Raw genomic sequence first — 72,089 nt, 5'->3', positions numbered from 1 at the left:
GGGTCACATAATTTCGGACCCATTTGACATTGGACGGGGCATCCGTCAGGGGTGCCCTTTATTACCAATGTGGGGAAATCTGATCTCTGACTCGATCCTTTGCACGTTCGAGAATTTGCCAGACGATTACGAGATACCCCTCGGTTCCTTTCTACAATATGCATCTCTTACGCGCCAACTACACTTGACATGGAACAAAACACACAACGAACTTGAGACATCCAGAACACTCCAAACCCTACTCACCCACGGCTCAGGTAGACGGGCTATAACAATGCTATACACTTCTTTGTGACTAGACAACACAACACCTCTTTCGAGACTGAGAGACTGCTGAGATTCTGTGCTGTCTACAACTTTAACTGATAAACAATGTGAGCAATGACTTGAGGCCCAGCAGCTCGTTTTCACAAATGCCAGACTCAAGTACACTCAGTTTAATTCTCTCCATCACACATATCTCATCCCCAAAAGGTTGGCACACATGTATCTCGGATCTCCTGACCCCTGCCCTAGATACCAACACACGACCGCCACATTCTGTCGAATGGTGTGGGAATGCTCACAATTACAACCATACTGGCAATCAGTAGCACGCACATTCAAGGAGGTCACAGGCATGAGAATCACCCAGCTGGACTTCCACTTTTTCCTGGCCATTAACCAACGCACTACTGAACGGAAAGCCCTCAACAAATTTATAGGATTAGTGCTAATGATAGCATAGCGGAGATTGGCTATGGCCTTGAAATTCCACTTGCCCCCGCCCAATACAGCTGAAGCTTACCGACCTCCGCAAAGCTCTGGTGGCCGAAACCGAAAAATCTAGCGGCTCTGTACCAGGCCAACCTGCATCCCCTAACCCCCAGACTGGAAGACCCACCTCACAGTGGTGTGGTGTGGCTCACTGGTTAGAGGCGGCAGACCTGGAAGCAGAGAACGGCCCGGGACCAGGGTTCAATTCCTGACGCGGCAGGGTCGTGGACCCGGGTCAGCGGACTTGATAATTCTCGCCTCGGTGCCTACTCTAACCAGGGATCACACTCGGCAACTCTGGGCATTAGCTTGGCTCATCTCTACAACGGTCCCCCACATTCTCCGGGGATGCCTGGTTTCACCTTGGAGATACCCAGTAGGGACCATCTCACAGGGATTGCCAGGTTGTGTTCCCCAGCGGTCTACAGCGCCACAACGCCTCAGGGCAGCAGTGCGCCTTACAAGACACATACATTTACATTTACAGTGATAGAATTAAAGCTGTCACATTACCCACAATAAAAAGGCTATAAGTATAGGCTGTTGCATCTCCCACATGTCAAACATCTTTCTTACTATCATACCCCCTTCACCCCAGATAGGTAGCACCCAAACACAGGTGTTGCATAACTTGCCACTCCCCTCTTACATGCAGGTTAAAAGGTTATAAATATGTTTTGTACGTACCTGAGCGACTGTTGTTCAAGAACTAAAGCTCTAGATATAATGGTGAAATGATCAACACAGCTTTGTACAAATGACATTACTTATGTCTCTTTCATCACATGTTATTGTCAATATAGCACAGTTGTGTATGGTAATGCACCACTGACACGTCGGAGAAATATGTACCCTTTTTCTTTTCTCTCTTTGAAAATCAATAACAACATATTTAAAAAGAAAAGAAACTGCTAACTGATGCGCAAAAGATGTGCCTCCTTATCTGCTCTAGTTGATTGTAAGTTCCTGAAGTAGGTAGGCAGAGGAGGAGCTCAATGTCGTTTTTGGGAAGTACTACAGAAGTAATTGCTTAATAAACGTTGGTCCTCGTCTATAAAATGTTTTTTAAAAAAATGCAAAGGCTTTTGAAAACACTATATATATCTATAAGAAGTCTGTGTACGTTTCAAAGATGATCTGAGATGTGAGCATGTCTTGGAAGTCCCAATAGAAGAGAAGCTTCACAATGTAGCATCATTTGGAGGCTTGCAATGTGTAAGATGTAGAACAAGGTACTAAGCATTGGCATAATCAGAATGAGATCCTACCAAAGCTTGAATAATGGAACAATGTGCCTCCTTGGGGAACATAATGGGAAATTGTCCTTAAAGGTTTCAAGTATTGGAAGCCGGTAGACACTAACTTGTTTATTCGAGGGCTGAAAGAAAGATCGCCATCAAAAATCACTCCAAGGATTTTGACAACTCTGGCTGGTGGTTGACTCTGGCCAAGAATATCTGGCCACCAGTTGTAAGTTCAACAAGAAAGAGAACCTTTTTTGAGCAACACCTCCATTTTCTCAGAGTCCAAGTTCAGGCAGGTACCTGCCATACAATCAGCCTCTGCCTTCAAAGGTATTCCACGTCATATCACCTGCTGCTTCAAGTCTAAGATTTAATTGTGTGCCATCCAGTGAATTAGCTTGCTTAAAAGGGCCATGTAAAGATTAGAAAGTGTTGGACTTGACGAGAACACCTTGGGAACTCCATTAATGATCTGAACGGAGGCAAGATGATGGATTAACCCTGGTATGTAAAGAATGTATGACCCCAGTGCCCAAAGACCATGATAGGATGGCAGGCAGTGTCAAGGGCAGCAGACATCCCACGCAAAATAATGGCTGCAACCTCTTCCTGAATGAAGCTCATTTTGTTTGGCAGTGAGTGCAACTTCTGTCCCATGGTGGGCTCTAAAACCATGTTGGGCAGGGTTCAATAAGGAGATTCCATTAATGAATTCAGAGATTAGTGTTTTAACTTTCAGTAATCTTAGTACAGAATGGTAAAAGCAAGACGGGGTGAAGTTGCCTGGAATGTTGGGATCTGGTGAAGGTTTCTTCATCAGTGGTTAAAAAGAGGCTTGTTTAATTCCCAGTTATAAAGGTGGAATTAATAATCTCACAGATTGGCGAGCCTATGGCCGATGCTATTTTGTAGTTGGGCAAAGGTCATCAGGTGAGGCTGATTTAACTATTTTTAATAACAGTAGCAAGTAGCACAACTTATGAAGTGGTAGAATGTAATTCAGTTAACTTTTCACTGGTGTTATTACCAACCTGAGCACTATGCCACCATTAGGTGTTGATGTAGCATAAAAATGTTAAATAATTCCTTGACAACACTAAAAAGTTCACATGAAGCATTGTGACTTGAGAGAATCTGTGTCAGGGCCCAAGGCATTTCAAAGGCTGCCAATGCAGCTTGTACACCACAGCTGTTTCCAAATGCCAGTGCCACGATTACCTACTAACCATCACACTCCACCCATTGTGTCAATTTAGATAACTCTGTATACACAAATCTGTAAAAATACCCCGTATGGTGTATTATTGAAACTTTAATAAATATTGAATTTTTGAACATGTTTTAGATGTACTCTGCACAAAAATAGACAGAAAGTGCTAACATATGTTAACTGACCAAAATAAGGGGGTCATTATGATTGCGGTTTTTCCGCATCCTCGGGGCCGGCGGAAGCCACCGCCGGCCCCGAGGATGCGGAAAAACCGCAGCGGACTGACCAAAGACCCACCGCCAGATTAGGATGGCTGGTGGGTCCTGGTTTCCGTCCGCAGCTTTTCCGCCGCGGTCGGATTACAACTGCGGCGGAAAAGCTCTAATATGGTGACGGTGTCTTCCAGACACCGTCCACCATATTAGGATGGCCAGTAAATTATGCTTTTCCGCGGCGGGTTTTCCGCCGCGGAAAAGCATACGGAACTTCACTGCGGGGGCCCGTTGCGGGCCCCCTAGGTGAAGGGGGGGTGGGGGGTGCACATGGGGGGTACCTATGGTACCCCCCTGCATTTGCATGCAGAAAGCGGCAGGCACCGCGCGGTGCCTGCCTCTTTTTGCATGCAAATGCAATGCGTGCATTTTTAACATTGCCGCGGGTGCAGCTTGAAGCTGCACCCGCCGCAATGTTAAAAATAGAGGATGTGACCGCCAGGGTGGCGGTCACATCCTAATTGCACAGGAGGGAACTCCGCATGCCATGCGGAGGTTCCCTCCTGCTCTGGGGTCGCGGACGGACGCAAGTCCGTCCGCGATCCTAATCGACCCCTTAGTGCCGGTTCTCATAAATAAGTGCTGGTGCAATACAGCGGCACACCTTGCATAAATTAAGCAATTGTCTGGTCAGAGTCGAACTTTGAACATGTATGATTAAGGCTTGATCTATAGAACTTAACCTCTCTTTATGGTTAGATTTATCTTCTGCAGAGGAATTGGTACACCACATTTGTTCTAGTTGCTCACATAGGCATTTGACTTTTGCAAGCTCTGACCTATACAATGGGCCAGAAGGCTGTCTGCAAAAATATTGGCTTGGGAAAAGAGGAGCTACTTTAACTAATGTAGAGATGACCCAGCCACTAAAATTATTGTTGTACTTCTAAACATTATCTTACGCTATTGATGGACAGATCTCTTAAGTGAGAGGATGCCAGGGGTTTCGAAGTGGCCCACCTCACATTCAAATGAAAATACAATTGCAAGATGATCAGGCCAGGTAAGTAGCAGGTCTTTGACATTAGAGATAAAAATCGCTGGAAGACAATATGAGATATAATAGATATGCTAAAGTGTATTGGTGTAGTTATACATTGTTTTAATCCTATTGAATCCAGGATTCAAGAAAGGAGGGCAGGGTTGTTACATCATGGCATATCCACTCAAATAATAAAGTCCCCAGTGCCACAAACGTAGAGACATTCAGGACAAAAGAGGAGATATAATAAGAAAAGGCATGACCAAAATTAGGCAATCTTCCCGGAAAGTGCTAAAAACTAATGGCCCCAAGAAGGTGGTAGGTGCTGAAAAGGAGCCAGAAAAACTAGAAATTTCACAGCTGAAAAAACCTCAAGTCAAGCATATTACATTTCAGAAGTTCTCTAAACATTACTGTCAGGCTCCCTCCTTGTTTCGCCCACGCTGTTAACATGAAGGGACCGCCAAAAAGACGTCAGGTGCAGCAGATGCTTCCTTAAGTCATGTTACCTTGAGGAAACAGCGGTCCAGTTGTCCTCTGTAAAGTTAAAATCAGCTGTGTACGGTTAACAGTGCTGTACCCAAAAACTCACTCCCTACTATTTTTTCTTTCAACTCTCCCTTAAAGTTAACCTTCTCATTGTTCTCCCAAGACTACTTCACGAATGCATCAAATCCCCTAATTCAAACGCAGGGATGTTTAAAGAGACTATCCCTGGCTGACAAAAATGCAAGCATCTACAACGCTAACCAAGCTTTGCCATAGCTTCTAAGACTTTCACAATGTGGAAGTCACCATAAAGCTTTGTTTATATTTAGTTTTACTAATCTAAGAATTTAACTCAAGAAAGTGCAACTGTGTTACACTAATGGAAGGCAGGGATATGCAAAAGTTGGAAAAGTATCATCTAGACATCGTGCACTCCTCGGTGAGGGCCAAATCAGGCCAATTTTTTTTTCTTTAAATTAATTGTTCATGCTTTCTCTCACCTCATCTTGCATACCACGGAAAAATATAAAGAATTCTATACCGCAGAAAGATATCGAGTTCCATTACTTAATGGACCTTAAAGTTTGTGCACATTATAAAGATGCTACCACCTTACATTTTGGTGGCTCCTCGTGGCAACTAATGTGACAAGGCAAATAAACCAGTTAGTAATTCTCAAGTATTACAATGTTGCCATGATGCAGAATGTGGTTGTAATCTCGGGGTACTGCATACCAGAATTATATACCGTTTGCACCACGTGCAAATACATTCTACCCTATTATTAAATGCAGTCTCCACTGAATTACATGAACTTCTTGAAGAGTCCTCTTCCAGGAGAAGAAAAACATCCATGGAGTTGTTCTGTTTATGAGGCCTAGAATGCTGTGCTAGGGGCCTCTAAAAAGCAAGGAGAGGGACTGTGGCCCTCACATGAAGAGTATGTTTGAGCTGAGAACTGATGGACCTAAGGGTATACAGGGGAATTAGTAGTGTAATTTTAGCACCACCTAGAGTATGGGCAGATTACTGCTTCACCAGGAGGCAAGAGGATGGAGCCCTAAAATAATTTTAGCACATGCTTGGTTAAATCAGTCTTTTTTTGATGCAGCAGAAGAAAACGTTAGACCTATGTTGAACCTCGGTTCACAAAGTTCACAATTTATACAATGTAATTCGCCCGGGATTTAAATTGAACCACAATATTAGCTTTAGTTAATTCTGTACAATTAAATAACTTGAAATGTACTACCTCACCAGTGGCTTTCAATATAACAAAAATGTTAATTAGTGCAAATAGGAGTGCAAGATATAGAGCCCACATTTTAACAACTGTGGCACCTTAGCTTCTATTCACATGCAGCAAAACAAATAACAGTATCCGCGTTTACCAGCAATCGAATCACCCCCTAGAGTTCAGCAGGGTTTATGATTCTGTGGTTATGAGGTTTGCGGAGGTTTCAGACCTAAAAAGGTGAATTATAGCATGCTGTTAATGCAAGGTGTGAAAATCAACACGAGCAACCTTCAGACGAATGCTGTGTTCTTTTATCTTTTTAATATACTACCCACTCAGAAAAAGGCCTGTTTTCCACCGCTTATTAACTACTGTACAAAGCACTTTCAGATCATTAACTAGTTTCTCAAAAGCTTTGATCCCACTCTCAAAAGAAGTCTTTGTCCCAAACGTTCGATGAAATATATTTCCAATGGTGTGTTGGTACATGAGGCCTATGCATCTGAGTGTTAAAGTCCTGCAAAATCACACAGTGAAATGAAAGTTTAACAACAGTTTGCTGACTATGGCAGGAAGTATGTGGCACCACTGGATTTTGCAAAGCCTGCTTATTATTTTTTATTTTATCTTTTATTGTACTTTTCTTATATAAGGAATTTCACTTTTAAGACTTAATAGTCAATAATAGGTGGCAATATAGTTTAAGGCATTCCATTTATATTTTGAATTGATTTAACCTTTTCCAGTTTTAATGCTTTGGCATAGACCTCCCCTGGCTTACAAAGAAGGGGTCTACAAAGTTTTTAAAAAACTACTACTTTGTTTTTTTGTCCGTCGCCACTGGGTTGGTATAGTTAGGTGAGCTTTTTCCATAGACAAGGTGTTTTTTGGTCTGCTAATAACTTTGACGCTTTTTGGATAATCTTCATGAAACTTTCTAAAAAAGCAAATTCACCCCCAGCTCCTTCCTGGAAAGTTTTGGGGCGATCCATAAAATTGGATTTGTCAATAAAGTGGGGGGAGGGTCTCAAAAGCAAATTTCCTCATGTATTTTCCAAGGACTTCTTTAGGCAGCGCTACTGCAAATAATGCAGAAGTACACTAAATTTGGCTGAAAGCTAGATTTAGGTCTGTAGATTGTGCTTTGTGTAATTTGGTGTAACTTCATCTAGTAGTATGTGAGTAATTAATGTTTAATAATATTTGGTTATCTGGATGGTTGGCTCCAAAGGATTCCTGAAAGAGTTTTGCAGGAGCCCCAATTAAAAAATTGAGCTTTCTGATTGACCGAGGTAGCTTTTTTCCCTTGGCCCAATTTGCTCCTGCATGAGTCATACTCCCTCGGGAGCATGTGCTTTCACTAGCTGCCGGCAACTTGAGAAAAATGTTGCTAGAAGCCATTACAGGATTCAGGGATTTAGTTCCCTATCCCGAAGTTTAAAAAAATAATATAATGTAAGGGGGGAGGGTTGGGATACCCTGCTCCCCTAGGACCTGTGTGTATAAATAACATTTTGTGGGTCAAAATAAAAAATATAAACAGCAATTTCTACTGTGATCCTGTGGGACTCCCACAGGATGGTGGCAAAAAAATAGAAAATATCTGCCTGCCTGACTGTTTACTATTTTGGGGAGGTGATGTGAGAGGGGGCCCCTTCCCCAAGCCAATATGGGCTCCGGGGTCCACATCTCTGAGGCCAAGGCTTTAAAAAAAAAGGTGTGGGGGTGCGCAGGCCTCCACCCTGAGCCTTAGTGGGTCCGGGCATCCTATCCCTCAGGGCTGATTGGTGTTAAAAAGGGGATGGTCTGAAAATCAGGACATGCTGTGCAACCGAGCCTACCACCACGTACATAAAAGGCTGTCCGCCGCGGGGGTTCACTTTACATTTTTTTTAAACTAGAAATTCACTGAAAAAAAACAAAGTGACGTTATAGCTAGGTGAATATGTCAGTGCCAACATAAATTTTTAACTCAATAAAACACAGAAATTCACACGTTGAAGTTAGCTGAGCTAACTAGAACTTGCGACCCCCATGCTCTGCTTATGGCCTCACATATTACTTCACTCATGACATGTTCTATGACATCACTAATGACATCTCAAATTACATCACTGGCTACCTTTGTACACATTACTCTATAAACGAGAACCGCATTCGAAGTCTGAAGTACAAAATAGCTCAGAATAATATGAAACATTATTGAAGCCATCACACATACAACCCCCTTAGGTGAAGCAAGTTGGTGTTATTTGCAACATTAAACCTATACTATACACTTCAGTGGTAGGTGAGTTGCTATTAACAATCAACCACATGTAGATGGATAACCCCTACTGCACACAGTGTTCAATCTTCTCAATCTGAATACAATTGTTCAGAGAAAACCAAGTTGCTCCAGATACTCAACTTCTGTTACATAACTAATGCCCTACTACGGACAGCCTTTAATTGAATCAAACTCACCACAGTCACCAAACCTACATTGAGAAATGAAGTGGATAAGATTAGAAAACTTGGTATTGCAAACAATGTTTAGTCTATGGAGAAAGTTTAATCTGTACCACACTGTTTGCAGACAGTGAAACTCTCATGAGAAATACACCACAGAGTATGAAAAAGTATCTATTAGGAGCAGTGTGGTACAGAGTAAATTCTCCAAGGTCTGAAGGTACTAAAGATTACACTTATCTTCTGAAGCGAAAGAAGCACATTTACATAGGTTAGTACCTTGTGCACACAGTCTTCTATGTTCTGTAGAAATTGTCATGCTGTGACAATTCTATATAATAACTCAAGGCTGCTTACAATACTTAGGGTGGCAATTGGACGAGTGTTCGGCCACCATCGTTTCGGGCTCAAGACAGTCCTACAAGGAGTCAGCGGTCCGGACAGCCCAATTACAATATGAACACTGTGTAGGTGGTCATAAACATCCCTTTTTCCATTGCAGCACAAGCCACAATAGAAAACGGGATGTTTTTGAACATCCATGCACCATGTGCCAGGCATCTGACCACCACTATAAAAGCGCTGTGCGCCCTGTGGCCCCATTCCTGAGAAATTGACTGAGAGTAAGGTCCTTGAGGCGGAAAGCCGGGGACGCTTAGCATTTTAAAAATTGTATTTTCGTGTGTGACGCTTATTTTTTAAAAAAATTGTAAATATTGTGGATTTTAGCACAATCAGCTCCCTGGGCACTCCCTACGTGATAGCCCAAGCTCGCGCTCACCTCGAAATCCCTCAAGCAGCCGATTAGGCGCGGCTCCCACTAACTTCGTCCGCCATCTTGGGTGAGTCAGAGGGCGAGCAGACCAATTGCTCGGCCCTCCCACCCTGACCACCACTATAAAAGCGCTGTGCGCCCTATGGCCCCATTCCTGAGAAATTGACCGAGAGTAAGGTCCTTGAGGCGGAAAGCCGGGGACGCTTAGTATTTTAAAGATTGTATTTTCGTGTGTGACGCTTATGTTTTAAAAAATTGTAAATATTGTGGATTTTAGCACAATCAGCTCCCTGGGCACTCCCTACCTGATAGCCCACGCTCGCGCTCACCTCAAAATCCCTCAAGCAGCCGATTAGGCGCTGCTCCCACTAACTTCGTCTGCCATCTTGGGTGAGTCAGAGGGCGAGCAGACCAATTGCTCGGCCCTCCCACCCTGACCACCACTATAAAATGTCCCCCCTCCCCAGAGGCGCAGCGGACGAGCGCAGCGGGCGCGCCGGATGCGCTCCGAAGGTGCGCCTAAGGTAAGCCCGTCTGCGCCCGTCCGCGCCAGGCCGGGCCCTAGGGCCAGCCATGTTGGCCATACCATCTCATTCTCGTCACAATCCCTTAGAGAGTTGCAGCATCCTTACGCCCCGCCGTCTCCTAACACCATCAGGCGCATACACACACCCGGTCTAATGCGCCCTGCCCCTCATTCTTTCTGGGGACGCAAACCTCCAGCTAAACCGACCAGGAGCGACACTTCCATCAGGGTGACATATCTGAACACCCGCTCTCTAGTAAAACACTACGACGACATCTACATCCTGCCGTCCAATAACAATCCCGACATACTTCTGCTCACGAAAACATGGCTAACTACAGAGTCTCTACCAGATATTCTGGCGGCCCTCCCCCCTGATTACTACATTCTCCACGCCGACCGCCCTGGTGACCGGCCCGGGGGTGGGGTGGCAGCCATCATATCTAAGCACCTGAACTCTATCACTTCGTACTCCCTCCCCCTCCCTGAGGTGGACAACTTGCTCATTAGCCTAGAAACTGACGCTGGTGCCCTCACGCTCCTCCTCTTATACCGGCCCCCACACCCTATGCCATCCTTCTCCACCATCATGAGTCGAAAGTTGTCCAATCTATTAACACAGCACTCTAGTCTCGCCCTCTTCGGCGACTTGAACTACTGGTTCAATGACACCAACACCGGCCCCCATGCTATCGAGCTCTTTGAAATTCTCAATAGCTTGAATTTGACCCAACAGGTCACCTCAACCACTCACATCAAGGGCCATATCCTCGACCAGATCTGGACCCATAATCTGGCTCTGTCCCAGCCAGCTATATCCCCTTGCATCTGGTCAGACCATTACGTAGTCGACACCACCATCACTGTCGTCGGCAGGACTCATGCCCCTGTGATGGCTGGTGGCTCCTCACGAAAATGGAGCACATATGACTCCCAGGGCTTTCTCACGACCCTGGCCGACACCCGCCCAGTCATCAACCCCACAGACAACATCGACGCAATAGAAAGTGACATCGGCTCCTGGCTGAAGACGGCCAGTGACCAGTTCGCCCCCTAACTAAATTCCCCCGTACTAGGCATCACAACTCCCACAGATGGTTCTCTGACGACCTTAAGCAACACAAACTGAATGTGCACCAGCTGGAACGGATCTGGAGACGTGATTACTCCAACTCAGCCAGACTGTCTTACACGGCTGCGCACAGAGAATACAAAACTGCCATCACCCTAGCCAAATCGGAACACTTCTCCAATAGGCTCTCGTCAGCGGTCAACAAATCAAAGGAGGTGTTCAAAATCATGAATGAACTCACCACAGACGACAGAACCCTCCCAGCCCAGACCCCCACCCAAGAGACATGCAATGCTCTCAACCTCTTTTTTGTGGAAAAGATCATAAAAATCAAGAACTCTATCCCCCCAGTCACATCCCTCGGACACCTCCCCCAATAACCCCCTGACCCTTACTACACTCGCTGCCCTCAACCTCACTTCGTTAGCGAAACTCGCTACCCGGGTCAAATCAGGTTCCCCAAATGACTGCTGTCCGCCATCGGTCTTGCGGAATATCTGCCTCAATCTACCCGACTGCATCTTACCCCTGCTGAATGGCTCACTCAGCAGCGGTACTGTTCCTAGATCTCTCAAAGAGGCCATCTTAGTGCCCCTCCTCAAGAAACCTGGCGCTGACCCCGCGTAACCATCCAATTATCGCCCCATCTCCCTACTCCCTTATTTTTCCAAATTAATGGAGGCCCACGTCACTCGATGCCTTTCAAATTTTATCAAAACCTCCTGCCACCTTGAGCCCAACCAAGCCGGCTTCAGACCTGCCCACTCTACTGAGGCCGTCATTCTGGTAGTCCTGGACACACTGAGGAGTAACGCGGATGCGGGGATCCCCCAAGCCCTCGTATTCCTGGATCTGTCGGCCGCGTTCGACACGGTGAACCATAACATCCTCCTCCACCGTGTCGGGGAGGCAGGCATCCAGGGCACCGCTCTTAAGTGGATCGAGTCCTTCCTGACTGGAAGAACACAGGCCGTTCATCTGGGCCCTTTTACAGCTGCAAAAACTCCCACGACCTGTGGAGTCCCCCAAGGCTCCTCCCTCTCGCCACTGCTGTTCAACCTGTACCTCCGGCCGTTGATTCACTCACTTCAGAACTGGGACATTACTGTATACAACTACGCCGATGACTTGCAGATTGTCTTCCCACTCAATTCCCCTAATGCCATTAACACTTTCACACCGTCATGATCCACATCCAACACTGGATGAACCTGAATCAACTGAAGCTAAATCCTGGGAAAACCGCGCTCCTTCTCCCTGGATCCAGCCCTGCTCACTGCGGCCCGCAGTTCTGGCCCTCTGAGCTAGGTCCCCCCCCCCCCCCCCCCCCCAGTCCCGGTCAAATCAGTAAAAAGTCTAGGTGTGACTATCGACACTGAACTATCCCTCAAAGCTCAAGTGGGTGCTGTCATCTCCTCCTGTATGCACCAGCTCCGGAAGATCCGCAAAGTCAGCCACCTACTGCCACCCGCCGCACTAACCCAGGTTGTCATCTCTCTGGTACTATCCCTTTTGGACTTCTCCAACTCCCTTTACTACGGTCTCCCACAATCACTGCTGCACCGCCTTCAGGTTGTTCAGAACCAGGCGGCCCGCCTCACCCATAAAACTCCCAAATGGCTATCGGCAAAACCCCTGCTTTACAGACTGCACTGGCTACCAATAGGTCAAAGGGCAGCCTTCAAGGTGGGCTGCCTCACATTCAAAGCCCTCCACTGCACCGGTCCTGCGTTTCCCAAATCTCTAATCATCCCACATCCACCAACGCGCAACCTCCGATCAGCTTATCTTCATCTGCTAGTCACCCCCAAAGCTAAAACCAAGAAATTCGGTGGCGGTCGCTTCTCCCACCTAGCTCCCGGTCTCTGGAATCCCCTCCCTCTTTCCATCAAATCCAGCCCTTCCCTTCTTAAAATCAGAAAATCGCTCAAAACTCACCTCTTCCCCCCCTTGGTTAAACTCCACCACCCATGCCTTACCCTCACTCACTCTGTCTCCAAGCGCCAGGAAAACTTTGGTGTCAGTGCGCTATACAAGCTTCATTTAACATAACATAACATAACATAACATCATGTGGTGCCTGGTGCATGGATGTTTGGGGGGACACAACATGTGCCCCCCAGGCCACATCGCTGAACAAGGATGGGGCCCTGCTAAGGACCCCCATAGTCCCTTTCCAACAACCTTTCCATGGCTGTGGAACCACCATGAAAAGGCTGTCAGAAAGCAACCTCGTAATCCCTATGGCAGTGGCTGCGCAGGCACTGCCCCTATTGTAGGGATTACGGTATGACCGACGCCCCGCCAGGCTCCTAAATCCAGAGATGTTGGTCTGTCTCTCTGACCGCTGCGGTACGATTGACTGCATTGTATTGTGGTGGCCGGGCTGCTATCCCGGCTGTCGGGCAGACTGCCACTAATGGCCTGCAGGTGGCGGTCAGCCCCACATCCTAATCAGGCCCTTAGTATGTAGTACGTAAACCTGTGTGGTATATGATGAACACAAGTCATCAACTGTCACCTTCACTCAGAGTTACTCTTCAATGCAAATATTTATAATTTGTTCAAAACCTCTACACACCTATGATGCATTAGAGCACATGAGTTTAGTAAACACTTACACATATTAACTGTACACAGGCTGTATGAAATTAGGTAGAAAAGTAATATGGTAGCTACTCTATGTAAACTATAACGCAAAATCACACTCATTGGATGATGTCATCAGTGATGTTATCAATCATGTCATAGAACATGTCATAAGTGATGTAATATGTGAGGTCATGAGCAGTGCATGGCGGGGGTGCAAATCATAGTCAGGGCTACTGGAATTATGAGATTGTGTGACTACGGTGATTTTTTGCATGATTGTAGATGTGTCGAAATTGCTACATAATCCATCATCTGCCACATAATCTGCAGCTTTTAACAAAGAAAAATGTTGTTTGCAGCTCAAATGGTTCAAAAGTTACTAAACATGCTGCAACAAATGTTGCTGCGCAATGAATGGCCCTGGAATGGTCACACTTCTGTTACTTATTGCTATATTTGAGTATTAATATGGTAGAAATGAGGTGCAACCAATGGCCAGACAGTGTTAGCAAGTTGAAAAATTACGAAATAATGAAGTAATACTGTATGAAAATGTGCTGCATTATGTCACATAATTTACTCAACCCTGCTGCATAATTTGACTTTCTCCTGCCCCATAATTCCAGTGGCCCTGGTTGTAGTTAACTCTGTTATATATGGGTTTCACTTAATATACTTACCATGCACGGTAAAGGCATCTGTGTGGTAAAGGCATATGCGGTAAGGGCTGCATTGTAAAGGTTTGCGTGTTAAAGGCATGCATACAATTATCGTACAATCCCAGGCACCCCCACTAGTTCTGGAAGGCTAGCGTGTCCCTACCCTGCCCACTTATACTATTTTTGAAAAAGTTTTTCAGGATCCCTCGCGACCAACCATCCAGATATACCTAACTTTCCCTTCAAACCCAACCCAAGCTCATCTTAACATGCAAATATCTCATAAACAGCTGAATAGAAATGCATCAAATCACACACGCTTTCTGAGTAAAGTTCAAATTTTTCACTAAATATTGTGTAAATTCTTTTAAGATGTTTTTTCTGTAACTGAGAGAAAAACGTTCCAATGGGAATTAACATGGTAACTCAACATTTTTGGACCTCCATTTTTTCTTGACCCTCTCTTGATGAATCAGTTCAAAACTTTTAATGAAGGAGCCAAGGTGGACAACCTTTTGTTTTCTTCACTTTTATGCAGATTCATCAAACTACGCAAAACGTATTGGTAACACAATAAATACTCTTCCTGCAGAAGCTCTAACCTACCCATAACTACAAAGTGGCAACCACCACTGTATAAAATATATACATATATTACACAGTGCATTAGCCACTGTGTAGTTATACATGAGTCAGTGGGCCTCATTTATGGGGAATTGGCGTAGGGCAGTGCTGCAAGTGTTCTTGCTGTGGGGCAGAAATGCACTGTATTTATGAAATATGATGCATTCCTGTCCTTTCCCCTTGAGCTGGTGCACAATTTGCTGCCTAGCGCCAATGTAGGCACCTTTGCACCCTGGTGCAAGGGTGTCTGCGTTACATGCAGGATTGTTTTTATGCATAAAGGGGCACCTTCCTGCACAGAATAAAGATTGAATGTGGAGTGTATGAGAGTGTATGTATGAGGCATTGGTGAGAGTGAGTTACAATTGTTCTCTGTATGGTAGTTTTATTATTCACAGATGAATTGTTAATTAAATGAATTCTATTACCTTTTGGAAAATGATTGTGATGAACTTGAAGAAACACAGTAAAAAATAATAATTTTGTAAAAAAGAATATAAAAAGAGACAATAAAAGTTATAAATATGAAAAAAATATATGCAGTCACCGTGTGTTGAAGGCTTTCTCTGAAAGTAAAAATGTTGACAATTGTAAAGTAATTTAGGTCATGAGGGAATCATTTTCTGTGTTGCTCTGGGGAGGTGTACATTTTTGGCGGTGTCCCAGGTTTACGCTATTAAGTAAATCTGGGACAGCATTAAAATCTATGGGTGTTGCATGGGAAAACCCACTGCAACATCCTTGGAACGCCTCCCAGGTGCAGAGTAAGGCAATGCAGCAACTTGTGCTGCTTTGTCTTACTCCATGTCTATGAGGCCATGCAAAGCCACATAAAGTGCCTCATAGATATGGTTAAGAGGTTTGTGCTGCCAGAGCGTCAGAAAAAGTTATGCTCTGATTTTTTTGTTTTGCTATAACTTTGGCTTCATTGATGAATCCTCCTGAAACTTTCCAAAATAAAAATAAAAGTGAAAATATTTTTTGGCTTTGACTCATAGTACTCTCATGGGACCCAACAAGGCCTCCCGTGAAGTCCCATGCAAGTCCAAGGGGACCCCCGTGGCCCGTGTGCCACGGGAGTACCGCAGGAACAAATTGTGTTGTAGGTGTTTGTGGGGGGGGGGTTACCCGAACGTGGGGTGTTGGCCACCTCCAGGGGGGAAACAGCCACTATAACACGGGCATCACATCGTGATGCCCTTACAATGCGGTTGTTACAATGACAGCGTTGCTACCACGAACTGCATTACTACGCAAGTCATTACATCGACCTGCAGTAGATGGCGTGCTAACATTAGGAATAGTATAGTTTACTATTCCAACACCTTCCCTACTGTTACGTAGGCTGGAGTTGGAATAGTAAATTATACATTTCTAATGTCAACATGCCATCTACTGCAAGTCGACGTAATGACTTGCGTAGTAATGGCTTTGCGTGGTAACAACGCGGTCGTTGTAACGACCGCGTTGTTATAACACGCGTTGTGTTGACTCGCATTGCATCCAGGGTTTCGGGATGTTGGGCACAGGGCCTGGCCAATCCCCTGCTGTGCATGGCCAAAGGCTGTGTGCAGTAGAGAGTTGGCCGCCCACAAGCTGGAGTTCGGTTAACATGATAAAAAAAACTCCAGAAATGCACTGAAAAAAGGCTAAAGTTAAGTTATAGTTAGGTGGCATAATAAAATCACTGAAAAATGCAATGGTTAAAGTGATGTTAGTTAGGTAATGTACTGAAATGTTTGCATACGCTAATAAAACCCTAAAAGTCAATGATGTCAATTGAGATATTGTCAGTGATGTTATCAATGATGTCACTGAACATGTCAAGAGTGATGTAATATGTGAGGTCATGAGTAGTGCAGGGGTGGCACAAGTTATAGTTAACTCCGTAAACTATAATTGGTGAGTTTCAGTGTTTATTTTTGTTTCAAAAAAGTTTCTATATTACTAGAGGGCCTAACTATAACATCACTTTAACATTTGTTTTTTTTCAGTGAATATAATAATCTTTGGAAAATAATTTTACTACCAAGAGCAAAACATGGTGGATGTTGATATTTGATATTTGAGGGGGTATTTTTAAAGCGCAGCGTTCGCTCCGGAGGGAGCATCATGGCGCTGAGTTATAGCATGCTTTGTATGCAGTGCAAACTGTGACAGGCGAATTTTATGGGTTTTTCAGGTGTGAATTTGTTGAACCAAAGTAAGCTTTTACTGTGTTTTTCCATCTATTTATTTGGGTTTTTATGAGGCACTGCTCATGACATGCCAAGGGCTGCCAACCACCACTGAGCATGGGCTGCAGCCGGGCCCGACAGGGATTGCCCAATTGCCTATTGCCACTGCCTACTGCCAGCTGCCAACTCGCAATTGGTTGTTTCCAGACCTTGATCAAGCACTTCAATCAAACCCCCTGTCCCCACAGTACTGGGCATTATCTTTTACTGTGCATAGTGGGACGCTTTTGCACAATAAGAAAAAAATAGTCTATGAAATGTATTTCCTCTTATTTAAGTTGTTTTAATAAATAAATCACAATGTCGGGGCGCTAGAGGGCGCGCTGCGGAATGGCTGCACATCAGTGCCGCTCCTCCGGTCGGGATCAGAATCCTGTTTAAATAACCGGTTCTGGTGTGCCCAGCTAAGACAGAACCACGTATAAACGCATCAGAACATGCTGGCTATAAGAGAATACCCTCGGATGTAAGCAGAACACAGCGGTGACCGAGAAATCTACGTTGGCAGCCGAGACCTCCTGGCAATGGGTGCATAAACAAGATGGCGGCAGTGGGAACCGCAAAGTTGCAACCGCGGTATGTAATGGAGATGTGGCTGTGAATGCAGACGGTTGGACGATGAGAGGGGGTTGGCGGGACATCCTGCTCATCCTTACAGAACCCCTGGATAAAGTACCGTTACACCCTTCCTAGAAGAGGGAGGCGACAATTCACAGAGAGGCATTGGTGAGAGAGCAGCATGAAATGGCGGCGCGGTAGCGACTATAGAGGGTCGGACGCTAGAGCGAGACCAGAGGAGCGCCTTGCTCACCTCTGCAGAACCCCCGCGCGAAGCGCTGCTGCACCGCTCCTGACATCGGAAAGCGGCGAGTCGTGAAGCGGCATATATGAGAGGGCGACATAGGATGGAGTTGCAATTGTGAATATAGACAGTCAGCAGTTTAGGAGGAGCCACTACACCAATACTAGAATTGGAAAACAACACTCCATGGGGCAGCGGCAGTGAAGCGGCTCCTGGGGAACGGTGCCCGCCAAGGCAAAGACCTGTTCCTGCAATTCTGTGGCAATCAATCATATGTGGGTGTTGTTGCTGGGTAATATGTGCCGATCCGAGCTGATACAGACAGATGATAAGGCCAGACAATGTCATCTCTAGTGTGGGATGTAGTCATTGTAAAGCAGTGGAAGTACGAGCAGAGAGGAGCTGAGATGCAAAACACCCTTCGTCTCATCCGGGCAAATAATTAGGAGACTACACACCACTGAGGCCCTTCTGTGGTGTCAATAACAGGTGCCATACTAAACCTGCTCTTGTGGGCACAGAGGGTTCGTGTTTAGAAAGTGGCAATTTACAAACCCGCCACTTGCCTACTGCGGCGCCATCACGAGGTGCGCACAACAAGGGTGACCTAGGCAGGAGATTGCCCTTTATTTGGATGACAACAAGTCACCAGAACAGAAACATACATAGACAGAGGTAAACAACCCCAGAAAGTGTTCTTAAGAGATAGAGATACAGTCAGCATGAGTAAGCCGGACAAACAGCAATCAAAGCTGACATTCGACAGCAAACGATCCAACAAACAGATGTCGGTGCACTCAGACACTGAGTTGGACTTGGACCATGCACAGCAAGCCAAGATGGACAATGCCCTGTTAGCCATCCAACAGAGCCTCCAGGCCATCGATGGTAATTTTGACTATCTAACGCAATGAGTAGACAATATGGCGTCTAAACTGGACAAGCAAGGTGAAAGGCTTACGGAAGTAGTAGTGGGGATATCTGCAGTCGAGGTTGAATCTAGTGCAATGACATGCAAACGTGTGGAGATGGATAAGTTACTGGCGAGTATCCACCAGAAGAACGAAGATTTGGAAGCCCGGTCCTGCAGAAACAACGTGAGCATAATTGGGCTTCCAGAAAGCACCAACACAGGTCGACTGGAAACCTAAGTGGAGGATATGGTGTGAGACATCTTTGGGGCTGACAACTTCTCCAACTTGTTTATTGTCGAGCGGGGACATAGATCTCTTACACCCCCTCCATTCCCAGGTGCACGCCATGACCCGTAATTGCGCGTATCCTCAATTACAGACACAGGGACGCAATACTACGTATGGCGAGGGAGAAGCAGCGGATAAATCACAAAGGCAATAATCTTTCTTTCTACCCGGACTTCACGATGGCGGTGCAAATGGCCCATAAGGACTTTGCCTCCTCTAAACAAAAAATTAAGGGAACTAGGAATCGAATATGCTATGCTATACCCGGCGAGACTTTGCATCATACACTACGGGTGCCCGAAGATCTTCCAAACATCCAAGGCTGCACAGGATTTCATCAAAAAAACTTTTCCCAATCAAAGGCCTCACCACAATCCTATGCCAGATCCGGACTCTGACTGACTTGATGGCACTAGGTGGTATGTTACGCAAGTTTGATTAAAGTGGGTGTTTCTCACTATTTGTTCATGTTAAGTGTTATCTCTGAAATTCTTTCGGCCGTGTACGACGATAGTACGTCACTGGGATTTTTTCTCCAAAAAGACTATATGTGACTAAAAAGACTCTTTTTTACAATAAGAGACCTCGTCGCCGCACAATGTCCATCATAGGTAGATTATTCTAGCTTCTACACATTCTCTTGTAATTAAGTTTCTTGTTCCATGGGGCAATTATAATTGATGAATGTTTACTTAACCTACCCAATGTTCTATATGTGACAATTCATACCGCATAGCATCCCACCGTTGTCGAGCGGACCCATGTCACCTGCGTCATAGGGCTTAGATAGTAATGCTGATAATGTACAATCTATGGAAGACTTGCTTAAATGGTTACTTTGTTTGCATAATATGTAGTTGCTTTTGCCACGCAACATAAGTTCCTCCCTCTCATGGGCAACTCTCACTGAACTAAATGTCAAGAACACATTCATTGACTGCTGATATGTTGGTTTCTTTCTCCTTTGGTATTTTTTCTCGTTTAACTATTTTACACACCTCATAATATGTGAATCCTGGCCACATTGATGGTTTGTATCTAGATGTTGAGGCGAGCACTCTGCGGCCCCCCAGAGGGTGTTCCCCACAATAGTTAGTGCAACAGCACTGTTGGTTGTACGGGTATGGCCTTGGCATAATTGGGATGCCAAAGTGGGTGGGGCGTTTAAGGGTTTGTTTCAGTTTGTTTACGGACTGACCTCACTGAAGTACATCAAACTGTATAATGTAATGTTCACAAGATTTGGTCATGTAGTAGTATTGATGGGTCCTACATGACGTATACATAAGAGGAATTCACCAGCGATTCTCACACTATACCAACATGAGTGCTCCAAGTGACACTCAACTAAAATCACCAAAGGTTAGATTCATAACATGGAATGTTAGGGGATTAAATAACCCTCAAAGAATACGCCAAATATTTGCTTATCTAGACTGACATCAAGTGGACGTGGCTTTGCTAAGAGGCCCACCTGAGCGAAGCTCCTAAATATTCAATTGGAAATAAATGGGCCGAAACAGTCATAGCATCCTCATATCCGTCCTACTCACGAGGGGTTCTCCTCCTAGTTAGGAAGGGACTCAATTTCGTAATAGAAAGCACTGTGACGGATGAGCACCGTCGGTACATAATTGTCATGGGACACTTACGAGGGCATCACCTGGCATTAATTAACACATATTGCCCAAATACAGATGATCCTGAATTCTTTTGCTCCATATGGTGCACCCTTATGGAACTACATGACGTGGAACTTATATGGGTGAGAGATCTCAATCTATCACTTGTAGAGGAAGTAGATACGTCAGGCACAACTAAGGAACCACATAAACAAGTGGTTAGAGCGGTAATAAAGGGCATGCTAGAGTTCAACATGGTGGATATAAGGCGGATACGTAATCCGACCTGCAGGGAAGCCACGCACCACTCCACATCACATGGCAGTTGGTCACATATTGACTATTGGTTAAGGACAGGAAAAATATCCACTTGAACTAAGGACATACAACATTTACCCAAAATATTGTTGGACCATAAACTAGTCCTCCTTACACTGCAGTTCCCTGATTATGCTCCACCTCCGTATATATGGAGATTTAACGCTAAAGCATTACTTGACCCCACATATAAATCCACAGTTAGAACAGCCTTTGAGGAATATTTCACATTTAATCAGCAATCGGTGGACAACACTGGTCTCCTTTGGGAGGCTTTTAAAGTGACGATTCGTGGTGTATGTCTTGGTACCACCTCAGGTATTCTTAAAGATATACACCAACAACTCGAGCAGAGAGAGGAGAAAATGAAGGCGTTAGAACGACGATTTGAAAACACTCAGGACATAACACTACTGGGAGAGATTTGTACCATAATCACAGAAAACTAAGAATATGCGCATCAAAAACTCAACTATATTAGTAAAAGAGCAGTGGCCAGAACATACAGGGAGGGTGGCAAGCCAGGACACGAACTAGCCAATAAGATTTGCATTGGGGCCCCATACATATAGTGACCAACATTATAGATCACCAAAACATCTCTCACTATGACACAGAGGGGATACTGAAAGCCTTTATGGATACTTATATAATACACGGACGCTAGCTCCAGCTGCTGACATAATGCACTACCTCGAAGATGTGGCCATAACCTTGCTTTCCGATTCGCAACGAGAATATTTATCTCAGCCGGTAACGGTTGAAGAGATTACAAGCATAATAAAATCCCTCCCTAATGGCAAAGCGCCAGGCCCAGATGGCTTCACCAACAAATTTTATAAGACATTTGTTGATATTTTAGCCCTGCACATGGTGGAGATGTATGGTGACGCCCATGAAAAACAAATTCTGCCACCTACACTAAGGGAGGCCATGATCATAGCATTGTTGAAGCCTGATAAAGATCCAAAATACTGTGATTCTTATAGACCACTATCAATGATCAATGCAGACCAAAATTTTGGCAAAGTTAATGGCAACCAGGCTCCAACCCCTGATGTCCAATATAGTCCTGCCTGATCAATCAGGGTTCACACTCCACCGGTCCACTGCACATAACATTCGCACTTTATACGCTCTATCCCATCAGCTGAACCCAGACATGCAAGCAGCGGTCGTATTGCTGCAAAGGCATTCGATTCAGTCGAATGGACTTATCTATTTGCAGTATTGCAGAGAATGGGATTGACCCCTATTTTTATACAACGGATCAGACTCCTATACACACAGCCAATAGCTAACATATGTGTAAACCAATATGTCTCAAAGTTTATAAATATAACCAGGACACAAGGCAGGGATGCCCACTATCGCCTTTACTATTCGCCATTGTGCTGGAGCCCTTGATGTGTAAAATTAGTACGCTAGAGGACAGAGTGGAACGTTGGATAAAACTCCCACTTTCGCTAGCAGCTTGCATGGCAGTCGTTAAGATGGTCATATTGCCGAAACGTATTTATCTTTTCACCAACATTCCCATTACACCGCCGATGGCCATATTGAAAAGAATCTCCACCATGGTTACTCAACTTATATGGGCCGGCAAACAGGCATGCGTGGACATTTACACACTGACTCTGCCTTATATCAATGGGGACTGTAAAGTGCCAGACTTTCTATTGCATTACTTATGTGCCCAGGTGCAGTACGCACACTATTGGTACCACCCGATTAGATACTTTCCTCACACTGCGGTTGAAGATGGCAAAGCATACCCGATAATATTACGTTGTATCCTGCAGCACACATGCGCACATATTTGCAAAACCAAAATAATACGGTCCGTACAACCAACGCAGTCTGGCAGAGAATGGGTAGACTTGCAAATAAACTGCCACTTTACACGCCTGCCTTTCCAATACAGCACCACCCAGCCCTATCTGTTATGCAGGAGAAGGTGGGGCTGTCTCAACTACAACAAGTGGGGATCGAAACGATGAGTGATCTATATAATGATGGTGTATTCAGATCTCCTGGACAATTGGATTACAAACTAAATCCTACTCTTCTTTTTACATTCACATATCATAGACTGAAAGAAGCTATCAAACAACTATACCCATCATATCCATGAGAACTACCCACCCTATTAGCCCTCCAATTTATTATCCAAAATCCGCACAATACACATCACTCCAAGTAGATATTGGGGGTAAGGCAAGGAGAGCAGTTTACAGGGGGAATATGGAACTAGATGATCCTCTCACGGAGAAAGAATGTCATACATGCTGCTCCCTGACTGACATGCGCACCCCAAATGGAAATTTGAGGATTATTCACTATTAGTACATACATCAGACTTATTACACCCCTAAAAAACTATACAAATTTGGACTTCGATAATCTGCACAGTGTCAAAGATGCGGGTTGATGATGCGGACTTCTTACACCTGGCGTGGTATTGCCCTGCTATTAATACATACTGGGACACAGTCACAAATATGATTGGTGCGATACTTGAGACACAGATAGAATGCACAATTAAGACTTGTCTACTAGGTCTAGTGCCACAGTTACGATGCTTGAAACGCAAGTTCTGTGTAATAGCATTGCTCTTGGCAAAAAGACGGATATCAATAAATTGGGGCGGCAAGAGCTGCCCTACATATAAACAGTGGTTGCGGGATATGTCATATTACAAGGACGCTTTCCAGAACTATGGGGTAGAATTGTATGTATACAAGGTTTTGGAAAAAGCAATAAAAGAAAAATTACAATGTTTTTGCATATCGCTTTATCTCAAGGTTTGCTTTTTTCTGTTCATAAAATGGTGACCACATGATTGCAGTGTTCATAAAAATGAAGATTTATCACAGCCAATTTAATATATATATATATATATATATATAGATATATATATATATATATATATATATATATATATATATATATATATATATATATATATATATATATATATATATATATGCATACAACATCAGGCGCTGCTTCTGCGACGCAATCCAGGCCACACCAGCAATACTCGTCCAAATGGTTTTTATTAAAGGTGAAAGTTTAGGCATAACGCGTTTCGAGTCCCTTGACTCTTTATCAAATGCCAACAGCTACAACAATGGGTTCGTTGCTGATTTTAAAGGAACGTAGCTTAAAACACTGAAGAGGGACCACAGTCTATAATGTTTCGGTTTAAAGGGGACAGGCATCATTGTTCGTGATGGTTTTGGATTTTCACAGTTTGTCTTTGCTGCAGAGGTTAGTACCTTCCTTGTTCAATTGTTATTAGTAACGCATTGCACAATGTTCATTAATGTGAGGTTGACATAGAATCCCTTTACAGCAATATTCCCATTGATGAGGCCATTAGGGCTACAGACTGGTTTATAGAGAAACATAACATCACATGCCCAAAAAAACTCTTAATAGATTGTCTTTACATAGTCCTAACAGATAATTTTTTTGAATTCGGCGAGAACATCTATCGCCAACTGAAAGGCGTCAGTATGGGTGCTTCAGTTGCCCCATCGATAGCAAATATATATATGTCCAGATTTGAAGAACGTTTTATACACAACGAAATGGCCCCCTTTTTCGAGTCTATTTCCCATTGGTCCAGATACATTGATGACATCTTTTTTATCTGGACCAATGGGAAAGAAACACTCCTCGAGTTCTTGGAGTGGATCAATTTGACAGATGCTAATCTGAAATTCACTGCAAATTACAGTGAAAGCCAAGTAGAATTTCTGGATCTCCTTATCAGAGTTAATGTTGACAAATTAGAGGTGGATCTTTTCGTGAAAAAGACAGCACGAAACACTTTACTTCATTTTAACAGTTTTCATCCAAAATGCCAAAGAGAGAGCATTCCGTTCTCGCAATTCCTTAGGGTCCGCAGGAACTGTACGAATTTACAAGATTACGACAAACAAGCTGCAATCATGCGCACAAAATTCTGTGAACGCGGGTACCCACATAGGTTGATAAGGAATTCATACAAACGCGCAAGATTTTTTGATCGGGATTCGTTGCTCGTCTCCAAAGAAAAAACAGAAATTGATCGAATTGTGTGTGTTACCACCCATTCGACAATGAATGAACGGATCAGACAAGTAATTAATGCCAATTGGCATATCCTAAATTGTAACCCCTCTTCTGCTGCTAATCTGTCCAAACCCCTGTTTGCGCACAGGAGAAATCGTAATCTTAAGGACAAAATAGTCCACTCTAAATTTAACTCTAAGCAACAGAATAATGACCAAACCCAAAGATCAATATTAAATAATCTACCGGTACGAGGCACGGTTCCATGCTCCTCCTGCAAATCTTGTAAAAACATCTTAAGTGGTGAAACATTTAATCATAATGGTACAACATTCAAGGCACATGACTTATGGAACTGTAAAACCACTAATGTGGTTTATTTCATTAGTTGCCCGTGTGGTATGGGCTATGTCGGTGAGACATGTAGGGCAATCCAGACGCGCCTCACCGAACATAGATCAGCTATTAAGACTCGAAAACTGGCCGCACCGCTAGTGAAGCACTTCCTGGATTTAAACCATACACCAGAAGACATACACTGGCGCATCCTGGAAAAGATTAAGACCCCAGATACCAAAGGAGGATGCACTATAGGGAAAAAAACGAGAAGTTTTTTGGATTTTTATCCTTGATACCCATAGGAAAGGATTAAATAACGAGATCCCTTGGGAAAATGCAATCTGTCTCTAAGATGATGGATTTACCCTGTATGTGCCTTGATGTCTCCAAGATCCGTCATGTTCCAAATATCTCTTCCCCTTTAGAAGATTCCAATATGTAAATTTATCACCCAATTTACTAGAACACATGGGCTATGCTATTTAATAATACGCAATAACTACTGCATTGATTCCCATATACGTGAATATGCTTTACCAACTTCACTCATTTGAGTGACTTCTAGTTGTGTACAAATATAGTTCCCACTTGTAAAAATAAGAACGAGATATTTGTCACTAATTACCATGGTGTAATACTGTTGATACCACTAACCTTTGAGTGACAATGTAAAATTATTGGAGTAAAGTTTGTTAGCGACAATTGGTATCTTTGCTGGAACGGTGTAGCAATGATATTACATTGAACCCGCTTGCAACAATATAACTTGTGAAAATGGAGTCCATTTTCGATATTGACTTTAATCTGGTTGTTTACAAACAATAGTGAAGTCCGCCCTTTGTATCTTTTGGACTCATGCTAGTAAATCGAATCCGCTTGCAACATTATAACTTGCGGTAATAGAGTTCATTCTCGATATCTACTTTCACCTAGCTGTTGATTAACAATAGTGAAGTCCGTTGTCTATATCATTTTGACTCAAGCGCTCGTTTCGCGGGCTTTCTGTGTATCCAATTAGCTGAGACGTGTAATCAAGTCATGTTTGCTTTAAAAGGAAGGAAGTCAGGTTACCATGCCGATTTCCTTTTTCCAACGGCTGCGGGACGCCACTGGACCTATCGATCGTGACGCCCGCGGGTTGATGTACCAGCGGTATTTATTTTTACTACCGGTAAGCTTCGGACTCCGTCCCCCGCTGTAAATCCTTTGAATTATTTTTTAATTCCTAAATAGAAAAAGATTGTTGGGTCCCTATCAGCATATCCGACTGTGTTATATTTTCATTTTTCCAGCATTCCAATACGACGTTAAAATATCAAATTTGGCAATTGCGTTCCAAAGGTTTCCTGTTGCACGTGTTAACCGGCTATCATTTTTTGGTAAGCCTTCAGCATTGCCGCTTTTGTTTAACCAACCCTAACGCATTTCAGATGTAATTTAGCGCAGCTACATAAAATAAGATCTTGGTTTTATCTTTCTGTTCATCTCCTAGCACTGCAATATAATACGAAGGGGGCAGGCATATCAGCTGCGCTCCTAGTTCTTTGTAACGGGCAGTACTCTCTGGTTTCTTGGTAAGATTTCGACGCTGCTTTTTCTGATTTAATTGAATTCCACTCTGTGCACCTCGGTTGCCTAAAGCAAAACCTTTTTACATTTTTTTTGTCGCATTTTCCAGGAATAATCGATTGACACTGAGAACAGATAAACCTACCATAATCTACTACTGTCTTGGGCTATCTGAGCACCACAAATTATATAATATAATCAATGTAAGTCAAACATGAATATTATAAACTTTCATCATTAGTTCGAATACAAAGATAGTTTTAAAAGTAGAGGCTTTTTATTAATAAGATCCGTTTTCTGAACTGGTACGGCACAAGAACAGTAATATTATGAAAACAAATGCGAGTTATTCGTATCTTTACCTTTGCAGTATTAAACAGATTTTACTAAGAAAATAAAGTAGGAACAACTGCTGCTGCCCCGGCCTCGGCAAATATAGACATCTGCCGTCTTAGGTAAGAAACGTGGTACCTGTGCTAAATAATCTAGGAACCCTATTTACCAAGTTCTTAAGCGAAATTATTAAGTCCTTCTACCAATACTGTGTAGTCCCAAATAAAGAAACACTTGCTGGCTGCCACCGTTTCATTTCATAGAGTATATATGCCGATTGACGAGCATATATTTATGTAATATTTATCATATCCTTTCAACTATATTAAATGCCAAGATACAAGATACAAGCCCAGATATATTCAGTGAGTTTTGGCTAAATATAGACAATGCATCCCTTGTGTATCGATAACACTATCATCACATTAAATGCAAAGAACTAAGTTCGGGCAAACTTATTTGATCCTAGCTGAGTGTTTATAATACACCTATATATATGTACTTCTAGCCATTGTTTATTGATAACATGCCTATTCCAGCATACTTTGGCCACGGATTTTCTATAAGTGCGCTAATTGACATAAGACCTTGTCTTATTAATATATGCTACACTACTGCTCAAATATAATATCTTTAAGTTTGTACCTTATGTAGCCTTATATTTGGCTACATGAGTAGGGAGTTGGCGATATGTAAAGCTGTTCGCATGTTTTTGTGTATAGAGGTGCCGATTAAAATGTAAACATAAGTTATCTAAAAAGAGAATCTGAATTGCTGTACATGTCTTTCAGATTGTACATGTGGCTCCTGAAGAAGGCGTTCCTGTGATAACGCCGAAACGCGCGTCGAGAAGAAGGATTGATATTGTCCACCATTGTCTTAGGAATTATGAATATGATGTTATTTGGAATGCTGTATTGTGTTGATACTTCATATTAGGTCGAAAGTCCTATTATTTTTATATGTCAGAAATTTTATGTTTTTAATCTGAGTATATATACTTAATAATAAACAAGATTTTGTATTTTTTAATTACTTGTTTTGCTTGTTACTTATCGTTTGCTCCCGTATGTTATTGCATCTGTTTTCCTTGTTAGCATTGTCTTAATTTCCCTGTCAAACATATTCTGTTACCTAAACAGGGGGTCCTTTTTATTTACACCATTAATGTGAGGTTACCTTTGCTGCCCAGTCTCATTCGTTCAGTTCTTTGAGACTGCAATTCCCAGAATCCTCTTCACCTGTCCTCCATTCACTTTACCGGATTTCAGTGCAGATAATGGCAAAACTCCACTGAAAACTCTGTGCGCCGAGTGCGAATCACGCAATAAAAGGGAAAATTTCCATGTCTCGGCCACGTTGTGCTTGTATAGTTTCGCGACCATTGATGTAGCAAGTCTTTTCAAGCATCGAGTATGCCGTGCTTCAGAAAAGTCTTCCGCATGCCCTAGCTGTTTCAAATTCCATTTGCCCGACCAAGGCGGGCCTCACATAGTGGCCTCATCCATCAGGTTAGTCTCCTGTCGCTTGTAACAGCCGGGGGGCACCCATAAGAAAAGCTCCTCGCTTCTGTCCATTTTCCTGACAAACGAGCGCCTCCCCCTCACGGATCGTGGGCCTGGTCCTGCAGTGTGTCAGACACTCCTGTGCAATGCATACAACATCACGCGCTGCTTCTGCGACGCAATCCAGGCCACACCAGCAATACTCGTCCAAATGGTTTTTATTAAAGGTGAAAGTTTAGGCATAACGCGTTTCGAGTCCCTTGACTTTTTATCAAATGCCAACAGCTACAACAATGGGTTCGTTGCTGATTTTAAAGGAACGTAGCTTAAAACACTGAAGAGGGACCACAGTCTATAATGTTTCGGTTTAAAGGGGACAGGCATCATTGTTCGTGATGGTTTTGGATTTTCACAGTTTGTCTTTGCTGCAGAGGTTAGTACCTTCCTTGTTCAATTGTTATTAGTAACGCATTGCACAATGTTCATTAATGTGAGGTTACCTTTGCTGCCCAGTCTCATTCGTTCAGTTCTTTGAGACTGCAATTCCCAGAATCCTCTTCACCTGTCCTCCATTCACTTTACCGGATTTCAGTGCAGATAATGGCAAAACTCCACTGAACACTCTGTGCGCTGAGTGCGAATCACGCAATAAAAGGGAACATTTCCATGTCTCGGCCACGTTGTGCTTGTATAGTTTCGCGACCATTGATGTAGCAAGTCTTTTCAAGCATCGAGTATGCCGTGAAAAGTCTTCCGCATACCCTAGCTGTTGTTTCAAATTCCATATATATTTATGTCATTCTACACTCCTTTGAGTGCTCCCCAGTACTGCCTTCTGGTGGGGCATCTCTCTTGGTGATCCCATGTAGCTGTGGAATTCTTTTCTCGAGTCCAAAAACTGTGATTTTATCAAAATCACAATTTTCATGAAAATAATAAATCCCCTTTATCAGCTAATTACGTTTGACAAAAAACTGTAATGCGGTTGAAAAAAATAATGATATTGGAAACTGCAATTTTAAATGACAGCGATACAAAAGTTGTAATTCTTAAAAGTTCAACTGACACCTTTTTTAAATGCTTATATCTCCAAAACTACTCAACAGATTTATGAAGTGCAAAAATTGTGATTTTATCAATTCATGATTCGCAAGATGGCTGAAAAAATATTCCCTTCAATAGCCAGTTATGTTTCACAAAAATTCAAATGAGATTGACAAAATTCACGATTTTGGAAGTATGCCTTTTCAATGTTCAATGGAAAGGGCAGCTGAATCATTTATAGACTGCATAACAGGTAATTGTGTTTTATGGTCCTATATTGTCATCAAGAGGTTCTAGTGACCTCATAAATGATGAGGCTGAAGTAGAGGAGAATAAACCAACAAATTTACAGGGAGAGCTGAGTCAGAACTGAGCCAAGGGTCTGGCTCGGATCTTAGAGCCCAGGCACATGCTCGGAAAATGTTTGCTATGTAAATCACACAACAAACATCACAAAAAATATGATAAAGTTGCTTCAGAGTTAAAAAAAAGTGTATTTCTTTAGCATGTGAGGCTTTGACATTAATATGTTACATTATATTACTGCACTATTAAAAATAATTATTTTCAAACATAAACCAATAGCGCACTAATACGGAAGACAATTGTCATGTAAACACTGTATGTGGTGCAGAGCAACATTATAATCTAATAAATCAAGCAAAATGGGTTTTTGTACAACTGGTATTCTGAACTCACATATTTGAAAGTGCTTTCATGTGCGACAATGAAGAAAAATGAGTTTGGGTGAAATAAAATATTTGTCTAAGATCACAAAATATAAGAGTGTTAGCTGTGATTTATCTAGGTTTACTGGGTCCAGGGTACAAATCAGTCAGGAAATAAGTATCTATTTGTCTTTCCTTATGTTGAGGCTTTGTTTTTGCCTCTTTGTGCAGTTTTTTAATAGCTTGTACTCGATTCAAAGGCATTGGAGTGCTTTGCATGCACACTAGTTACATTACACAATGCCATATGCATTGTTTATAGGCACAGGCGATTAAGTGATTTGCCAGAATCACAAGATGTTGAGAAGACACTGAGACTCAAACCTGGTTCCCCAGTGCCAAAGTTTGCAGTCCGGCCCTAAGGCCACATCCTGGTTGGAAGGAGGGTGGTAGGCAGAAGCCACATGATAGCTCGGATCATTATTAGCTTGAGGTTCCACCAGGATCTCGAGCTGAGCCAGGCTTAAGGCTTGTGCTAGGTTCAAGCTTTCAGTGGCTCACCGATCTCTAAGCTGAAGGTTTGTAAATATCACCAGATCTACGAGATCGCAATATGTGACCATTGTACATGCTACCTGTTGTATATTTTGTATATTACGTATTGTTTCTAGGGTAATTAGCTTGAATAAAGCTGTTTTCCTCAATGTGTAGCTAACAGTGGGCCCTAATAAGAATTAGAATAATCAGATTTAACTTTCATTAATAAATTGGTGATAAAACAATGGACATTTGAGAGGTTCCATGGATTTTTGAGATTCTGTGATGGCAGTCTTTATCGTACTGTTATGGATTTATAACCTGTGCCACTTAATTTGCCACACAATTTGGAAAAATTACAGATTTCCACAACAGTATTTATGGCTAGCTGAATGAATGAAAATAATACTGAGAGAAAATGCGACCCATACTTTGTCCTTTCTTGCAGCATAATTTGGAATACTTTTCTGCATAATTTAGATAGCCTTGAAGCATGAGCCTAGTGCCATGATAATGGTGAAGCTCTGCAGAGTGTTTAGTGGATGTCATTAAGATAATGAAACCTGTATTCGCCAGGGAGGCATGCATTCCCTGCTGCCAGAAGACCCAGGCCGTCCTACAGAGTGAAAGGGATGATGCTGCCGCTTAATAGCAGCTACTGTGTCTCCCGGCTGCTACCAAGGGCTACAGCCGACATGAGTGGCAGTGGAGAAACACTATTTGCCACACGTTGAAGTTCCTGCCAAATTGGGTGTGGCATCTGACAGCAAAGAATTGACTGGATTAAGTGGAACACAGCCACTGGCAATGTTGGAGAGTTTTGCACTTCTTTGTGAATGTGCAGTCCTGGACTTTTGAAGGACTATTCCCTCCTTTGAAGATTCATCTTGGCAGCTGCAGCCTAGGTGCCTGCTTTTAGGGCTGGATGGGTTGCCTGTCTAGCTCTGAAACTAGCCTATTTGAGCTTCAGTCTCTAATTGTGCTGTTCAGCTTCCAGGGAATGCGCTTCATTCCCTCCCACTCCCCGCAGCTCTAGCTCTGGGCGGGGCTGGTCTTCAGAAAGAGGCTCAGTTGTTGTCACGACATAGATGGTGGCCAGGATATTCCCTTTACTAGATGCATGCATCAAGTCATACAAGCACATTGTGAACTTTGTGTCCTACCCGTTCTTCTGCTTTCCCCAAGGCCTTCTTCCTATAAATCTGTATCCTTCCTACCTACATGTTTAGCCCCTTGTCAGTCTCTCAAGGGAGTGCATTGCTGGCTTAACAGTTTGATTTGGGTTCTAGGCCCAATTTCCACACTTCCCAACTTTAAGCACATTGTTTTCTTCATCGGATCACTTTTCATCGCTAGTCACAACCCACATACCGGAAAACATTAGGAGTACCTAGAAAAAGACTTAGCACCAGCGGCAACGGCTTAATAAAATGCATACTACATCTTATGTGCTGAATAAGACTTTTAGTTTAAATAATTATGAGAATTATCAGGTATGCCTCAAAGTCAACCCCTACAATGCCGTCTTGCCATGTCTACTCAGGGCCTGATGTATATTTCGTGACAGATATCCCGTTCGCTGTATTACAAGTTCCATAGGATATAATACCCCTATTTTACGGTGGACCACATATCAGTGACATAGTATCCTGTCCACTAAAATGTAAATCAGGCCCATAATCAGGTATTAATAAAGCTGTGCTGTTGAATTACATAAAGGGAAGATGAAAAAGTACAAAGACAGAGGGTTAGAAAGCAGCGGCACATATTGCTATAGACAAACATAAGCACACACAGAGATTAACGCTCTACACTAATATGCACAAGAATGGGTGCATAATGACACATAAGCACGTTAGGAGTAGGGGGAAAGTGGTACAGAATGCAGCAAATAACTAGATGTACAGATATAAACTCAGACTGCCCCAACAGACATGTACAGATTTGTATAAATAAACAAAGGCTGATGTTAAGCAGGTACAAAGGATCAGGTGCTTAAAGTAGGTGGTGATAGTCAAGTACCAACAAGTAAGTACATTTCCTACCTAGTGCAGACAATAAATGCGCTTCAGCGCCTCCGCATATGTATGAAGCACTACATACCTACAAATGCAATAAAAAACTGGCCAATTGCTAGAAGAGAAGTCCGGCAGGTACAGATAGGTGCACACAGATTTTGATAGACTGGTACAATAAGAGACAGGTGCTGATAGGTGATATAGACAGATCCACATATAGACCATTGCACTGGAGCGTAGAAGGGGACAAACCAATAAAGGCTCAAGGCAGTCTCGAGCCGGATGCCTGAGTGTGGCTCAGTTCGAGGACCTCTTGCACCCTTGAGAACAAAACAAGCCATGCTTTAATTTGGCTACTTCCTGCCACTCACACTCTACCATCATACACCAAGAATTTAAAAAAACAAACATAAAGCTTTGGTGTTAAAAAAAAAAGAGAAACAGATAGTCATCTAGTAAGTGCAATGCATAATGTAAAACTAGAAAACCTGGGACCAATCCTTGCTTCCTCGCGTGACCAAATTGTGTGATCATAGACAAATATTTTATTTTATAGAGCCTACATTTTCTTCATTATCATATCACATTTCAGACCTCCTTCCAGTAAGAGAGTTCAGGGACTACACTGTACAAGAATAACCTGATGCATTAAGGTAAAATGCTTCTGCAAGCTAAATAAATACCTACTGTCATATTTTCACATGATGTTTGTTGCATGATTTAGGTGCCAGCTATTTTCAGGGCCCAGCTCCTGCATGGACTCTCAGAGCCCTGCCAGACCCTTGGCTCAGCTGTGGCTCCTGGACAGGGCTGGCCTAACCGTAGCGGGCACCAGGCAATCCCCCAGTGCACTCCACGGGTGGGAGCCGTTTTTGGGCCCCTGAGCGCAATTTTTGTTACAGGGCTTTTTTTGCAGCATAGTTGCAAAATCGGTCCTGTAACAAAATCGGCCGAAAACTGGCCCTGGCAAAGTGTTCGTCCGCACCCCCATCCCCGGGACGGGGGGGGGGGGGATGGGGTGGGGTTGGGCGGGGCCGGCAGAGCACTTTGTCAGGGCTAGTTTTGGTTCCCAGTCAGGCCCTGCTCTTGGATCAGCTTTATCTGTTAATTTGTTGGCTAGGCATCTCCAGTCAAGCACTGCAGTAGTGTTCCTCACCAATGTCATCTGTGTACTCACTCCTACTATGTAATAAAGCCATACTTATGCCAAATCAATACAATAAGTCTTTAAACAACTGTAAACCCAGTGCTTAATTTGAGACAGTAGTTGCAGAGGGGGACCACTGGCACTCTTTTGTGAGACCGGCACTTATTTTTCATCATCAGACTTTGACTCAGAGGAAGAGAGTGAAAAACACACAAGGGGGAAAGAAGGAGGAAGCGAAGGATGAAAAAAATGACAAAGTAAGAACGCAGAAACTTAAAAGAGTGAGATTAAGGGTCAGGGGGTGTTTGATGGTGATTTAAAGAGATTTGACGTGGAATCAAGACCAGCTAGCCTCAGTATTTGGTACCTCTAGCATGCAATTATTCCGGCTGTGGGCATCTAAGTAAAACTTTGTTTCACTGCACTTATCTTTTTACAAATTAAGCACTGCATAATCCTGTTCCTGTCTTTAATATTGGTTCACCTTGTAGAGTAGTCATTTATTATTTTACAAATTAAGCACTGCAGAAGCCTCCTGCTGTCTTTAACATTGCTACACGTTGTACAGTAGTCAGAGGTGGTTCTTTGACTGTGCCCTTCTTTTTCTCTTTTAGTGCAGCCAAGTGAGGATGCTGAGTCAGTAGCCGGACTCTTTATAGCACTTATTACGGGCATGAGGCATTTCGCATGTACCGCCAAGGTTCGGTTTTATAAATAGAGGGTACACACAGAAGATTAAAGTATCTTGGTGTCAATAAAATACCTCCCTGTCAAAAGTAATACCACAAAACTTGGCTTGAATTATCTGACTTCCTTAGAAGCTTCAAAATTGGTGACCAGCCCAGGGCACACATTCTTTCCTTCCCTCTCTCTCACTTCCATTCACTAATTTCCTGACTCTAGAAGCCAGATGTACAAAGCCATTTACTGGGCCCAAAGCCTGCGATTTTTTAAATCAGATGGTTTGAGACTGCTAAATGGGTTCTACAACTCTACTAAATCTATTTTGCGATTCGGAAACTGGTTATAGGGATTACAACATTGCATAACAAATCGCAACTTGGAGGGCGCCTGTTTAGGGTACCTCTTCCAAAGTCCGACTCATAATGCTATATTTAAATGGTTTGTAATTGCAATTTTAGTTTCAAACCATTGATACGTTACCGCCTCTCAAACGAGATCATAATCCATTCGTGAAGGGTTGGAGTACCCTTTCCCGTTTGTTAATAAAAAAAAAACGTTTGGTTGGGAGTGCCACTCTTAAACAAACATTCTAATAGGTTGATTTAAAAAAAAGGACTGTAAATGCTGTCACAGACATAGTGGTTCACTGACTTCACCATCCCTGTGATGTCATCAAAAATTGGCGTGAGTCACAATTTGCAATTGACCTCATGAATATTAATGAGGTATGTCTAATTTATGTAGTAATCTTTCGTTTGTAAAACTTTCGTGCACAATTTGTGACACATTTTTACCATACATGGCCCATAGTTCCTCCTCACTTAACCTGATTCTCTGCATTTGTAAAGTCTATTTTATTTTTGCTTCTTCGTGCTCTTTAATTTTCGCTTGCATTTTTGGTTTCACACCAATGCGTTGTATATCTTGCTTACTTTCTTCTTCTTGGTTTTTTTCTGCTCGTCCGATGATTTGATCTCTCAGTGTGTTTCTTTTCGTCATCTTCCTTATCTTCTTTTTGTTATGTTATGTTATGTTATTATTATACTTCTATAGCGCACGGCCACTCCAGGGAGTATCCCGACGCTTTATCGAAGGAGCACATTGAAGAAGGGAGAACATAACACTGAGAGGACACGCAGATACAGGAAAGCAAACACCAATTTAGGGGAAAAGCCATCCATCTCGGATATTAGCTTTAATCACTTCTTCCCAACTTTCTTATTCAATCCCTAACCCTCTATCGTATCTAATAGTTTCTTTTCCATTCCCCCAGATTTTTACAATAACTATATTTGATCTCCCCTCTCTCTTCCTATTAACTTTTACATCCCCCTCATCCCCATCTCTCTCACTTCATTCCAGTCTTACTTCTTTATTTTCTTCTCTCACCTTATTACTTTCCTGCCTCATTTCTTTCTCCGATTCCTTCCTTTCATTCAACCTTCCTTCAGGTATATGTCTCTTTGACCGTGCATGCTTTTATTTATTTATTTGTATGTACCATATCCAATTTAAGTTCTGGTTAAACAGAGTGCAGCATTTTTAGGGAGGTTCACAAGATACTCGTGTGTATGAGAGAATACATGAATAAGTTACATTTGTGATGTTACTATCACACCCAATTTCAATGGTGGATGAGGCCATTTCCATGTTTCACTGCATGTTTACCATATTTGCATTTTGTACAGGGACAGTCTGACTCGTTCCAGTAGGAGAGGCATATGGGAAAGGAATGACATCCCTGCCACATGCAGGGCAGTAGAGCTTTCCTCAGAATGCGGAATCTGTGTTGTCTTAAGAATTGTTGTGGTCTCAGGCAAGACGTATTTTTCGTCCCCCTATCCTTAACAGCTTATTATTCATTCTTGTGCTAATTGTTGCCCTCATGATGCCAAGCAAACGTTTTGAAGCAGGTTACGCACAGCCACAGTTGAATCGTCTTTAGGAGGGCCCCAAAATTGCACTGTGCAAAGAGAGACAGAAGTAGAGCTAGGCAAAGAGAAGAGAGGGGTTCAGATGTAGAAATAGACATGTGAACTTGAGAGAGATAACGTTTACTTTAATGTGGAGGCCCTGGGCAATTCCCCATTTTGCCCATGCCTTAAAACGTCTCTGAGTGAGCTGCAGGGAGAAGTGCAGAAAACCCAGCTAAGTCCGAAAATGGGCAAGTCTCCCATCTAAATTCCAACGCACTAGACGCCATTTCTGCATGCAAATTAGTTGATTGCTGTTGAATGACCCTGTGCACTCCCATGACGTAGCAACTTGTTGACTACAGTTTGCTGGTGTGGATCACCTCCTTCGAGCTCTCTGTTGACTGGGTTTGCCCTTCCAGGATGGGCATGACAAGTGGAGCTCTAACACAGAGTCTGGTGTGCCTGATGATCTGAACATGGAATCAAGTTCTCTAACATGGGAGGGGTGGGGGGGAAGTGCCAAGCTGCAATAAGTGTGTATGTGGTTATTGAGCCTGCAGTTGTTCTGTTGTTGTGGGTCTGTGCACTGGGCTGCAAGTGTGATCTCCGTGCTTATGCTGCTACAACGTGGAGAGTGCGGTTAGGATATCCAACACGATTCACCATCAGTGATGCCTTGCTGCACTTGGTTGACCACTGAGGAAAAGTACCTGGTCGTTTCCATTGGGTGGAATTCCCACTGATGCTTCTGGGAAGGCAACTGTGCTGCCACTTTTTGCCACTATGTAAACTAGTCCGTATTCATTGTATTATGCTGTAGGCAGGTTGTTCTTTTTAGTGTGAGAGCTATTGAGGGAATTCAATCTAAGGCACAGCTGCAGGGAAAGTAAGATCCTCTACCAGGGAGCTATGTTTAATCAATTCTTTATGCATGTTGCTACATCACTATCACAATGTTATCATCCTGTTCAGAGACAAACGGTCAGCATCACCAAGAGGAATGATAAAAAAATTGTAGCTCTAGGTTTTGTCATAGTTGGAAAGCTACCGAAAGTGACTGTCCCACATTTCCTCTGATTATTTTTTACATGGCAAATTTGTAACTGTAATGTAATGGTGTCCCTAAGGGCTAAAAGTAAACAAAAACAGAGAGGTCAAATCAGTCTCAGAACAGCCACAGAGACGGAGCGAGATAGATAAGAATCACACACTCACTTTCGGTGTATAGGAAGGCCCTCACACACCGACCTAGTCAGTGTCATGCTTCATCACTGGGCCCCACCAAAGAGGCCGAGTGCCTCTTTGGTGTGCTGCGACGCCAGAAAGACTGTGGAGCTGGTTGTGTGAAGAGGGGCGTGTTGTGAGGGTAATTAATATTAAAAGTGCCTAAAAGGGTATCAGTAAAAAGAAGTTTAATGAGTGATCCCTAAGACATGAATGAACAGTATTATGTGTCTGAATTTAGCTGCCAAGGTTTTAGGATTGGTTAAATTCAGAGAGAATACTTAAGTCAGTCAACATGTTTCTGCCATATGGGTGGTTTCAATTTACCAAGGCATTCATCAGGACTAAACCCCGGCAGTATGGACTCTCTAATCGTCCACCCTGACCTGGGGGCGTGAAAGTGAAAATTATAAAAAAGGTGAAAAAAGTGCTTTAGAAAAAATGGAAGAGCGGGTCGCTCATTCCAAAAAAGCTCCAAAATCAGGAGTATCTCAGCACTTTAAAATCGGGCGCTACTTGCACCATGGGTCTCGGGAGGGGGGTTGGAGCGTGCCTGGCACATCGCCCTCAACGCTCTCAGCCCGCTTGAAACCTGTATTACGCCTCAGTACCGGACCCCGACATCGGGTGCAAGTAGCGCCCGATTTTAAAGTGCTGAGATACTCCTGATTTTGGAGCTTTTTTGGAATGAGCGACCCGCTCTTCCATTTTTTCTAAAGCACTTTTTTCACCTTTTTTATAATTTTCACTTTCACGCCCCCAGGTCAGGGTGGACGATTAGAGAGTCCATACCGCCGGGGTTTAGTCCTGATGAATGCCTTGGTAAATTGAAACCACCCATATGGCAGAAACATGTTGACTGACTTAAGTATTCTCTCTGAATTTAACCAATCCTAAAACCTTGGCAGCTAAATTCAGACACATAATACTCTTCATTCGTGTCTTAGGGATCACTCATTAAACTTCTTTTTACTGATACCCTTTTAGGCACTTTTAATATTAATTACCCTCACAACACGCCCCTCTTCACACAACCAGCTCCGCAGTCTTTCTGGCGTCGCAGCACACCAAAGAGGCACTCGGCCTCTTTGGTGGGGCCCAGTGATGAAGCATGACACTGACTAGGTCGGTGTGAGGGCCTTCCTATCCACCCAAAGTGAGTGTGTGATTCTTATCTATCTCGCTCCGTCTCTGTGGCTGTTCTGAGACTGATTTGACCTCTCTGTTTTTGTTTACTTGTATCTAACCGGGGACTGAGAGAGTGTCCTTGAATCTCCCTACCTCTCCCATTGTTGTTTTGTTTTTGTCCCTAAGGGCTATACATCTCTCTTCTGGGACTCCGGACAAGAGGGAGTGTGGTGTTGCACCAATTTGCCAGAAAGAACTTGAATGTAAACACATTACTATATGGGACTCTCTTCGCACGCACATGATGATTTGCTACTGTAGTACATCTCCAACGTCAAATTGTTTTTTGGTTGTGGAACTTTTAATACCCTGGTAGGCACAATTACCAAAAGTATTGACAAGATTAATCAAGGTGCTATGTGAAACAGCAAGTGAAAGAATTTGGGTATTTCAACATGCATATTGATAAGCCTTCATTTTGTAGATCCTTAGACTTTCTACAGGGAATAGACTGATTAGGAGAGGGACGCATGGTAACCGGGACTACTCATGAGACTAAGCAAACATTAGTTATAATTCTTAGACCCTTGGAGATGATAAGAATTACTGCTATTACCGCTCCACAGAACACATGTTCTTTTTCACATTAGCCATTCTCAGTACAGCAAGCACTAAGCAGGCTTCTTACCAGTTTGCTATCTTGAGAAAATTAAACTTGGAAGGTACTCTATAGGACTGGTCCTAAAGCCTGCCCATGGAACACCCTCATGCTGATACTGTTAACATTGCTTAGTGAGCTGCTTAGGGCAATGAACTCTTGCAAAAAATAGTTTGACAGCAAATTGCACTAATCTTATGGAGATGACGTTCTTGTGCTAAAGCTTTCCTGCAGATCAAAACAGACTTTTTGGGGGGGCGTGACCAACGCCCGAAGGAGATGGCGGCGGACCCATGACTCTCTTGGAATGGCCGGAGCGGAAGCTGAGCTAACGCGGCAGTCTTCACGCGTACTGTCTCAAAAATTCAGGATGAAGCATCGGAATATTTGACGCACTGAACGCATTTAGTTTTAAAGCCTCCTGTGACCAGCGCACAACATTTCATCACAAGCCGATGAGCTTGTGGCCGCCATTTTGTCTTTATTTCCTCACCGCTGACGGAGTTTATCTCCAATGCGGTATTTTTCATTCAGAATTCACTCCGACTCCAAAAATGACTAACGGGCTATTCTAATTGCTAGATTTGTTCTTTTCTGAAGCATGTAAAGGAGTGCAGGCGATATTAGAACATAAGTGAAATGCAAGGTGACTCTATTCCATCTACGCCTGCCATTCTGTGTTCTTCACTGCTGACAAAGCTCCTCTTCAATGCGGTACTCACATATTGAATTTGGGGGCAAATAATTGCGGAATACCATGGTACAAATGCTTTAACCTTTTACTTAGCATGGCATTTTAAAGATTGCTTTCTGTATTTTTTCAACAACACTGTGGTTTGCCAGTTCAATAATAGATATTGAGGTTGTACAACTGGATTTCCCTAAATGCCCTTGCTAATCTCTTTCACCTAATATATACCACCCAATGCTGTATTTTTAATACAGAACTCACTTCAACTTCAAAGATGAATAGCGCGCTCTTCTAAGTGCCAGCTTTATTCCTTTTAAAGCATGTAAAGGATTGCAGGCGATACCAAGTAAAGTACAAGGTGACTCTTTTGAACCTATGCCCACCATTTTATGTCTCATTGTTGACGAAGTTCCTCTTCAATACGGTATCCACATGTCGAGTTTGGGGCAAATAACACAGGATTATTGCACAAATGCTTTAACGTCTTACTTATCATGGCACTTTAAAGATTATCTCAACAATAGATATTGAGGCTATACAACACAATTGAACTCTTTTCAATGTGCTTACTAAAATCGTTACCCTAATTTGTACCATCCATTATAGACATTAGACATATATCAGTTTCTTACGCTTACATACTATTTGTTTCTTTTAATTATGGCTTGCTTCCTGTTCAAAGACTATGTATCTCACCTTTCATATATGTGAGCATCTAACAAGTAACTGGGTTGTTTATGACATGCTTTTGAGGGCACTTACTTATGGCACAGGATTATTTTTTTCTAGCTCCTTTTGGCCCCCTCTTGCTACCCTCCTGATACCTTTTTTGGTACATGTCTCAAAGGACTCCTTGTTCTCTTTATATTCCCAAACTATTGATAGATAAGTACTTACATTGTTGTGGCAAACTATTTGATGGCACTATATCTTGTACATCTTTTTGCTTGATTCTTTCTTTAGAATATGTTACGAAAGCTGCTCTTGCAGTAGTGTAAACGGATATCTTCCCATTACTGTCATTTATTGTTAAGGTTCTTCTTCATTTATGAGAAGATTACCTAAAGGTTTCTCTCTGTCTAAACCTACGTCTAGCAGATTTCTGGTACACACTAGCTCACAATACAATTGTTTATCCATAGATTACTCAGCTAACACCTCACCTAAAGGTGCGTCGACGTCTCATATTACCTTGACATCTAACTCTACCAAAGCATCAATTAAAAGATCCTCCCTCTCCTCCTAAACAGTCTTCTTCAGTCAAAACGGACCTATTGCTGGAAGAAATTAGGGCTCTGCACCCACTTGTTGAAGAAACTAACTCTAAACTTCAGTTGCTCTCTGATAAATAGCTAAGTGTGGAAGAACGTGTTACTACATTGGAGCAGAACATCGATTCCTTAACATCTTCTACTTCCAAAGTTGGCTCTTTATGTTCCCAAGTTTCGATGCTGCATAAGCAAATTGAAAATTTGGAAAACAGAAATAGGAGAAATAATCTTCGCATTTATGGTTTACCTGAGGGAACAGAAGGCTCAGATCCAATTACTTTTTTCAAATCCTTTCTAACAAAACTTCTTAAATTACCAGAGAGCACTATTCTTAATATACAGAGAGCTCATTGATTAGGCCCAGCATTACATTTGACGTCCTCTTCCTCAGCAAGGCGTCCAAGAGGAGTGATCCTATACTTCCTTGAATACACTGATTTATTAAAGACACTATCAGCAGCTCGAGTAATGAACCGTATCACTTGGTCAGGAAACTCCTTATTCTTCTCGTAGGATTATGCAAAACCAACTGCTGATCGTCGCAAAAAGTTCTTAGCATTAAGGCCACAACTACGCTCTATAGGGGCATGATATGGCCTCTTTCATGCCTGTCTATTCAAAGTGACCATCAACAGCAAAACTACCACCTATGACGACCCAATAAAACTAAAGAGTTTCCTATATTCTTACAATGCTGACAAAATGGACAATACTTCTTCAACAAGTTCCAAATAGACTTTTTTGCTTCCTGTTATGTTTATACTTTGTACAAAAGTCGAAGCGTGTGTACACGCCAAACAACGGTTGCACTGCGAAATCTCAACGGTGCATCACAAATGTACCAAGTTTTATCCCATTTTTTTTCTCCTTTTATTTCAAGTAATCCAATATTATGTGGCTTCATCATGTTACATGGTAGACTTTGTAGTATGTTTAGCTTCTACACGGCAGTTGTGCATCATACCTCTTACTGTCGCATGCCCCATACATTAATAAAATCCTTAGTGGTTCTTTTTTACCCAATGCATTTTGGGCTTATTCTATAGCCCTTCTTGAGGGGTTCTCTATAAATTGAAAAGAACATGACCATTAGACTAAGCCTCACCTCAATTGTATATTCGACAATTCAACATTTGGTATTACCCCAATTTAAAAAAATACATTTTCCCGCTAAGCGCGATATTATGTACAACGATCTCTCGCTTAATTACTGGTTCACTCCACATATCACTAGTTGTTTTACAGCGTATTAGTAAGGACACATCCTCTCACATTACTCCCCATGTTTCTAAATCCATAATTTAAAATCTTTAACGCAATTACTTGTCAATTCTAGTACCCTTCGTACCTTTTGTTATGGTCATTACAATTTCTCGTGTTCAAATTTCGACGTTACTCATACTACTAACATCCTGATTTTTAACTTGTGTTCCTCAAAACTCCTCCTCTCACAGTTAACCAATAGTGATGACCTAACTGTTGTGGCTCGCTACTATTGCGAACAACTCCCATAATCCAATTCGTAAATCTGCATTTTCAGCGGAGTTTTCATGGAAATACCGGTCATTCCTAGATTCTTATATAAGCGTTTAACTCATGTACCCCGCCCTCCCTAGAATGTATCTGTCATATGTCAATTTAAATAAGCATTTGCAATGCAATAGGTCTCGCATTAGGAAAGTTTGAGCTATTGGTATTGTAAATGACAATATTTTTATTTATGTGTTGGTTTTAAAAATTGCAAAATTAATAGCTTTGTCATTTACAATGCCATTAGTTATAACTTTCGCATATGTGACACCTATAGCATTTGTAATGCAATATGTGTTGTATTTACGTGACTTCAAATTAAAGTTATTGTAATTTATAATGGCAATAGCTTAAACTTTTGAAAATAATTCTTGTGAAGATTATGTTCAGTGTATTTTATTGTGACGAAAATCCAAGAACAGAAGTGAAATATTAACATCTTTTTGTGACATTTGTAATAAAGCTTGAAACATTGAGAGAACATATTTGAACCAGTGATGCTGTGATGGTGCTGAGTGATGCTGTGGTTGCGCTGAGTGATGCTGTGGTTCCACTGAGTGATGCTGTGGTTGCGCTGAGTGATGCTGTGGTTGCGCTGAGTGATGCTGTGGTTGTGCTGAGTGATGCTGTGGTTGCGCTGAGTGGTGCTGTGGTGGTGCTAAGTGGTGCTGTGGTGTTGCTGAGTGATGCTGTGGTGGTGCTGGGTGGTGCTGTGGGAATGCTGGGTGGTGCTGTGGTGGTGCTGAGTGGTGGTGGAGGTGCTGTGGTGGTGCTGAGTGGTGTTGTGGTGGTGCTGAGTGGTGCTGCTGAGTGATGTTGTGGTGGTGCTGAGTGGTGCTGTGGTGGTGCTGGGTGGTGCTGTGGTGGTGCTGAGTGATAATGTGGTGGTGCTGAGTGATAATGTGGTGGTTCTAAGTGATAATGTGGTGGTGCTGAGTGATGCTGGGGTAGCGCTGAGTGATGATGTGGTGATGCAGAGGGCTGAAAGGCACAAAAAACGAGTCTAACAGGGGGCAGAAAGGCACAAAAACCGAGTCTAACAGAGGGCAGAAAGGCACAAAAACCAAGTCTAACAGAGGGCACAAAGGCACAAAACACGAGTCTAACAGAGGGCATAAGGGCAGAAAAACAAGGGAAAAACAAGTCTAACAGGGGGCAGAAAGGCACAAAAAACGAGTCTAACAGAGGGCGGAAGGGCAGAAAAACAAGGGAAAAATGAGTCTAACAGAGGGCAGAAAGGCACAAAAAAAGAGTCTAACAGAGGGCAGAAAGGCACCAAAAACGAGTCTAACAGAGGGCAGAAAGGCACAACAAGTAACCGTGTGACTAGATGAAACCAATTATTGTGACAAAACGATTTTTGTCAGGTGAACAATGGGGAGGAATACGGGTACAAACCAGATAAAAACAACTCTTTTGAACGGAATTCTGCCACATCTAAACATGGTATTCAAATCATGATAAACGCGGAGATGTGAAACACCATACGAGAAGCTAAAAACAAAAAATAAAAATAACTATGGTGTGCTACAAGAGTCGAATTATACAAATGCCCAAATCGTTGCTTGCCAAAGTGAAGTGTAGGTTACATGTGCAACGCTGTGTGGTTCTCGGCATGCAAACAATTTCGAGCTTAAAGATTGTGAAAAGAATTACCTTGATGCTTTCAGATGCTGATCATGCCGATTACGGGACGACTGGCCCATAATTGTGAAAAGTGAAAAGGATACTTCCGCCCAGCTAGAGCGGTGGCCATTTTGAAGTGGGTTAATGTGTAAAGTTAGTGACGTGAATATGTGAAGAGCGGTACTGCCGGTTGTGGAAAGTGACGAGGAGGCTGTCACCTAAACAGAGCGGTGGCCATTTTGAAGTGGGTGAATAATTTAGAGATGTATAAAAACAGCATGAGAATCAAACTTACATGGATGTGTGGAGGTGTACAAAGCAAAAAGGTTGAGAGAAACAGTCATAGTGGGTACGACATAAATACATCAATGATATTGTGCATGCAAATAAAATGCATCCAAGACTAAAAAGTAAGCTTGTGTATCAAATATGTCAATATATATAGGAGCACCTAGGAAAAAAAGAATATATTAATGACATTACATGAGTACGCAATAAACAAGTGTAGAGGCTGCAGCCATAAGGATGATGAGAAGAATAGTAAAGAGGATCAAAAATAAAAATAAAAGTACACTGGGAGGGGGGAGGATGTTGAAAGAGACACGGCCTGGCGGCCGTGAAAATGAAAGTACGGCCGTGGGCAGCAACAGCAGGGCTGAATAATTAGGGGGGAGGAGAAATGCCTGAGGCCAAGTGCACGCTGAGGGAAGCTTCAGATGCCTGTGGGAGGGAGGCTGATGGCTTTGATGCTTTCCGCACGAGTGCACCACACGAACTGTACGAAATCCGCGATGGTTTAAGACCTTGGTTTGCCCACTATACTCTCGTCTATTATCCCTTGCGGGATTAATAGGCGAGACCTAAAAATGAGCACAAAATGCGTGTAAACCAAAATTATACATGGTGTTGCTGAAAGTCCTGAACCTTAATTTTTATACAGCAAAGTCCAGTTTCACTGTCACAATGTTCCTTAAACTGCCGAGGCAAAAGGATAGGTGATGGTTATGTCTTTCATCATGTAACAATTGTTGTATTATATTTTCGCCAGTAATCAAGGGTGCCACTCATCTCTTAGACGAGTGGCACCCTTGCTTACTGGCGATAATATAATAGAACAATTTGCAATAGTATGGATTTAGAATTATGGGGAGTAATGTGAAAGGACGTGTCCTTACTATTACGCTGTAAAACAAACTAGTGATATGTGGAGTGAACCGGTGTTTAAGTGGGAGATTGTTGCGCATAATATCACGCATAGCGGGAATTTTTTTTTTTTTTTAAATCAGTGTAATACCAAATGTTGAAATGTCGAATATACAATTGAAGTGAAGCATAGTCTAATGGTCATGCTCTTTTAAATTTATAGTGAACCCTTGAAGAAGGGCTAGAGAATAAGCCCGAAATGCATTGGGTAAAGAAGAACCACTAAGGATTTGATTAATGTATGGGGCATGTGACAGTAAGAGGCATGATGCACAACTGCCGTGTAGAAGCTAAACATACTACTAAGTCTACCATGCAACATGATGAAGTCACATAATGTTGGATTACTTAAAATAAAAGGAGAAAAAAAAATTAGATAAAACTTGGTACATTTGTGATGCACAGTTGGAATTTCACAGTGCAACCGTTGTTTGGAGTGTACACACGCTTCGACTTTTGTATGTTTGTATTACACGTGGTTCCAGGACAAAACCACGGTCGGGCTGCACGCCATTAAGGTTAAACCTTGGATGACCAGCGAACACTTGGAATACATGGAGTGCACTTGTCTAAACCCTTTTCTATGTTGATGTTTATACTTTGTGACATGTACTTTGAACATGTTTTTGATTCACTTGTCACTTATTAATTTGTAAACAAAGTTAGTTATACTCTTACTGTTTTACCAATATAATTAACTTATTTTCTTCCTCACAGGTCGATCCCGCATGCTACTCCTTTCCCTTTGTTATAACATCTGTTGGCTCTGTTCCTCCTCCTGCCTTCCCGTTCGGGTCTTGGGCAGGTCATTGTTCCGTGTGGCCTTCCACACTTCCACCCTTCGTATGTCCCGGATTATATGTAAGTCTTTTTTCTTAAACAATCTCTGTCTTCTCTCTTCTATTTTCTCTCTCTTCTTTCTCTTTCCTACTTTGACTGCCTAACCTCAAATTCTGCTTATCTCATTATTTCTCTCTCTTTCACTATATTCTTATGTCTTTCAGATGTTCTTTTTTCACTGTACTTTCCTCCCTTTTATATCCCTACTTCAAAATATTTCTAGATTTTTCATTGCTCTTATGCTACTCAATTGTTGTCTTCACGCTGTAATTTCTTTTCTTTCTTCTTCTCCTTTCCATTTCAATTGTTTCATTTTACATACAGTTGGTTTGTTGTTAGTCATGGTTTAACTTGCACAAGGGCTTGCTTCAATCAGTATTTACTATATCGTTACGTCTTATGTTATGCCTTTAAACATTGTTTTGTGGAATGTCAGAGGTTTACATTCACCTATTAAGTGGTAGAGAGTTTTGACTCATCTAGCCAAATTAGGAACAGATATTGCATGTATACAGAAATCTCATCTGTCAGCTGAAGAATCTGCAAAATTGAAAAGAGGTTGGGGGGGTGGCGTCCTCTTCTCCCCAGGTGATGGTAAGCATAATGGTGTCCTTATTCTTTTTCGCAAATCCCTCTTGATTAAGGTAATATCACAATGTGCAGATCAAGTAGGTAGATAGATATTTGTTAAATTTGTTGTGGATAATGTTCCACTTTCTTTATTGAATATCTATGCACCCACAATAGGCTACCCCTTTTGTAGGACTTCCCTGGCTCAACAAATCACGCAGTGTTATGATGATAACTTTATCCTTGCAGGAGATTGCAACAAAACTTTCGATCCCTTCATTGACCGGAATTCCTCAACTCCCTTTGTCCCTCATAAATCTCCCAAATTATTTACACAAACAATTAAGCAACTCAAACTTACAGATGCCTGTAGACGTTGTAATCCCACATTGAGAGAATACTCCTTTTACTCTCCGACACATCACACTCAATCTGGATTAGATTTTTTTATATATCTCACAATATTTCTCAATCACTAGTGATGGCAGATATTAGCTCCATTCTAATATCTGATCATGCTCCTGTCACTATTCAACTTGATGTTTTGCGCAAACCTAAAACTTCCTGTAAATGGTGTTTTAATAACACTTTGCTTTTGGACCCAGTTTTCACGTCCTCCTTTATCTCTTTCTTTAATGAATATTTTCCTTTTAATCAATTGGACATCACACATTTTCATGTGGTTTGGGACGCCTTTAAGGCCTCAGCCAGAGATTTTATTATTAGATTTGTCTAAAAAAAACATAAAAATCAAAAGACTGCTTATCTGACCTTATAAAGGCTAAATTTCAATTTAACCAAGATACAACTAATAATGCTTCAAACTACTTGCTAAAATCTAGGGCAAAGTTCTACGGTGGTCAGAATAAAGCTGGGAAAATATTAGCTAACTATTTAAAGGTTAAACAAAACAAACTTACTATAGAGTCTATTTTTGGTCAAGATCATCAACTGAAATCCAAAGACGAAGACATCCTAAATGAATTTCTCCAATTCTATAAGTCACTTTATACATCTGAGACCTTGTCCTCTGACCATTCCATGTCCCAATTTCTTTCCAAAACCCAACGTACCCCTAGGATTTTTCACTCTTAGAATCTGACTTAACACAGAAAGAACTCCTTGCCGCCTTAAAAACGCTCATAAATGATAAAGCCCCAGGCCCTGATGGCTTCACTGTGGAATTATTTACTCACTTTCCACATTTACTTATTCCCAAATTACACACCCTGCCTCTTTTTCCGATGCCCTTATATGCCTTATACCTAAAGATGGCAAAGACCTGCAACAATGTAAAAATAATCAACCTATTTCTTTGGTCAACATTGATTATAAAATATTTTCAAAAGCTTTAGCATAGCGTTTGGAACCTCAAATGCCTCATTTGTTAGGAACAGAACAATCCGGTTTTGTTAAGGGACGACTTATCACAGATAATACTCGCTTATTTTTTGATATTCGATATAAGGCTTCACATATATCTCATCCTCTGGCAGCCATAGCTTTGGATGCAGAAAAAGCATTCAATAGAGTCGAATGGTCTTATCTTTTTCGCACACTTCAATGGTTTGGCTTTGGCCCAACAATTACTTCTTTAATATCTATTTTGTATTCTAATCCAAGAGCAGCTATAACAGCAAATGGTGACATTTCTTCCTATTTCCATCTAGGGAGAGGTGTCAGACAAGATTGTCCTCTTTCCCCGTTCCTTTTTAATCTCGCCCTAGAACCTTTTTTGTTAAGAATTCATCAAAATGACAATATTCACGGCTTCACTTTTAAGGAGACAAATGTTAACATGGCAGCATATGCTGACGATGTCTTTTATTCCTATCACAACCTCAAGTTTCCCTTCCTGCTTTTTTAGAAGAAGTGAATTCCTTTGCATTCATTTCTGGATAGAAACTAAATAAGGATAAATGTGAAATTTTACCCCTAACCAAATATTCTTTCAATGCTGATTTTGATGCTTCAGGTTTCACGTGGAGTCCTGAATACATTAAGTACTTAGGTATGCATTTTACTTCATCTACATCAGGAATGATATCTCGTTGTTAGGAGAACTGCTTACAAAGGTTGTCATCTTTAACAACAAAATGGCATCCCTTATATCTAGCTTGGTGGGTTTGTTTAGATAGCATAAAGACGATGCTTGTCCATATAGTTTTATATACAACTTATAATATCCCATTGTCCATTCCCTCAAAATATTTTAAAAAGCTTAATTCAGTTCTATCTTCTTTTTTTATGGGGAAATAAGAAATCCTGTATGTCCATCTCAAAATTGATACAACCAAAGTCAGAAGGTGGGACAAATTTTCCTGACTTCCCTGCTTATCACAAATCCTTCCTACTTCACCAGGCGTCAAAATGGCTTTCAGAACCCTCCATACACTGTCCTCTTTGGACCACGCCTGTGCAATCCTTCCTTTCACCTTTCTCATTTCAGGAATATCTTTCTTTCACACGCAAACCGCAGTCTGTATCCACCCCCATAAGACCTCCTTTCTCGACCTTCCTATTTAGCACAACAAATATATTTTGCTAAACAATAAACCTTTATTTTGGAAATCTTGGAGACAACAAGGCTTGATTTGGGTTCATCACCTATATGATCAAGTCCAAATTATATATTTTGCACGAGCCAAAACCTTGTTTGCCTTACCTTTAACCTTTAGCTCTAAATACTTTCTTTTATTGAACGCTATCCAAACTGCTCGCATACAATATGCACCTCCCCAACCAAGCACTTCCCCTGAATTGGTTTATGCAGATAAATTACGGACCCTTATCATTAACAAATCTAAGGCATCTACTATATATACATTTTTACATACTTCACTTAGCCTGAGAGTCATGACCAAGGTAGAAACACTGTGGGAAGGTGATTTAGGTAACTCCTGGTCTGTAGAATTTTGGTATAGAATTTGGCTTAAAATCAGAAAATCCTCCAGGGCTGCAAGCACCACACAGACGCTCTTCTTCATATGTAATAGGCTTTTACTCTCTCTGGTTACTCTCCATGCAAGGCACTCTACACTTCCGGATACTTCTAGGTCTTGCTCGTCACCACGCGCTGACCTTTATTATATGCTTTTCACATGCAAACATGTTCAGAACTTTTGGGAAAAGTTATGGTCTCAAATTAATTCCATTTTTCAATCCAGTCACCCTTTTCCTATTTTACATATCTTTTTTGGTAGTGTATCCCCAATATGGGAAAGTTGCGACTCCAATGTCAAGATAATAGATTTGTTATTAGCAGTAGCCTTTCAACAAATAACCAAGAACTGGAAAGACCACCAAATTATCATATCAAGCATGGTGGTATGCTGCCTGCTGCAATCACAGATTGGACACAACATTTGTATATCCAATACACTTGGCAACAAAACACTTAGACTTGTGGTCACCTGTCACGCTATTCATTGACGCAAGCGCCAGACGGTCTCTGTCTCCTATTATTCCACAACAAGAAGTGACTAAACCTCCATGACTTCCTCTATATTGATCCTATTTAGTTTAACCTATACTCTATTTTATAATATGAATTCTTGTATAACAGGCACGTTTCCTTCTCATACTGATTTTACATATATTATTATTCTACTTATACATGATATGTCTGACTGTTTTCAATTCAAACCCCCTTTTTGTCTAATAATTCCAACTGATATATTGTTTGTATTCTTTCTTTTTCATTGTTATATCTTTTGCATTAATATATTTCCTTATCTCAATAAACTTACTTTTGAACTTAAAAAAAACTGACATTTTGATACCCTGGACTTCTGAAGCCCATAAAGCTAAAAAAGTCTGTTTATCATTATGAACTCTTTCCCGAACCCTACGTTCCTAACCATGTCTGAGCCCGTCACAATTTATGTGAAACACCAACTCCTTTTTTTCACCAAATTCCAGGATAGAAATACACTAATGTCTACCCAGTTTGCAAATGAATCCTCACTGTATGTGGTCTCACAGGTGAAAGCAAAACATTATTGTGCCTCCTCCATTTTCCTGAGCTGGTCTGAAGTGGAGAAGCTCTTGTTGAATATCAAACCTTGGTCCCCTGATAACCCATGTCCTGCTTCTAATTTAAAATCACCATGATTTATGTGGCCACTGACCTCATTTCCGCACTCAGTTTGATAATTGTCTTGTAGTAGCTAAAAAGGTGTTGTGTCCAAAATATTAAAAACACTTCTTGAGATCTTGAGGAAGTGGCAGTTTTGCCCAAACACCCTACTTTCACTGCTTGAGAATGTTGTTAAAAATAGGCAACTGTTCAGATTCCTGAAGGAGTCAGAGATCTTTGACATCCGGTAGCCGTCATCTAATCCAGGAGAGCGATGGTAACAGCTATGATCATTGTTATGTAAGAACTATTTACAGTTGTATATGAGGGTGATGCATCGACTGTGATCATATTGGATATCTCCTCTGCTTTTGACATAGTGAATCACATAATCCAATCTCAATGTATGAAGAAAGTGGTGGTAGTGGGGAGCGTGCTGCAGTAGTTTCACTCCTTCCTGGAGGGTCACTCCCAAACATTCTAGCTGGTGAAGTCTAAATCCAGACGCTCCTTGATCTCCTTTGAGGTGCTGCAAGGGTTCTCCATTTCACATGTGTTTATGTTCATCCCCTGATAGGGATCTCCATCTCCTTTGGAGCACAGTACTACCATATGCAAATTATCCCAAATTTATCATCCAGATTAATAGGCTCTTCATGCTTCAGGCTCATCGCAACAATCTCAGTCGCTGCCTACTGGTTGTACATCATTGGATGGGACATAAATATTTAAAACTAAAAGCAAACATAAACAAATTACATAGTGTTGGAAAAACTCTCTCTGCCCTACTACAATAGTTGCAGCACCAATACTGCTCCCCAAGCAGGAATAATTGGACATTCAATGGGAACACACAATTCGAGTCAATATGTAGAGAAAACTCCTATGTTTTGCACAAAATCTGAAGGGCCGTTCCCAGCGAAGTGAGCTAAAGAACGATGATGGATTCAGCCCAGATCTGTGACTGGGGGCGAGTGTCCGAAAAGTTTCAGTGCTCCGTTCATCATCTCCTTGTGTTTGCTCTTTACTTATGGACCCCAATAAATCAACAAAAGGTGTACGTGTTTGTATTTGTTTATGGTTACTATACGTTGCCAGTATATCAACAAACTCAAAAAACAAATAAGATGGGATCAAGAGACTGAGATGTGGAGGACATCAGCAATATCCATTCTACAGCCATCACTGAAATGCAGGTAATCTTGGAAAAGTAAGCAGTGAAAATAGAGGACATAGAGCACAGCTCATGGTACTACAACGTAAGATCACTTGGGTTTCCTGACTGGATTGAAAAAGCCAGTATACAGACATGTCTAAATTCACTTATACAGTGCTTAATTTAAGCTGGTGGCTACCAGCGGGGGCACCGGCCTTATGTTTTGGAACAGGACTTATTTTTCTCGTATCAGATATTTACTGAGTGCATGAGAGCCAAAAATATATAGATCAAAAAGACAGAAGAATAAAAAGACAGCAAAATCATTCCAAACAGAAAGCAGGAATCTGCAATTGTAAGAAAAAGGTGCAGGGAGTTTCTGGTAGTGGATTAAAGACTACCAGCCTTGGAATGCGGTGCACCAATATTTAATTGCACCAACTGTTGAATTCTGAGCAGTCCTTCACGCACCAGCACTCTTTCATTCACAAATTAAGCACTACACTTATACTTTCCAGCTGTAAAATCTAGAAACTTACTGAGGCATCTTTGTATACAAACCACCCAGATTTCGGAGCCCCATTTAATTGTAATCTGTATCAGAAGTCATGGAAACATGACTGGGAGGGTGTAATGTCTTTTAACATTTCTGGATTTACTTTTATGATGATATGAATCCCTATTTAAATAAAACAACTGCATACTAACCACCACCCTAAAGCACTTAGGCCCCAAACTATAAAAGTGTACAGGGCCAGATCTTGGAAATATGGCTGTACATTTGTGAGGGGTAAAATGCTCTTTGCATAGGTGCAGCTTCAATTTTAGAACTAGGATGTCAAGAGACATATCTGAATCTGTGTTTAAGGAAGGATGAGAGTGGAGTGCAGATGTTGCACTCACAATTTCAGTCTGTCGCTCTTTGTATATTTAAAATGAAAACTCATGCTTGCCACTCTGTTTATTTTCATTCCCACAATCGACATGGAAGTAGCGACATGGGCCTGTTTATTTCAGCTGATGCCTTCCCCTGCACTCTCATCACCAATGGGAGTAAATTGACATATGTGGACTTCAATTGTCCCATACATGTCAATACAAAGAAATAACATTGCTACCCTTAACTAGGTTAGGAACATAATTATGTATTCCATCAGTAGGAAGGCTTTAAATTACTTTTCTCCTGCTAGGTCACACTATTGTACTGTAATTGTACTGTAATTGCATTTATATAGGGATAGAAGAGGTAAAAAGGTTTGCATTTATATAGCGCTTGCTACCCTTGATGGGGTGTTAAAGTGCTTTTTCCGTGAGTAGCATGCTACTCCGGAACCCATAAAGGATTAGTGGTGAATTAGTATAGTGAAATATGAATTAAATTTGAGTGGTGGACATGCTAGGCTGTTATTAGGATTGAAAAAGATAGTGAAGGGATAGAAGAGGGAAGGATTTAGACGTTTTGTGTTTGTTTTGGTGCTCATAGCAATAGGAGGAGACTTGGTATGAGCAAAAGGGAGGTGGAGGGGGGATGAGTAAAAGGAAGGTGGAGGGGGAAGTGTCAGAGGGAGGGTTAAGAAAGGATTGTTTTTTGGGGATTAGAATAGTAAAAAAGAAGTATGAGATGATGTAAGGAGGGGTGGAGTATGGAAGAGTCTCAAAAGGGTTATATTGGGGATCATAGTAGTGGTATTGGTTTGGGATGAATGAGAGAGTGGAGGTAGTGGATATATTGATAGAGGTATTAGGGGGAGAAATAGGGTAGTGCATTGGAAAGAGTAGTAGAAAGAGGTTTGAGATGAGTCAGAGAGTTGACAATAGAGGATTTATTGAGAGCGGTATAAGAAGAAAAATAATAAATGAGTTAAAGCAATACATACATAGGTTCAAAAGTAAGAAATATATAGATCCATGAGTACATTGAAGGTATATAGATGCATAAAGGAAGGCAGTATATTTAGATTAAAGATGCATTAAATAAACTTTGGCTTTCAAGTGTTGTACTTTATATTAAGTTTATTTATTTATATATGTACCTTTTCTGGTAGATCAATAGTGAAGCAATTGTAGGTTAAATAGTTATGATAAAAATATGTACTTATTTATGCAGTCACTTATATACATGTTAAAAACATTGAATAATGTAACTATCAATATTATGTACATTTGTTTAGCAGAACTAATGAAAATATATATACTTTTTTTAAAACATAATTATTCTACACGTTTATACAAAGCAATACACATATATAGGTGCAGATCTATAGTACAAATAAATGTTTATATACAGAGAGATATGCTGTATGTTTCTATCTGTTTGTGTATGGTGATTATGTGGGGAAGAGCCAATCATTGAGTACTTTCTGAAGATAAGGTGGTTATTCCTTTGATCTTATGTTGGGGGCTAAAGAGTTCCCTAGAGTGGCTGTTTGAACAGAGAATGATGTGCCACCCATTGTTTTTCTTGTATTTTGGGATTTTGAGGCGAGGTTCCACTCTAGAGCGGAGGCTCCTTTGTTGAATGTGTTTGGTGATTTTATTCTTTATGAAGAGCTGTCCCATTCCGTGTATCGCTTTGTGGATGATACAAAGCAACTTGAACTTGGATCTTCTGGCAACCGGGTCAGGGTCTATACTTGCCTCCCTTTCCAGGGTTTTTAGCCGGTCTTCTACCTCGCACAACTTCTTATGTATTTCCTGCCGTGCCACCACTATTTTTCCTATGGCCGCCCCCCGAATCACAACCTTCAGGGCATCCCACACCACCAGATTGGACGTTGCCGTAAATGCGCGCCATACGTCTTACCAATCCCCATCCCTCTAGCCAGGTCTGGAAGGTATCTGATAGTCTATGTATCCCAGTCAGTTGCAGGGGAGGATGCGATCTGTCCAGTCCCACGTCCACGACCATATTCCAGTCCCCTCCCAGGATCCAGGGAATATTTATCCAATCAGCCAAAGCCCGCCCCACCTTGGCCAGGAATGAATCTTGGTCAAAGTTCGGGGCATAAATGCTACCAAGAACCAGCGAGGTACCGTCTAGCGTGCCTTTTACCAACACAAATCTCCCCTGATCATCCACTCTCCGTTCTAGTTCTACAAAGGGAGTACCGTAACGCACCCAAATAGTAGCCCCCCTGGAGAAGGCGGAATAGGAAGTCGAGATTATGGTGCCTCTCCATCTCTTACGTAATGTGAGTTCTTCGGTCACTGTCAGGTGTGATTCCTACATGAATGTGATTTGGACATGACTGCGGAGTAAAAATGCGTGGATCCTATGACTCTTTTGAATGGCCCCAAGCCCTCGAACATTCCAGGTAGTCAGTTTATACTTCCCTAAAGTAGCAACCATGATCGGGCCAAGGCGAAATAGCTGTAGGGTGATTTGCACCACATAGCGCAGATTGCAACTCTCAGCCAGGAGACGTACTTTTACCCACCCAAGAACATAACTAATTTGGCGCAGCCTGAAAACATTGCTGGGCCGAACAAGAAAACCTGCAACATAACAAACCAAGTACTAGTGCATTCACCAATGGGGGGGTGGTCGAGCACTGTCCTGGCCTAGTTAATCATTCGTTTCCGTGCCGCCGACTCGACGGCGCCGCCAGGGATATGAATATCAGGATATCAGTTTTATGTGTTTCCTGGGGAGTCCCATCCTAAGGATGCCAGGTCACCTCGGGATCTTATGTGTAAAGTAAGTTACAAGCTCCTACCTCTAGGTAGCAGCTCGAGGGGGCCGCGTAGTCCAGCCCATGCCCACCATGTGTACAATATCACATGAAGGTAGCCTCTCAGCCACCCTATCGCTCACCCAGCCCGTATAGGTGTTGAGATCATGCAAATAACCAAGAAAGGATATTAGTGTTCTTCAGGATGTGCGGGTCCCCCTTCTTCAGGAGGTCATTCTCGTCCATTGTCCAGCAGTTCATCCGCGGCTCTGGGCGTTATAGTGCGGAACAGGGCCATACTGTGTTCCGAGTCTGAGTGGATCGTGCTGTCATCCGTGTCCGTATTGATAGTTGCCCGGTCTTCCCTAAAGTTGCCTACCAAGCCGACGACACCCAGCTGGTCCTCCTTCTGTTGCTCTCGAGAGGGTCTCCTCCGTCCAGACCTTGCCGTGTGGGCGAGAGATGAGTCAGCAGCATGTTCCAAACCCTGTCCGGGTCGTGTCCTGACTGCCTTCAATGTTCATCACCTCCAGCCACTCCTCCACATCGGTGGGGCTCTCGAAGAAGTGCGTCTTCTTGTCGTACACTATCTTAAGGCAGGCCGGGAATAGCAAAGCATAACGGAGCTTGGCCTTCTGGAGTCTCTTCTTAACTGCATAGTAGGGTGACCGTTGTTTCTGTACTACATTGGTATAGTCCGAGTACAGGGAGATGCGCCGGTTTTCGAATTCTATGAGGGATTTTTCACGGGCCTTTTGCAGTAGAATGTCTCTATCCCGGTAGTTGAGTATCCGGACAATTAGTGGACGCGGCGGCTGACCAGGCCTACGTCGTCCAGTGGGTATACGGTGTGCTCTCTCCACGCAGAAAAGTGGTGATAGTCCGTCGGGTGCCACATGGTCTCGAAACCACTGTTCCACCTGTTGCTGCAGCTGTTGAACAGAGGTGGTGTTGTCCGACACCGTTGGGGTCAGGTCTGCTATCGCCATGCCCTGGTCCTTGACCTTGTCGGCCAGTTTAGCGTGGTCCGCTTTAAGCAGAAATAAGTTGGTGGTGAGGGTTCCCATCTGTGATTTCATCGCCAGTCTAGAGTCCCTAATCTCCTTCAAGATTAGGTCCAGCTTGTCCACCTGTTGGTCCCCAGTAGGTTCAGGCCAAGTGTTCCCGGCAGGGCCTCTCCAGTTGCAAGCTCCTGGGTGGCCATCGTCGCAGCGGGGCCATCCCGGCTGTCCAGCAGTTTGGCGCCTTTCCGCACCATGGCTGTGAAGGACCAAGCCTATCCGACCCACCCTGGGCCAGTATCCTCCGAGAAGCGACCAGTGTCTCAAGGCGGTCACTCTGCACACCTCCTCTCCGTCGCCGCACCCCTGGGTCCCTCCTCTCGTGAGTGTGCGGCCTACTGTGCTCACCCTTCCCCTCTCACAGTCATATAAGGATCAGAGTTAGCAGGTCGGGGGTATCTCCCACAGGGCGTCAGATCAAGCCCACAGGGCCAAATGCGTGGCATCTACTGGGGCCCCAACTCGCTCCGTGCGACTCCGGCAGCTGTGTAGTGTCTCTACGCCCGCCACTCAGTATGTCTGGGCCAATGGTGGTAGTTGATCCGGTGGCCCTCAACAACAGCAGCCCTCTCAGTAGCGGTGGAAAAGGGGGGGGGGAGGCGGGCAAGGCAAAGGAAAGTCCCGTAGATGCTGCCTTAAGTGTCACCAGCCTCGCCCCCCTACCTTCAGGGTCTTTCTGTCGATCCGCGCTCCGGCGCTCACAGGAGTTCACACTTCTCCTTCCCCCAGGGCTCACCGGCCTCGCCTCACGCAGGGTGTGGGCCTCGGTCTTCCCGAGTGTCCCCCGTGGCCGGGACGGCCAGGCCGCGGGGCAGTCCCACCGCCGTGGGGTCCTCAGATGTGTATTGAGGGGTCTGGGCCTCTCGGACCGGCTCCGCCGGCCAGTCCCGGCTCTTCTGGTTCCAGGTGTCCGCGACCGCTCGGGCCGCCTTTAACCACAGCCCCAGGCTGTCCTTGAGGGAGTAGGCCGCAAGCTCCGCAGGCGCGAACCCCGGACGCCGACTCTCGCCGGACCTCCAAAATCGACTCGGAGCTCCCGGATGTGAAAGCGGTAATGATCCGCCCGTGGCAGTCGACTGGGAGCTCCCCTGGAACGCTTTTCAGGGCGGCAGATCCCCGGCGGCACCGGAGCACTAGCAGACTCCGTCCGCCATCATGGCTCGCTGGCCACGCCCCCCCCTGCATAGTTATAGCACTTGTGGTGAAATTGATTGATCAGTGCCAGTAATTACTTTATGCAGATGTTGAAAACCATGGGTGAGATAATGAAGCCTTGAGGAACCCCTGCTTTTGTGAAGTATGGTTTGGACGAGAAAGGTGGGGTATGGATGACATTAGTTCTATTGCAAAGGTGGGACGCGATCCACTCTAGATCAGTCCCCTCTATGCTGGCTTTGTAGAGTCTTTGTATCAGAGTGTCAAGGTCAACCGTGTCAAAGGCTGCCAAGAGGTCCAAAAGAAGAAGAGCAGCAACCCAGTTGCAGTCAAGTGTGTTCTTCAGGTCATCCCAGATGGGAAGGAGGGCAGAATCCCATTTCCTAGACGGAATCCCATTTGGAAGTCTGAAAGCATGGCATTCTCTGCAATGAATTATGACATCTGGGCAAAAGCTGCTCTTTCTATCAGTTTGCCCAGGAAAGGTCCATTTGAAATCGGTCTGTAGTTGTCAGGGTTCAGCGAGTGTAAGTTTGTTTTCTTCAGTAATAGGTGTATGTATGACTTTTTGAGTTCTTCTGGAAATTCCAGTGATTAAGGAGTTGTTGATGATTCTCTTTACTGGAGTGGCAGCAGAGGTTTTCAGAGGAATTATCTTGAAGGTTTTTGGTATAAATGGGTCAGAAGGGCTGCAGGCAGGCCTGCTTGCTTTGACCAGGTCCATAAATTCATTGTGTGAAATGTGTTGGTAGGAATAGAGAGTCTGGCTTAGGGTATTATTGGATTGTAGCTTTGTAAAAGGGTGAGTGCTGATGCTTTGTCTCTGTTTTAAGTATTGATGATTTGCCAGTTTGTCTGTGAATTCTTGAGCAAAGAGATGAGCTGTTTCTAGGCAATTTGGTTTACGAAATAAATTAGTTGAGAATTTGATAGAATTCTTCATTTGCATATTTAGCATTTTGAATTCTGTCTGAATAATATTTTTGTATACTCTGTTAATTTTCTGTAGGCGAAGTTTGTCTTGGTTGGCGTTTTTTATGTTTTAGCCTAGCCAGGCACGTTGCAGCTTTCTAATTCGTTATTTGATGTCTTTAATCTCTGTATTTCTCCAAGGATCTTGTTTTCTTTTGTTCTGTTGTGTGATTTTGGCGGTATTATGATAGCAAGAGCTTCCTATACCCACTCATATAGTTTTTTAACAGAATTTATTGTTTCTAGATCTCTACTGGATGTTAGTTGTGTTTTAAGTGTTTCAAATTGAGTTTTTCCCACAGGTGATAGGTGGATGGATGTGAGGTGGTTTTATGTGTGTTGCTTAGTGTTGTTTTGTACCGTTTTATGTTGGAAGGCAAGCAAACGGTGGTCTGACCATGTGACCGGAGTCATCGCTTGAAAGGTACCTAGTTCTGTATTAGCAAAAATGACATCTAGGATGTGTCCAGCGATGTGTATGGGTTCGTGGTTGATCTGATGGAGGTTCAGTGCTTCTGGGTCAGCGATAATTTTGTTGTCAGATGGGGCATATTTGGTTTGTCAAACCAAAGGTTGAGGTCCCCTAGAATGCATAGGTTGGAGTGTAGTGTTATCGGGTTTGAAACTGTGTCTAGAAGTGCGTCTGGGAATGTTGCCTTGCTAGATGGAGGTCTGTAAAGGGTCAGGAAGTTACAGGAGGAAGATGGTGTAGGATTGCATCTGGTGAAAAGAGCCTCACAATTTTTTATGGCGATATCGTGAACTTTATTGATAAGTAATGTTTGTCTGATCACAACAGCTAGGCTACCTCCTTTTTTGACTATACAATTTTGGCTGATCGTTTGATAGCCTAGAGGAACGGCTTCACGCAGGACTGGAGCCATATCATCTCCCAACCACGACTCAGTTATGAATGGTATGTCGGGTTTTGCATCAGTGAGAAGGTTGTGGATGTGATGTTTGTTTTTAGAGAGCGATGGAGTGCTTATTAGTAGACAGTCATTTACTAAGGTAAGTCCATAAATAACAAGGGATCCAGACTTCAAAGCCTTCCTACTATGACAGCTTCACGCTGATGAGCAGTAATGCACAACTAAAATTGACCTATCGTGAGACTCTACTAGGGAGGTTGACTCTCCCAATCAGTGTCAGTTCCCTTGCCGTGATATTCAGCATTTCTCACTGTCCAAGTCTTTGACAAAACTGTGATAAAGCATGCCTAATGTTTGTTTGTTATGATACATTTGCGGACCAGCTATATCAAATTAATTTGTAATGTTAGAGGAGTATGTGTGTTTTAATCATTTAAGGAGTAGCAAAATCATGTTTTCTTCCTTTCCGTAATTTCCAGTTGTTACGTGCATTATTCTTGAATTTACAACTGCAAAAAAAAGCCCTATGTGTTACTTTCTATTTCAAAATTTGCCCATGATATTTGTGCACGGTGCATTGTGATCTTAGTTAAATGTAGGGAAAAGGCCCCTTTACAAGAACACATTTGTGAAGTAAAGGCAAGCACCATTTAACCATTTCTCCCCGCTTGCACAGCATACGAAAGCAAGTTTGTGGGTTACATCTAGAAATGTGGGCATCCAACATGGATTAAGGGGGATGCTGATAATAGACGAGACATCAAAGCTCATTTTCGGCCAGAAGTAGTGAAGCCAGCATGCCATGGACCTAGGTACAAAGCCATAGCAGGGCTGATGTGCTTCTCTTACTGCACATTACTGCAGATTGGGACTTCTGACTTTGGCTTATTCACCATATCAAAAGTGTCCAACCTAGGACTGGGGATCTGGAACCATTCCACATTGTTAGGATACTACGTAGTTTGTATATGCTTCCCATCTATAGCTGTTGTATTCTAATTCATCTCCTGTGGATATCGTGAAACTCAGACTATCATTTCCTGGTGGACTAAACTCTCCCCTATTCACTAAGGGGTACCGTATGGCTTTGTTTGCTTTGCTCACAATATTATAAGTATAGATCGGGGGGACAAAAGGTACAAAATATGTCTGTGGTTATTGTATGTCTTTGAAAAATGCCTGTCTTTGATTGACATTGACACATATTTAGGGTGGTACAGGGCTTTTTCTTGAAATCAAGAATTTTTTTTTTAGAGTCTAGCAGTGACTTAATTATATTTGAGATCTCCTAATCTAAGTTGGGCATTGTGTTGTGTGTGAGCATCCCCCAAAAATATGCCTCTCTTGCTTTTCACAGTGCATGTTTTTCCTTCTTTATTTTACCATACCATGACCAGTAGTGGTTCGTGCAGGTAAGCGTGGCGGCCGGAGCAGGGGAATGTTAACAAACTACGGAATTATTTATTTATTTCATTTTCCCTATACCATCATCTGTCCACAACCCTCCTTCCCCGAACCACCATGCTTACATGCACGGACCGCAGCTGACCAGGACCCTATGAAATATTGTAACATTGTATTATTTTTGTTACAAATAGCTGTTGGAACAATGTTTTAAACAAATTTAAATTAAACGTGCTCAATATATAAACCATGAATGTCTCCTAGAAGGATTATAGTTAGTGATACTAAAGTCTTATTAATGTTCAGTTCTGAAATGTGAATTCTTTGGCAGTAGACTAAAGAAGGAGTTGTCTTTGCCTAGTAGTAGTCAGGACAGTTACAGAATGGACGGTACCAATAATTCATACATCATTGGTGATAGGTTGTAAAAACCCAACACCAGTAATCAACTGGCTATTGTAATCCCTCACCAACAGCAGCCTCCGCCAATCACTGTCGCAGGAATCACTGGATTCAGGAGGCAAAGCTATGCTTGTGATGCTTGACCTGTCGGCGGCTTCTGACACCGTCCCCCATGAGGGTCTCCTCGCCAGACGTCATGAGATCGGTCTGAGTGGGACGGTGCTCAGCTGGTTTAGATCTTTTTTTTGGCTGGCCGCCGACAAACGGTCTGGGCCTCTCCTTGCTCTGCTGTGATGCCGCCATTGGGAGTCGGAGTCCCGCAGGGCTCAGTGTTGAGCCCGACTCTTTTCAACATCTTTATGACCCCTCTGGCGGCACTGGCGGAGTCCTTTGGGGCCCAGATCGTATCCTATGCCGATCATACCCAGCTCCTTTTTTCGTGTGGGAAAGGAGCAGATTTTGACGGAGAGAGTATCCGTGGGTGCCTTGGGGTTGTTTTTAACTGGTTCCAGCTTAACAGCCTCAAATGCAACTCAGATAAATCTGAGGTACTCTTCTTCGGCTGCTGGTCGGACCCAGACTGGCAGGAATGTGGCCTGTCAACATGTTTCCTCCAGCAGGCATTCCCAGCTAGCCAAGAATCTGGGGATTAAGATCGATAATGGCCTGACGTTGCGATCACAGATCCTGGGCCTAATGGGCACATGCTTTGGCCTCCTCAGGATGCTCCGCAAGTTTCTACCTCTGCTCTCGGAAGATCATAGGAAGATTACGGTTCAGGCCTTAATTGGCTCGAGATTGGACTATTTCAATGTCCTTTATCTCGGCTTGCCGGAGTATCTTTTGCAACGACTGCAGGGGGTCCAGAACTCGGCAGCACGGGCAATTTTTGGCCTTTATGGGCGAGCCAGAACCTCTGGCCTCCAGCAGTCACTTCATTGGCTGCCCATCCGGAAGCGGATAGTTTTTAAGGCCTTGACCCTGGCTCACAAGGCTCTGCACGCTTCTGGAGCGAAATATCTCCAAAAGAGGCTAGCCTTCTACCATCCTGCCTGATCCCTGAGATCCGAGTCTCTGTTCCTTGCCATGGTCCCTCGAGTAAAAAGGGCACGCATTGGGGGCCGGTCTTTCAGGCTGCTGGCGCCACAGCTTTGGAACACTCTGCCCGTGGCACTGCGCAGTACCTCCAATCTGTTGGCCTTTAGGAAGGGCCTTAAAACTTGGCTTTTCGCCCTTTAATATCCAACAAAACTATCCTTTTGGCGCCTGGCTGGCCCTAGGTACTGTGGGTATCGCTTCAGCTGCCCCCGGTGCTGGTGAGGGGACTTTCCCCGGTCGAAATCGGTTAAGGTTTCGCTCCGCTAGTCGGCGGAGGGCGAAGTGACGGCCCAGGCCGTAATCCACGGCCTATCCTGCGGGGCTGCCCGACCTACGTCACGATGCGTGCGGCGTGTGATACCGGAGTGGACTCGGTCTGCCGGCTCGGCGTTTGTTCTGCAGTTCCTGCTGAGTGCTTTTGAGCTGAGGTCTAGGGAGTGGACGAGGACGCCCTGCTGACGGAGGTGTGTTAACCGTGGCCCAACTGCTCTTGCCTGGAGGTGCGCCGGCAAGGCGCCGGAGCCCCTTGGCGGGAAACTGTACCCTCCCGAAGACATTTGTCGGCGGTCGCCTTCTTCTGAGATGCGCCTTTGGGGCCGTCGTGGCATGGTGGTCTGGAAGTGTGCTGGAGTGAGAAGGTGATATTCCTCTGTCGGCAGTGGGATCTGCCCTATTGTGCACGCCCGGTGGTGTGCTTCGCTGTTCCCGGGGCCTATCAGTAACTAACGGCCTGCGGTCGCCATCTTGGCTCCATTTCTTGCTACGCAACAACTAGCTCCACGGAGTTCGCTCCCCCGGCGCCCCCCCTTTCATCACATCGGCACTGGCTGGCGCCTCCTTGGCTGGCCGCGGGGCGCCTTACTACCGACCCATCGAGTGCACTATGGGGAAGGGAGATAGAAACCAGCCGAAACTGTCGTTCGATCAGCGGAAGCCGAAGGATGCGGAGGGTATGCCTCCGGAGACCTCAACACAGCCTGCGACTGCTGACAGCACGCTGTGTGCGGATATCCGCGAAATGCTTTGCACCATGGAAAAGGGCTTGCAGGACAGTATGGCGGCAATTGGCACGAAAATTGATGCTCTCTCCTTCAGGATGGACCGCATGTCTGAACGGGTGGACAAACATGCTGAGAGGCTGGATATGGCGGAGCGGCGGCTGACAGAAGCGGAGGAGGCCCAAACGGAATGGGATAAAGATCGAAAGCAGTTCAGTCGCCTCCTCCAGGTTATACAAGACAAGACGGAGGACTTGGAAGCCCGTTCACGGCGCTCCAACGTCCGCATCACGGGCGTGGCGGAGTCTACCAATACTGGCAAGATGGAGCTGTTCGTGGAGAAGTTACTCTGTACACTGCTAGGGGAGGACGTCTTCTCCCCTATGTTCATTGTCGAGAGAGCCCATCGCACCCTGGGACCGAAGCCGCAGCCTGGCCTACCACTGCGGCCGATCATTGCAAAACTCTTGAACTATAGGGACCGTGATTTGCCACTCCGGCTGGCACGGGAGAAAGGGAACCTACAATTCGAGGGCATAAACATCTCCCTCTATCCTGATTTTACAGCGAGAGTACAGGAGGAAAGGAAGTGCTTTGCCCCGTACAAAAAACAAATGAGAGACATGGGGCTAGACTACGCCATGTTGTACCCAGCGAGACTCAGAATTAATAAGCAGGGGCACTCGCACTTTTTTACGGACCCAGCAGACTTGAAAAAATCATTAAAGGAGTGGGCCAAGGAATAACGTAACAGCCCGAGGGGTCAACGTGAGGATGAGGAGGAGGCCGCCTCTATGGACAGCCGAGGGTGATCCACCCTGCGACCCCATCATCGGCTTGGCTGGGTCGCGAGTGCACGTCATGTTACTACTGCAGGTCCTATGAACCTACTTCCTTGACTCTGTGGGGTGTGATTTTTGCTGCTTGTGACATGCTGCATTGATGTGATATTGCCATGGTTTGCTGCCTGGTATTCGGACTGGGGGAGCTCTCCTCCGACTGGGGGGTTTGTTATTTGTCAGTTTGCTTATGCTGGGGCTGGGGGTGGGTGCCAAACGACACTGGGGGGTAGGGTGGGGGAGCTACTGAGGTATCTGGTTCTTGCTTGACTGTATTGCTGTCTGGCTGGGAACCTCTGCCCCTGTGCTTTCGGCTCTTGGCCCTCCAGAGGGTCTTTGGGTTTGTAGTGTGTTGCTTTGGGGGGGGTTCAGGGTGGGTGGCGACGTGCTCTGTCTGACCGGGTTGGGGTTGGTCGGCTGTGGGTGGGTGGACGGTTGTCCTATTCTTCTATTGTTGCTCATGAAGTGTGGGCTGTCCAGGGACTGTTCGGGGGGGGGGGTTTGATTGCGCCAGCTACTGGAATGTGTCTACTGTGCCATCTGTTCTACTCTGATGTGCTCTCTGATTTACAATGGCGAATGTTGAGTCCCTAGTGCCGGAGAGCGGACCTGGCTCTCTTCGACTGCTATCATGGAATGTGAGGGGACTAAACGATTTTCGAAAACTTAGGAAGGTCCTGGCCTACTTGCAGCGACACCGGATTGATCTTGCTCTTCTGCAGGAAACCCACAAAAATTTTTAAAAAAAACTTGGCTTTTCTCTCTTTAGATATGCTCTTTTCTTTTATTTTTGGTCCTTTTTATCTGCCTTGTTGTGTTTTCTGCTACAGGTTTACAATAAAGCGCCGGGACACTCCTTGGAGTAGCTGTGCGCTATAAAAGACTCAGATAACATAACATAACATAACATAACTGTCAGAGGATGGCCAGGTGACTCAGCCTCATTTGGTTTTTGGGGGTGGGGGGGTCCAGGAAAATTAAGCCCACTGTGTTCCATAGCTGCTTATTGCTGCCAGGTATGCATTACAAGAACCAGATTGGAAGTCCCCCCTTGTGCTTAGGTTTTACCCCCAATTGGTAGCAGGTGAGTTAATACAGACACTTATTCCATTGTTATGTATGGGTCCCACAGGAAGCCTCTATCATTTACACCAAATTCTAAATCTGGTAACTCACTGCTATGACATAGCAACAGTTGATAACAAAACTCTTTACCCACTGTTGCCACTACATAAAGGCTTTCCAGGCCAAGCGGATAGGAGTCCCCAGGAGAATGTAAATGCAGCACTGCTTGTCAGCTCTGTCTGAAAGCAGAAAGTGCAGACGCAGGAGAGGAAAGGAAGATAGAGAAGGTGGTGGGAGTTTTTTTGGGGTGGCAAATAAAATATTTATTTTTACATTTGGGACAGGGAGGAGACGCCATATGATGTATGGTACCCCATTACTCCGCTGCCCCTGCATAGCTATTGATAGCAGGGGCAGATGTTTCTGGGGACCATTCATAACATAACATTTTAGATGTGTTAAGAGTGAATTACTGGGATAGGTTTCACCTCAGGATTCTGAGTGGCATCATATACTACTCAAGGTTCTTTTTGAGAGCCTATTATAAAAATATTCCCTTAATTCACTGTTGCCCATCTATAATTCTATTTGAAATGGCATGCCTCCTTAAAAGAAAATTCCCTAAAATGATAGGTCTGCTGCCTTCTAAGCCATGTTCATTCTAAAAAGAAATAATGTGTTTTTATAAAGTACACTAATTATCTGAGCCTTAAGGCAAAAATATGTTGCCATCTCAAAATGTACAGTACATGTACATATTGACTACGTGAAGGAGTCAAACAAGAACTGCTAACTGAAGCAAAAAATCCATAATTTGAAATGTGCACACCCTTTCACGTAATTACCATGAAGAAAAAAACAAAATGTTCTGTTCTTAGAAAAATAGAACAGTAGTTTACAAACTATAATTGTTGAACCAGAAATAACATTGAAATTCCTTTGGCAGCTCTATGTTTTTACATTGAACATTTCCTTCCATACATCCTCTAAAGGTGTACACCCTCTAAAGGTGTGCAGCCTTAATATTATAATATAAACAAAAAGAGGGACTGATAGGGCTGTTATTTAATGGGGTCCAGTGCATACACCCTGATTACGCAGTATCCAACAAGAAGAAAATGCACAGTTCCCTTGGTAATAAAAATTATATCAGACAGTTGACAACAAAAAGTGAGTAAAGGCACACCGGAGGGGGACCCTCCTTTTCGGAATTAAAGGTCTCACACACCCAGCAAGTTAGATGTAATGCTTCATCATATGGCCTTGCCCCTCGTTGGGTCGGCGGTGCAATACCTTAAGGGCACCCATAAAGGGGCTCTTTGCCTTGGATCTTTTATTATGGTGTGGTGGGGGTGAGGGCCCTAGGGGGTGGAAGTGAGTGATGTAGACGTACTAAAGTGATGTTAAAACAGGTTGGGTAGTCCACAAAAGACCCTTTAATGAAGTGGTAACCCACCTGGGTTAAAAATAAAGGAAGAGAGTGGTTGCTACGTACGGCTCTAGGGTCCGCTGAAGCAGTAACCTACTCTACTGAATGGTCAACATGATTCATGCTTTTTGAGTTCAAACCGATACTCTCCAATTCCTCAGGACCCAGAAAAATGGGGAAAACTATCTACACTACTAGAAGTCCAAAAGTTAATCTAGTTCAGAATCCCCGGCGGGTGAGCGACTAGGAGGTTGGCGCGGCTCATGTAGCATAGAGGACATCGGGAACATGGTGTCTTATCGCTGAGGTCAATGGTGACAGGACTCGCTCCAAGATTAGGCGGGTTTCCACATGGCGGAACTAGTCGCCCTGTGAAAAAAGTGCCTGTGCTGAGCACCTAGAAGCACCTGCTCAAATTAAGCACTTGTATCAGCATGTTCCTGACATTTCTGCCTCTCCCGTATGTTATACTGGGTCTGTCAGGGATCAGCCCGCCAATGACATTGTCACTTTTAAGAATATCCCAGTTCTTGGTAACAATACATTTGATATTGCTGGCGTCAGAGCTCACAGTCAAGATCATATATATATATATATATATATATATATATATATATATATATATATATTACCTACTGGCGGTCGCCAGTAGGTATATATAGTTAGGATTTTTTCTCTATGGGATTTTTGAAAATTCTATGTCTAATAACTTTGGCGAATGTGGACGGAATTGGCTGAAATTTTCAGGAAAATGGAACATTTTGTTTCTGAGCAGCCCCTGACAATTTGGGGGGGTTTCATCAAGGGGGGGCCGAGAAAAAAGGGGGGTCCCAAAACACGTTTTTCCCATGTTAATTTCCATAGGGCGGTTGGCCTCACTTTTAGCTCGAACGGCTGAATGGATTTGCACGAAACTTGGCAAAATTGTAGGGACTCTTAGCCCGATGTGCCTTTGCTAGGTCTCAATATATGTGCTCCAGTGGATTTTGAGTAATTTAGGTTAAAAAAAAGATATATATCTGGGCAGAGCCTAACCACACATCTGATCTGATTGGCTGTCAGCACTTCATCCAAGAAGTGTTGGCAGCCATCTTGGGACCAATATACATGATAGCACCTCATTAAAAAGCATTGTAGTTAATAGAGGGTTTTAGGACTTTAGTTACATTATAAATCATTTGTTGATGGTACCATACTCGTTTTAGGAATTGTGGTGGGTTCTAAGGTGATTTTACCATGTGAAAAAACCTTCTGCTGTGATATCATGAATATTGTTTGAAAGAAAACTAATATCTCATGATTTTCCCACAGTGGTTTGGAAGGGGATCTATAAGCTAAACTGAAAGCATATTTTCTGTAAATTCACATTATCTTTCTCAGTCATGTGAAAATGAAGTCTGACATTCTCAGTAAAACATGTACATCCAACAAGGACAGAGACTGTCAGTTGATTCCTTTGTGTTCTACTGCAGCCTCCTAGAGTGTTCTAAAGAACAACTAGAGCGCTAACAGTCCTACTTATTACAAAGGTATGGCACACCTGAAGCCATCTTGATTGGAATAAAGTGGTAACTCTTAAAACATTTAATTTAAAAAGAAACAACATGAGGGGGTATATTTTGCCATAGAAAGTATGATTAGTGCTGCAGAATGAAAAATTAGGGCACATTTTGAGTGACTTCTCAAATCCTTTTCTATTTCATTAAAACATTCTGACATGCAGTCTCCCAAAATGGCCACCAGAGACAAAAGAGCCCAAATGTAGCCCAAATATCACCCAGATGTAGCCCAAGTATAGCCCAATGACAGAATGTCCCAGAGTGTTCTAAAGAACAACTAGAGCGCTAACAGTCCTACTTATTACAAAGGTATGGCACACCTGAAGCCATCTTGATTGGAATAAAGTGGTAACTCTTAAAACATTTAATTTAAAAAGAAACAACATGAGGGGGTATATTTTGCCATAGAAAGTATGATTAGTGCTGCAGAATGAAAAATTAGGGCACATTTTGAGTGACTTCTCAAATCCTTTTCTATTTCATTAAAACATTCTGACATGCAGTCTCCCAAAATGGCCACCAGAGACAAAAGAGCCCAAATGTAGCCCAAATATCACCCAGATGTAGCCCAAGTATAGCCCAATGACAGAATGTCCCAGAGTGTTCTAAAGAACAACTAGAGCGCTAACAGTCCTACTTATTACAAAGGTATAGCACACCTGGAGCCATCGTGATGGGAATAAAGTGGTAACTCTTAAAACATTTAATTTAAAAAGGAACAAAATGAGGGGGTATATTATGCAATAGAAGGTATTATTAGTGCTGCAGAAAGAAAAATTAGGGCACATTTTGAGTGACTTTTCAAATCCTCTTCTATTTCATTAAAAAATTCTGACATGCAGTCTCCCAAAATGGCCACCAGAGACAAAAGAGCCCAAATGTAGCCCAAATATCGCCCAGATGTAGCCCAAGTATAGCCCAATGACAGAATGTCCCAGAGTGTTCTAAAGAACAACTAGAGCGCTAACAGTCCTACTTATTACAAAGGTATGGCACACCTGAAGCCATCTTGATTGGAATAAAGTGGTAACTCTTAAAACATTTAATTTAAAAAGGAACAAAATGAGGGGGTATATTTTGCCATATGAAATATGATTAGTGCTGCAGAAAGAAAAATTAGGGCACATTTTGAGTGCCTTCTCAAACCCTCTTCAATTTCATTAAAAACTTCTGACATACAGTCTCCCAAGATGGCCACCAGAGACAAAAGAGCCTAAATGTAGCCCAAATATCACCCAGATGTACCCCAAGTATAGCCCAAAGACAGAATGTCCCAGAGTGTTCTAAAGAACAACTAGAGAGCTAACAGTCTTACTTATGACAAAAGTATGGCACACCAGAAGCCATCTTGATTGGAATGAAGTGGTAAGTCTGAAAACACTCAATTTAAAAAGGAACAACATGAGGGGGTTAATTTTGCCATAGAAAGTATGATTAGTGCTTCAGAAAGAAAAATTAGGGATCATTTTGAGTGACTTCTCAAATCCTCTTCTATTTCATTAAAAAAATTCTGACATGCAGACTGAAACATGCACTTTGAATACCAGCAGCAGACGTCCCTGGTGAGCAGTAGCTTTACTACAGTGATCTAATGTGCAACTAGAGTGCTAACATTCAGAATTTATGGCAAATGTGTGACACATCTGAATGCCTTCTTGATGGAACCAAAGTAAACAAGCATTGAAAATGCAATAGATCTCGCCCTCGTTTAAGTTAAAGCCATTCTGTTTGTAATGAGGTGGCTTTTTAGCTTTGCTTTTATTAGTGTTTTTTCAACTTTCATGTAAATAACATGCATCTGTATGCATATAAGTATATGTATGCATGCATTTATGTTTGTATTTATATAGATATACAGATGATATATGTTTATATATGTATGTATATATATATATTCACTGAAAAAACCATAGGTTATAGACCATATATAGTTAGGAATTAGCATTTACAAAACCTTGAAATTCACTGAAAAAACCATAGGTTATAGACCATATATAGTTAGGAATTAGCATTTACAAAACCTTGAAAATTCACTGAAAAAACCATAGGTTATAGACCATATATAGTTAGGAATTCGCATTTACAAAACCTTATTTTACTCACACAAAACCATTGAAATTCCATATATAGTTAGTTGCACTAACTATATATCGCGCACCCGCAAACCTCTGCTGATGATGTCACATATTACATCATTCATGACATGGTCAGTGACATCACTGATGACATCACTGATGACATCTCAAATGACATCACTGATGACATCACTGATGACAACATCCAGTGACTGTATGTTTCTGTAAAGTTAAAATATGTCTTACATATTGAAGAATGAGTGGATGTATAAGTGTCTGGATGAAGAATTTAGTAGGTGCATGACTGACTGTATGAGTGAGTGATTAAATGTGTCTCACTGAGTGCATGGGTTAGTGACTAAACTGTCTTAATTTGTGCATCATTATGTCTGTTGTTCTGTAAACTGTTGCATGTGTTGATAAGTAGCTATATGAGTAACTATATGGGTTATTGATTGGTTGCCCAAGTATTTGTATGGGAGACTGAGTGTGTGTGTGGGTGGCTGGGAGGTGTATGACTCTGTGCATAGATGTGTGAGCAGTTGATTCACTAGATGTATGGTTTCAAAAGTGCATGTGGAAACAGCTGTATGGGCGGTTGACTGTGTGCATGAGTGTATTG

This window comes from Lissotriton vulgaris, chromosome 1_1 (assembly GCF_964263255.1).
Source record: "Lissotriton vulgaris chromosome 1_1, aLisVul1.2, whole genome shotgun sequence".
Classification (NCBI taxonomy): domain Eukaryota; kingdom Metazoa; phylum Chordata; class Amphibia; order Caudata; family Salamandridae; genus Lissotriton; species Lissotriton vulgaris.
The sequence above is the reverse complement of the archived record's forward strand: the minus strand, read 5'-3'. Positions refer to the sequence as shown.